The sequence below is a fragment of the Ylistrum balloti genome, unplaced genomic scaffold (assembly GCF_031769215.1).
Source record: "Ylistrum balloti isolate Yb309-2 unplaced genomic scaffold, AGI_CSIRO_Ybal_v1 Utg370598, whole genome shotgun sequence".
Lineage (NCBI taxonomy): Eukaryota > Metazoa > Mollusca > Bivalvia > Pectinida > Pectinidae > Ylistrum > Ylistrum balloti.
In genome coordinates, this window is record NW_026782370.1 from 735,121 (window position 1) to 798,592 (window position 63,472).

At 33.8% G+C, this 63,472-nt stretch overlaps 3 protein-coding genes across 4 annotated transcripts; all 3 read right to left on the bottom strand.

The window, feature by feature from the left end:
- Positions 1–2,612: 2,612 nt before the first annotated feature.
- LOC132556900 (complement C1q-like protein 3) lies at positions 2,613–4,557 on the bottom strand. The gene is made up of 2 exons (XM_060221355.1): positions 4,257–4,557; positions 2,613–3,058 (listed from the first exon to the last, which is right to left on the bottom strand). Exons 1-2 carry the CDS (start codon positions 4,555–4,557, stop codon positions 2,613–2,615), a joined length of 747 nt encoding a protein of 248 aa, XP_060077338.1.
- A 3,536-nt stretch (positions 4,558–8,093) lies between these two features.
- On the bottom strand, positions 8,094–14,771 carry LOC132556901 (C1q-related factor-like). Its single transcript, XM_060221356.1, has 2 exons — positions 14,627–14,771; positions 8,094–8,551 (listed from the first exon to the last, which is right to left on the bottom strand). The coding sequence occupies exons 1-2, from the start codon at positions 14,769–14,771 to the stop codon at positions 8,094–8,096; spliced, it is 603 nt and encodes a 200-aa protein (XP_060077339.1).
- A 1,130-nt stretch (positions 14,772–15,901) lies between these two features.
- On the bottom strand, positions 15,902–60,445 carry LOC132556872 (protein kinase C-binding protein NELL2-like). Of its 2 annotated transcripts, XM_060221321.1 has the most exons (16): positions 59,578–60,445; positions 27,297–27,443; positions 26,397–26,902; positions 26,196–26,273; positions 24,495–24,612; positions 24,017–24,184; positions 23,728–23,823; positions 23,429–23,524; positions 22,912–23,004; positions 22,637–22,732; positions 20,095–20,190; positions 18,680–18,775; positions 18,160–18,255; positions 17,950–18,043; positions 16,619–16,735; positions 15,902–16,301 (listed from the first exon to the last, which is right to left on the bottom strand). In XM_060221321.1, the coding sequence occupies exons 1-16, from the start codon at positions 60,050–60,052 to the stop codon at positions 16,244–16,246; spliced, it is 2,430 nt and encodes an 809-aa protein (XP_060077304.1). In that variant the 5' UTR covers positions 60,053–60,445; the 3' UTR covers positions 15,902–16,243. The 2 variants fall into 2 exon arrangements, with proteins under 2 accessions (XP_060077304.1, XP_060077305.1); XM_060221322.1 differs by lacking the exon at positions 18,680–18,775.
- Between the last annotated feature and the right edge of the window lie 3,027 nt (positions 60,446–63,472).

Consider the following 63,472-nt stretch of genomic DNA (forward strand, 5'->3'; position numbering starts at 1 on the left):
ATATTCGCGTTTACTCTTTCAATTACTATCGTCGATTCATAAATTGTAACTTTTAAATATTTTGTTTTTGTTTTTTAAGAGCACTTAATTCTTTTCCATTTAATCAACAAACCTAATATATTATATTTATTTTTACAAAGGATTGTAATAAGCCTTTAAACGTCCTTGAGGTAATTTAGTAAATAACATAGAACTACTGCTGATATTGTCAGCCACGCTAAAACTGTTGTCAGAAACATACGTACCTTTGCCCTGGTGTCCGAGTAAACAAGTGATGATGCCTTGTCCAAGGGTATAAGTTTATTCAAATAAGACCCCAGTGGCTTTTAAACTAGTGAATCTCTAAGTGCCCGGATGAGTTACCTATGGCCTTATCTGGATAAAGACGAGTTAAATTTTGACACTTGAACGGCAGACAGGCTGGTACCTAATATACCTGTGTTTATATAAGTAAAACATAGGTATACTCTAACTGAACTTTTGGTTCCCATGGCAACTGATACATGTCGATAATTAAGGGGAAACCGATGATGTCCGAATATATCGGACAGCGCTTTATGATGTATATACTTTCGATCACCGGATGAGACAGGTGTGAAATGATAATACGGTCAGAGTTTGATGGGGTGATGCTGGGGTTATGGTCGGGTTATGGTCGGGTTATGACATCTTAACAGGGGTGGTTTAAGACTGACTCATGGTATATCAGACTTATTGGAAGGGAGTGTAAGGCTGATGAGGAGGGAATTTAGCTGTTGAACACCAAATGGGGGTTTGTAAAATATCGATAAAAGAATGAAGGATGAAGGAAGGAGTGTCTTGGCACTACCAAGAATGAATGGAAGAAAATAGTGCGACGCGGTGTTAAATGGTGAAGGAGGACGACGTCAACGATATGCAGAGAATTGTAGGGGAGAAAGGAGTCATGTTGGGGTAATACCTAGAAATATTCAATTTTTAACTTGTCAATTTTATTTATGTACATCATATACACCTGATCAGCTGTCAGTTTCACTGTCAGTCGTAATGACAGGATTACGCTACCTACATCTCAATTAACTGTACCCTTCAGGGCCTTTGAGTTGTGTCATTTGAAGCGATATTTAAGGTTCGTATCCTGTAAACACATAAACAAATTTTGTTTATATTTGTAAGGAGAAGCTTAATGCCTTTATAATATGCCTATACAGGTCTTAAGTATCGCTGAACTTTTCCAAAGGTTGAACCCAAGCACATTGTATCTAACGTTTTATTCGCTAACTTCCTCGATGTTCAACTGTATGAAAATGTTGTTATTTACATTGTGTAATGGAGAATTGTATTCAAACACTCTGTTGTGAATATACTTGTTGTTAAAACATTAATCATCTTGGTGCTTAAGTTTTGTGATTAAAAAAACAATCGCAATTACTTGATTAATTTTGTGGATAAAAGATGGTTAAGAAAAGAAATAATTCCAACGATGATATAATGGTTGACATGAATTTACGGATTAAGAGTACATACGAAATGAAAAATAAAACAAATACAAAAATTTATCATCCACAAAATATCAGGGAAATATTTAATCAACTTTTTTTTTAAATTCTGAAATTGTCAGTGATCTGACTACATGTAATAGCCAGGAACCTTCATTCTTTGACATATCTCTAACGTCATTGATCGTTCTCAACACTGATATAGAACAAAAAACAATGCCACATACGCACAGTCAATACCTATTACCAGTATTCACCTAATAAATGAACAATTTAATGTATAATGTGTCGTCAAAACCCTATTTACATACACACAAAAACATTATGTGTAAATATTGTCATATCTTCATGATATCATTAAAACTAATCCATGATACCATTAAAAACTCCATTAAAAACTCGTCCATGATACAATTAAAAACTCGTCAATGATACCATTAAAATCCATCCATGATACCATTAAAATCCATCCATGATACCATTAAAAACTCGTCCATGATACCGTTAAAAACTCGTCCATGATACCATTAAAAACTCATAAATGATACCATTAAAACTCATCCATGGTACCTTTAAAAACTCGTCCATGATACCGTTAAAAACTCATCTATGATACCATTAAAAACTCGTCAATGATACCATTAAAACTCATCTATGATACCATTAAAAACTCGTCCATGATACCATTAAAAACTCATCAATGATGCCATTAAAACTCATCCATGGTACCTTTAAAAACTCGTCCATGATACCGTTAAAAACTCATCCATGGTACCTTTAAAAACTCGTCCATGATACCGTTAAAAACTCATCCATGGTACCTTTAAAAACTCGTCCATGGTATCATTAAAGCTCATCCATGGTATCATTAAAAACTCGCCAATGATACCATTAAAATCCATCCATGATACCATTAAAACTCATCCATGATACCATTAAAACTCATCCATGATACCATTAAAAACTCGTCCATGGTATCATTAAAGCTCATCCATGGTATCATTAAAGCTCATCCATGGTATCATTAAAGCTCATCCATGGTATCATTAAAGCTCATCCATGGTATCATTAAAGCTCATCCATGGTATCATTAAAAGTCTTCAACTATACAAGTAAAAGTGATCTATACTACCATTATTTGTTTCCAAAGCTGACCCAACCAACGACTTCTATAAGAAATCCTGAGAAGCTCGAGAAATATTCGTCTATTGATGCATGGGATTGGTCAAAGGATCCGTCGGACCGGATGTACACAGTATCTCCGGAAGTCAGGTTCAAGATCACGGAAGTTGACGCCGAAGCACGGGAGTACATTGGGTCAGCTAAAACTCGTCCTACTTCCTCTGCGTTTTTCACAATTTCTGCCACAAATCTGTGTCTATCTTCTGCCTGTATGGTGACGGAGAACACGTAAGTACCCGGCTGTTGGCAAGTGAAAACACCTGTTTTGGGATCGTAGCTTTCTCCGTTGTTTGTGAGCACGTGATCCATGACAATTTTCTCGTTACGGTGAAAATTTGACGTACGGTTACTTAGGCTGGCGGAGAAGGCAAACATGGTTGTTTTAGTGTCTGACCTGACTGTAATGTGAAAATCATATCAATTTTGAATAACATATAGACTCACTGCTTATAAACATGATCCGTAATTGGCAATGCAAATTTACCCCCGAAAAAAGGTTAAGTTGCTTTGTTGAGCTAAATTGTGGTTCGCTAAACAACCATGTAGCCTTAAATTGCTATTAATCTGAAACAAATATCGTTTATAAAATGAATACTTTAATTGTCTAAATAGAGACACTTGCTTTTATAGAGAACTGAACCTAAGGGTCATAAAACAGCCAATCATATATGAAGTTACATTTATGTAAAATTATTTGTGATTGGCTAAATCCAAAGTTAAGATAACTTAGACTGAATTCAGTTTGTTCACGCTTGTATAAAAGTATCTAATCTCTCCCAGAGTGCTTTGCGGTACACCGATAACACCTCTGTAAACGACTCACGCCACTTCAAGATTCCTGAAATGTGGACTGATAAAGTATTTCATCATTTTCCTGTTTTATGATCAGTGTTATTATTTTGAAATAGATGTTTGCTCCTCTGGAAACTGACTACATTAGTGTATATGATTATAAACGTTATGGGTTATATCGCGGAAGATTGGCTGTCGTGTTTGCATTTTATCTTTTCATTTTTCAACTATTTTATATTGGTAATTTGGCTGCAATGTTGGCGGTACATTACGTCTAAAAATCACAAATGACTTTTTTACCCTGGTCTATGGCGTAAAAAACAATATACAGCTGTGTCTTTCATTAGTGTTGTAAGGGGTGCCGCCGTTGTTTTCAACGACATATAGCCTTGACCCTGACAGCGTGGTCAGTTATTGGTTGTCCGTGAGCCGTTTACAGAGGTGTGGTGTAACTGTTAAGGAACGACAACTCTGGTAGATATTGTAGTTGTATCTTGAACTGATGGAGAGAAAGGCTAAAGATGATAAAGATGAATTGGATAGAAATTCCTTACACCTCCTTTAATAAAAAAGAGAGAGAGAGATATGGCCGTGTCCTTTCTAAGATGTAGTGCGACACTGTATTTTATGCCGTACCATTAGACTGTCAATAATTGTTATTCCTGTACGAGAAATAGTAACTGTAAAATTCATCAAATCACCATCTCATACATTCTCTTATTAAATAACATTTCTGATACTTTTTTGTACAAACTTGGTACATAAATTTTTATAGAAAACTGTGATCCAATGATTAAATCTAACCTGTTTTAGAGGCAGAGTACTCTAACTGGCTGGATAAGTCTCGATACTTGTGTTGTAAGGCAGACAATTCGTTTTGGACGGCGTTCAGTTCCTGTTCGAGATGAGACTTTTGCTGTCGTGCGGACGTCTCGACTTCCTTGAGACGGCGATCGCTGTCAGTTCGGTCGCGCGTCAACACGTCCACCATGGCTTCGAGCTGTACCAGTCTTTTACTAACGATATCTGATTGTTCCGTGCCGTATGTAAAACTTATGCAAACCAATGCCAAGAACACAAAGTAAGAATTTTTATCGTAAAACATCTTGAAATATGCCAGAAACCCAACACAGACGTCACTTCCTGTCCGAGTAAGTCACTTTTGGAAACGTTATTGAGACTGACTACTACAAAAAAGTCTTTGGCAATAGACCGGCTTTTATAGAAAGAAGTAGTGCCTAATTGTCATTTAACTGTGGTATCCTTAGAGTGACAAACAGATAAGATAAACGATTCTTTGTTATCTCTCTCAGAGCATTGTACATGTTCATGTCTCGTGTTAATCCAGTGTTCTTCTTTAGTATTTAAAATGAGGATCGGTGTGTATGTCTTTAAAGCACGCGTGATTATATGATTAATATGACATGACAATTTTCAGGTTTAACATATGGTTAGAAGACAACAATTCAAAGATAAAAATCACCGAAAAATAAGAGAGAATAAGATTGCTAATATTTTCGTTTTACTAGTTATATTTCGTTATTACGAGTAACTAAATCTCGTTAAAACGACATACGTTATCTCTTTATTATGACTTAAGCTATCTCGTTACTACGACTAAATTATCTCGTTATCACGACTTAAGTTATTTCGTTATCACGACTTAAGTTATTTCGTTATCACGAGTTAAGTTAACTTGCTATAACAAGTTAGCTGCCTATCTCTTTCGCGTTACATAAATGATTTACTTTTTACCCGTGATGCTTTCGCGAGGTTCAAGGGGGGGGGGGGGGGGGGGGAGGATGGCCAGCCTCCAAAGATTTATGGCCTACTGTAAAGCCCTTTTTATACAATAAATGTTTTACTGATCAGAAAATTATTTTAGAAGAATATGACAACATTATATCTAGTCAGAATGATGTAAGAAGAATGATCCTATGGATAAATGTAATTTTAGACCAGTAATTATTCTACCATCCTTGTCAATTTGTTTTTGAATAATACATGACCAGCTTAGTGAATTTTTAAGCCCGATTTTAGCCCTTTCTTGTGTACTTTCAGGAGCGGTTACGGATGCCAGTCTGTCATGCTGCGAGCCCTTGAGGATTGGAGGCGGGCCTTAGACAGCCATCAACACGTTGGTGCGATTCCAATGGACCTGTCCAAGGCTTTCGATTGCATTCCTCATAACCTGCTGCTCTGGAAGCTGCGTGCTTATGGTCTTGATAAGTCAGGTGTTGACTTCATCAGCAGCTACCTGAGTGGCAGAAAGCAGCAGGTCAGACTGGGGCCAGTGACTGGGGTCTATAGTTGGACATCTGATTTTTAATTTTAATAATTTTGTAGACTCATGCAGTTTGTATAATTACGCTGATGATAATATGGGAAATGTGATAGTTTTGTAGATATGAAAGATTGTTCAGAAAAAGAGAGCAAATTCTTATTGACTGGTTTAATTCTAATGGAATGAAAGCTAATCCAGAGAAATTTCAAACGATTTGTTTTGGTAAGAAGACCAGCAACTCTGTATATTCTTTTCTTATTAAAAGTTTGGAGATTTCATGTGAAGAAAGTGTAAAGTTATTAGGTATTGATGTTGTCTTTTTTCTTAAATTAGATATTCATGTTTCTAGCCATTGCAGAAATGCTTCTAAAAAAACTTGCTGTTTTAAAAAGACTGGGGAATAATCTTACCAAGAAAGGAAAAGTTACCATCTTTTAGTCTTTTATATTGTCAAATTTCAATTATTGTCCCCTTGTCTGGCATTTTATTAAGTATATGGCCTCTGGAGTTTTTAAGATTTTAAATGGGATGTCCCCATCCATTTTACAAGCACTTATTGAGAGGAAAGAAGTATTTTATAATCTTAGGCAGGATAATCTGGCAGAGATTCCAAAGGTGAAAACCTCCACGTACGGGAAAAGATCTCTCCTGTTTACAGCTTCACAGGTTTGGAACAACTTACCAAATCAACTGAGGTTAGCCGAGAATTACGACTCTTTTCGGAGGTTGCTCCGCACCTGGGATGCTGAGGTCTGTTCCTGTACTATCTGTACACATGCTACTGTGTGAGTTGTTCAACTTTTGAGACCTTCACCAGCTCTTGTTCATTTAAATAACAGTGAAATTGTAAATTTTGTTGAAATACCCAGTGATTTGTTTTACATAATCCTTATTATCTTTCAAATTTTAGGGTCTGCTAGACTAGCTTGTCTTGTTTTAATACACACGATATTAGTGTATATTATGTCAATTTTTATGTTTTGCTATGTTAGCATATATGTAAATTACACACTGATAGTGTCTTAACTTCAGCATTTAGTGGTTCCGTGTAATATACAAGAATCCATTTTTAAAATATTCCTTTAATTATTATATCTAGGTCTAAACTAATGTGGTATGTTGATATTGATCTTGTTATGTACATAGTATTTATATAACTGCACTGTGATATTGTTAATCTTATATCTATGTTTGTCGCAAGAATAGCACTACAGTGCTAATGTTTATCCTGTTTGTGACTTTAAATAAAACTTCTTGACTCTCTTGACTCTTGAAGACTATATTTTAAGTGTATCTTTCTCTTCTACAAAATCCACAAATTATCATGTCACATAATATGTTTAAGAACATCATTTCAAGGATCAATGTTCGTTTCTTGCAGACAGCGTTTGTTGTGCTGTCTGATATGACGAAAGTTGATGCTGTTTACTAGTACCATTTATTGACATTGTACACAGTTGTTGTATGTTTACACATTACAGGAACGCCCGTAACACGCGAATCGTGGGCTGAATTAAAATCTCTATTCTCTATTGTATATATATAGCCCTTAATCACTTAAAGTCGTTTTAATGTGTTTTAATGAGAAAATCAATAATCGATGGAAATGTTTCTAATTGCATATTAATAGGAAATGATCCTAACATGTTTTAAAGATGCTTAAAGATTAAACACAGATACACCCTACATATGTACACGTATAGGACAAAGGTATGACAAACACAGATACACCCTACATATGTACACGTATAGGACAAAGGTATGACAAACACAGATACACCCCACACATACACACGTACAGGACAAAGATATGACAAACACAGATACACCCCACACATAACACGTTCAGGACAAAGATATGACAAACACAGATACACCCCACACATACACACGTACAGGACAAAGATATGACAAACACAGATACACCCCACACATGTACACGTACAGGACATAGATATGACAAACACAGATACACCCCACACATGTACAAGTACAGGACAAAGATATGACAAACACAGATACACCCCGCACATGTACAAGTACAGGACAAAGATATGACAAACACAGATACACCCCACACATACACACGTACAGGACAAAGATATGACAAACACAGATACACCCCACACATGTACAAGTACAGGACAAAGATATGACAAACACAGATACACCCCACACATGTACACGTGTAGGACAAAGACATGACAAACACAGATACACCTCACACATGTACAAGTACAGGACAAAGATATGACAAACAGTATAAATGATACAGGTAGACAAAATCAAGTCTTTTCTGCTGGTTCCATTTTAATGATTTATAACAGGAAAGATCAGAAAAAGTAGACCACCAACCATTATCCACTACTACTTCCACCATTAAAGTTGACCCATCCAGGGATTTCAATAAGAAAACCGGAAAAACTAGAAAATTGATCGTCTATTGAAGCACTTTCTTGGTCAAAGTACCCGTCGGACCTGACGTACACAGTGTCTCCGAATTCCAAGTTTACAATAACTGAAGTGGAAGCCGATGCACGAGCATTGGATGGTTCTGCTAAAACCCAGGCTATCTCTGCTGCATTTTTGACGATTTCTGCCGCGAAGCTATGCCCATCTTCTGCTTGTATGGTGACGTAGAAGACGTAAGTACCTGCCTGTTGGCACGTGAAGACACCTGATCTGGGATTGTAGCCTTTTCCGTCGTTGGTAAGCACATAGTCCATGACGATTTTCTCGTTCCGTATATAATCTGTCATACGGTTACTTAGACGAACGGAAAAGGCATATTTTGCTGCTGTGGTGCCTGACCTCACTGTAGGTAAAAAACAAATCATTGTCGGAGAAATTCTTACCTTAATATACACGTGATGGTTATATATGATTTACAGACCTGTGGCAGAGTGAATATTTTCGATTTTATTGAGAGGCAATAGATCTTTCATTTGCTTAAGTTTCCTACCCTGGCACATGGTCTCTACAATCCAATGAAAACGCCATGCTTTTTGTTGAAGTAGCCCTAATGTATTTTCTAAGAAAGTAGTCTATACAAAGTTATCACATGGCGTCACTCGTTCTGTAATGTTCACTGAAGGTGAATATGTGTCCCTTTAATTACTCCAGATTATAATCCAGTATATTTAATATGTTTAGCTGGCAATCAATCAAAATTGTGACACAAAAATAAAATAACGATGACAAATATTACATACAAATAGATAGATAAATAAATAAAAAAAATAATTTAGAAATTATTTCTGAACAATCTGGCGGACTGTTAGAACTGTTTTGGTTTTTCATCACAAACTAATTTTCAACCTCGTGTTCTTTTTTTCGATGGTAAATAAAATATAACCATAGTGCTGAAGTACATTGTAAGCTTGGTTCATCGCTAATTCACATTTGAACTTTGACCTCTAACTAAAGCCGGAAAAATGACTCTTTACAGAATATTTTATTATTATCCAAGGCAATCAGTTGATTCATCCTGTGAATCTTGGTTTTCGAAAATAAGCCATTTTAAGATTTTAACACACTTGATCCAAATGCCCTTGAAAGTGAGTCAAAATCATTCTAATTGTCAACCTTGATAGCCAATTACTAGAACATATCAAATAGGAAATATCAAGTTTCTATACCAAGTCGAACACTTGAATTTTCAGAGATTTTTTTTTAAAATGTATTCAAAAGCAATAGATTATACAGTAGGCTACAGACAAAATTAAACATTAAATTATAATTGACCCCTGTGACCTTGAGACTGGGTCAATGTCATTTATATTATCAAACTTGATAGTCGATGACCAGAGCTTCCTAGATTATAAATACCAGACGCTGGACCTTGTTGAATTTGAGAAGTTTTTGTATTTGTTTGGGGTTTTTTTTTCTTCACATTTAGACCACAGAGATCTATGGAGTAGGTCAAGGTTATTTATATTGATAAACTTTGTAGTCCATGACCAGAGCTTCCTACAGATGAAATATCAAGGCTGTAGACCTTGTGGAACTTAAGGTTTTCAAAGTTTATTTCATTTTTTTTCCAAATTAGCACTAAACCGGAAGTTTAACTTTAAGACATTTTTATACATTCAATACCAATTGATCACACTAGGCTTCTGACAAAATCTCATCACCCCGTGCCTCTTGGTTATTGAGTTTACAAGTTTTATTAATCACTCCAGACACACCATAAGTGTGTAACAGGAGGTCAATCATCAGATACAATCAGATACATTGTTACCTATTGTCTGCAAATAATCACATACATTATACATAGTGAAATGTGCGTACATAACAGCATACATGTAATGCTGCGTGCATACATACATACATACATACATACATACATACGTGTACATACATGCCCATACATACTTACATATAATTTTAGATACATACAATTAATTCAGAAATTACTAAGTATTTTTTCTAGTTTTTGTATAAATTTTGTTAATTTCCGAAGTAAAGGGGCATTACAAATAGTGAACATTCCTTTCATTTTCAAAACACTTGGTTGTTGGTAATAGTATTTAGGTAAGTATTTTTGACGTATTTTTTTAATATAGTCGTTTTCACATTGATAAAGCTAATGATACTCATCGCCAATATTTAAATTACATAATAAACAAATTCTTGCCTGGTGAGGTACACCTGTCCATCTACCAGTTTCGATTGGTAACTTACAATTAGATGTTCTAAATCTACACAATGTTTTTCTATCTTCTGGGTTTAGTTTAATTAAATAAGACTCTAATTCCCATTTGCTTTTAAAGATTGAGTAAGTTTCTCCACGTGAAGAAATATCAGTGTCATGGTACCACTTTTGAATAAACTGATCAATTAATCTTTGATTAACTTTAGACTTCAAAAAGATTCTATCAACAGTACATATATGTTGGTTATTCCATACACTGCTATATCCAGTGTTATCTAGTATTGACTTTATGGACTTCAACCATTTGAAATCGATTTGATCTTGTGACTGAAGTTTGTTCATTAAATTATAGAGTATACATGATAATTTATTCTCATCTGTAATAATTCTATGCCAAAAAGTCACCATTCGAGTCTTAATATTAATTTCTAGTGGATAACGACCAAGTTCCCCATATATCATATAATTTGGGGTATTATTTCTCAATTTAAGAATTCTTATACAAAATTGTAGATGTATTTTTTCAACGCTAGTTACATTCTCGAATCCCCATATTTCACATGCATATAATAGAATAGGTGACACAAGTGAATCAAATAGTTTAAGTTGGATATCAACAGGTAATGGAATATTTCTTATTTTCTTATATAGACTATGTAATGCCTTTCTAACCTGTTCTATCAATTGGGTCCTAGCCTTTACAAACGTACCATTATAGTTAAACAGTACACCAAGATATGAATAAGAGTTTACAACCATTAGGGGCTCATTATTATAAGTAAATGAATAAGTACCTCTGCTTTTTCTTTTCTCAAATATGACGACTTTAGTCTTTTGAGTATTGACAGTCAGTTTCCATGTTTCACAGTATTTTTGAAAGCAATTTAAAGCATTTTGAAGACTAGTTTTTGTCTCAGCCATCATCACAGTGTCATCAGCATACAATATAATGAACAATTTCAGATACAAACCAATGTGTCTCAGGCATGTTGTTTCTATTTCTTGTAGAGAATTAACATTATTTTCGATTAAAAATCGTTCTAGATCATTTAAGTATAATGAAAACAAAAATGGCGATAAATTCTCACCTTGTTTCAATCCGACATTGCAAATAAAAAAATCTGATGACTCACTTCCGTTTTTGACACAGGATTTAGTATTTAAGTATAGATTGTTTTTTTTTAAAACTTTCCCACATACATTAGACGCAATTAGTTTCTTCCATAATCCTACTCGCCAAATGGTATCAAATGTTTTTTTTAAAAGCAATGAATGTGCAAAAAAGTTTTTTTCTTTGTGAGAAGTATAGGGAAATTAATGCATGTAGAACAAATATATTCTCTGTCGTTGAGTAACCTTTTTCTAAATCCTGCCTGTGTATTCGATATAAGGTTGGTTTCATCAGCATATTTATTTAACCTTTCATTAATTATTGCAGTAAATAATTTCCCAAGACAGGAAACAAGCGTAATAGCTCGGTAATTATCTGGATTGGTGTCATCACCTTTGTTCTTATGAATTGGTTTAATTACACCAACTGTCCAGGATTCCGGGACTATTCCGGTATTTAGTATTCACAATTTCACATATACAGGTAAAAGAATATGGCTAGTATTTTTAATATACTCATTCAAAATACCGTCAATACCACTCGATTTATTATTTTTAAAATTTTGAATAGATTTCTGAACTTCTTCCCCTGAGATAGGCTCATTAAAACTTAATAAAGATTGATCGTCTTGTATAATACTAAAATCAAAATCGTCATCTTGATTTGGAGTTGTGCTAAGATTTTTGATATATTCATATAGCTCATTAATTGAAATATTTGCCTTTTGCGAATTTTTGGACCCATTGAGTTTACTAAGGGCATCCCATAACTTTTTAGGATTGTCTCTAAAAGCTTCTCTTAATTCATTTTCACCACGAAATTGATAAGCTTTGTAGCATTTATTCAATTCTTGTTTATACCTTTTACTACATCGTTTTAGTGCATTCCTATTAAATGAACTTTTGACAATGTGATATTTCTTTTTTGCTTCGTGAAATTCTTTTCTTCGCTTGGCACAGTCATTAGTAAACCAGGGTTTGTTATTATTTCTTCTATTTTGCTTATAGGTACTCGTATGGACATGTTTAACACCAAACGCTAAATTCGCTGACGACTTGAATAAATCCCTTATACAAGAAGTAATACTATTTACCTCAGTACTGGTTACGTCATCATTTGGTTTGTTCATCAAATCATTTAAACGTCTATCTATATCAGACAATTTTCCTTCATTGTCATTTTCAATAGTAGATATATAAAGTTGTTTTTTATCATTTTTCCATTTTACAGGTATCTGTGTAGCAACAGAATCTGTATTTTCTTTAAATTTATTTTGATTTGTACAACAAATAGAAAATTTTACTCTACAATGAATATCAGAGAATAGTGGATTGAATTCGACTATTTCGAAGTCAGATACAATATTAAAAAGATACGATGATAAGACGAGATAATCAATCACAGTTGCATCATTACAGGGTTTTTTCCCCAATGAACTTATCTTTTCCAATTCGTCTATTTGCTATATATAAATTGTTTTGTTTACAAAGACCAAGTAACTCAATACCATATGTATTAACTCTAGCATTACACTCACTATATCTTGTCAATGGTATATCATACAATCTCAAGTTTTCATAGTCATACATAAATTGATAGTATAACTCATTGTTTGTGTCTATGTCGAGCACATCAGATAGAGTATTATCAGGCTCAATGTAATCAGCACGTTTTTGTGTTTTAGCATTAAAATCTCCCATAAGGGCAACATGACAGTTATTTTCAGAAAAAAATGACATCTCATTTTCAATTTCTGAAAACGCATTAGGCGAAGAAAATTTGGAGTTTTCAGGGGGTATATAAATACACCCAATTAATAGATGACAATCAATTTTTGAAAGAGTTAACCACTGAACATATTCTGATTCAGTTTTATGAAAAGTTAATTTTGACTTTAATGCTGTTTTGTATATTATGACAATTCCTCCAGACTTTCTGACACATTTCTGTCTATTTTTGACATAATAAGAATAGTTATCTGGCATATTAAGAACATCTAAATCATCGGTTTTGCTTTCTACACAAACAATAATGTCACATGACTGAATAATCTCCTGAAATTCAGGAAGTATAAGCTTTTGTTTCAAACCACAGACATTAATAAATGAAAAGTTCAGTTCAGAACTACTGTTACTACCACATAAGGGTAGACCTCCTGTAACGCTCTCCTAGGGACGACCTTTCGGTGGACCTCCGGCATTACCTTGAGTCTTTACAGTTTTGCTGCTAGGAAATGCTTATTAAAGATTGAAATTAATTGACATCTGTGACATTGAAAGTGGGTCAAGATTCATATTAACAAAGTTGATAAACAATGACCAGATGAATTAAGGATGAATCATCATGGCTCTAGACAGTCTGGAACTTAAGAAGAAGTTTTTTTTAAAGTTTGTGACCCTAACAAGCATTCATCATCATTTACCCATTGGATATAGAGAAATGTCATTAAACGATTTAACATAATTGACCTCTGTGATTTTAAAAGTAGGTCAAGGTAATTCACATATTTTCAGGTTTACAGTTTTTGAATCGATGTTATCACAAACTCAACACACCGATATTTACCTATAGTTCATTCACCTATAGAATTCATAACTAAGACCTGTGTTCATCAATTTTTAAATCAGATGAAACAAATAAAGCGACGACGGAAATTGTTTCCTCTTGTTTTTGAAGGCTTTGAGACAACATTACGTTTGACACCATGATTTCATTGGCAAAGCTAGATATGTCCGATGCTTGTATACCTGGTGGAGTATGAACGTGCTGCTCTTGGATAGGTGGGTGTCCTCAGACGCTTATCCTAATGGAACACATGGTCTCAGTGTTTATCTTTTCTGTTCTGACTCTTTTTCCGTTTTGAATTCGGAAAAATAATTTGTTAACATGGCGGATGTTTGTTTGTTTTTTACATCATTACTACAAAATGTGTAAATCAAACAGGACCTTACTGTGAGGAAGTGATAAAAATTCCACTGTGAGGATGAAACGAGTGATTTCAACTTTGAATTCTCGTATAAGAGAATTTTAGAAAATTTCTCCTTACCACTCCAGCAGAAAATCTTCAAGGTGTTAATAGTTTATTAAGGTAAGAAGTAAATGACTCTCTGGTGCCTCAATCTAACCTGATTTAGTACGTGAAGTCTCGAGCTGGCCAACAACGTCCTGGTACTTGTGTTGTAAGACAGACAATTCATTGTGGACGTTGGCCAATTCATCTTCAAGACGGGACGTTTGTTCTCTCGCCGAGGCCTTAACTTCCAGTACCATGGTCTCAAGCTGACGGAGCTTTCCCCTGACGTCATCAGATACGGTATTACCACCCGCAAAAGCGATGCAAAACAACACCAATAGAACGGGACATTCACAGTAAAACATCATGAAATATGCCAAGAGCTTAATAAAGATGTCACTTCTTGTCCAATAAAGTCACTTATTGAAAGAGACTGTTGCACTGAATGTATTTTGGCCGGTTTGCACACTACAGTACTTAGTGTCCAAATTACAGAACCGATCGTTGAATGTGGTGTCTAGTAACAGATAAGATGATAAGGCGAATAGAGAGTACTTTATCTCTAACAGTGCATTGGCAATCAACGTGTCCATATTACCATAAATCCGCCCGAGAAAACTTCATGTAACTTCATGTGACAGTGCATTGTTCTTATCATTACCATGCTACACGCCCCTCATCCCTCGTGACGTAATGAGGGCATATAAATCACGGATTTTCTTTTCCAATATAATAAACAAAAACGTTGCATTCTATTATAGACAGGTTAGCTTTAACTCGATTTTAATCCATATTTACCGCGAACCTTCTATTTCAGAACACATCACTTTAATGTTTTGAAATTATTCAATAATGGTAATGACGAACTTAAGTGATATTTTTGGTTCATATTTTATTGGTTCCAATGTAGAATATAACGCCTTCTGTCTTGCACGGGATAACGACATACTCTAATATAAGACATTTTCGTGGGACTCAATTTTCGTGTACTTCCTTTTTTCCAACATATTATTCGTTTATTGAAAACACCTAAGAAATGAACGAAAATAAACCCATCACTAAAATGAATTATTTCAGAGTAATCATTTGTTAACTGTTGTCATGGTCACTAATTTCAAAATAATCTTAGAATGGGTAGACTTTTGTTTTGATTTTGTTTATTTATTGTGGATAGAAAAAATAGAGTAGAGAAAAAATGTTTACGGAAGTGACATAAAATCAAAACAAGGTGTATCCAGAATAATATCTGTAAATATAAATGAAAGTTGACAAATATGGGTATCTATTATAAAAGTAAAATTGAAGTGAAAAAGAAAAGTCAGAACACTTGTCTATAAATAAACATGTAATTTAATTTTAAGTTGCAACATGATATGTGGGTCGATAGATGAAAGACATGATGTATGGTTTATCAATCGGCTACTCGTCCAATCAGATACAATGTTCCAAAGTTCCATTCGTACGACCAATCGGATACGGTGGTAGAAGATTCGGCGTATTCAGTCGATCGAATCCTCTGATACAAAGTTCCATCCCATTGGTCAAGTTGATGCATTGACACGTCATTTGGCTAAGTCATCCAATCAGATAAAGAGGCACGGCGGGACGTTTGGTTTTATCAGCCAATAGGTTTGGCGAATAGTCGACCCTAGGTACAATCCTCCAATCCGATACAGATATGCAGCGTTTGGAATGAATGGCCAATCGTATAACAATATATGTTCACGAATCAGATACAGCGGTAAGACGTGCGGTACAGTGTTTTGGATTGTGTCACATATCGCAGCCTGGGGACAAAAAATATTTCAATCAATATTTTATCAATAAGGAAGTATAACGGTGACATGAAAGTGACTTTTTCCGGATAGATAACTAATGATCTATTACTGATATCATATATATGATGAACCTAACCATGATATGACATATATAATACTTCTATTTTGTACGTCAGGTCATAATCAGGAGCTTGAAAGTCACCGGAATTACGAACAAATCCTCAGAAAACACTCCATCTGGCATTTTGTAGATGGTTTTCAGATCGAAATAAATATATTCAGTTACTGATAATTAAATGATTAACATTTTTCTTAAAACTACTGACCGAGTTTGAACGCAGGTCCTCCAGCGCCAAGGACCGCATTGTGTGGTGAATTCCTCCCTCTGGAGCCTCCGGTATGTCTTTTGATAAGGGACCACGAACTTTTCATATTTACATCCCCTGAAATTCAATCAAATTATATTAGACAGAAAAATGGTTTTGTAACTTGTACACCTGGTTTTATGTTTATTTTTATGCTGAAGGAAAACGGGTAACATTGTAAAATATATAAATTCCAGCTGCTATTTTTGATATATAAATAGTTGATCATTGTCTGCAGTTTGAGGATTGTTCCTAATGAGAAATTATTAAATACGTTACATTGACAAAATTTCAGAGAAGAAATTCAGATGAACTGAAAATAAAATGGTAAAAAGAAAAAGAGTGTTGCGTAGATTTAAAATACACACTATATAAGTTTCTCAGGTTGGCTGAGATGTCGATCCTTTCAAATTTAATAAAATAATCGGTTTACGCTTTTTAATACTGATCATCGACAGAACGCGATGTTATCTGATGAAAGAAGGATTTCTTCAGAGTTACTTCCCTTGTACTACTTTAACAGTTAGTGTGTCAATATGGTTGGTGCACGTAAAAATCCATAAATCTCGCATAGAAATTAACGACAACATCATAAATTCTGTTCATTGGAATAGATATATCAGAAAAAAATATAATGTATCAGAAAAAATCCTATATCGATTTGGAATGGAAAATACTATCCAGTGTGAAGGCCACGGCGCTAAAGGTTTGACCGGATGGTAACTAGTCGTTATCATTAGATAGACTATAACCAAACTATATCTTACGTTGTTCATTCAATCTAAAATAGACTGCGTAATATGATCAAAGTTTTTCTTTGTTTATGTCTTTTTGATTAATTACCAGTCAGAGATCTATCTCTTCTCTGTAATAATCGATAAATCAATAATCAATAAATCAATGTACTTATCGATGTGCAATCATGCAGCTGTCAGTATTGTTAGCTGCGGTGGTGACGTAGTATCGTATGTGGGGGAGCGACCTGTGACATTTAAACTAAAATATGTCTACGCAGTATTTAGCCTACTTAGACTGATGCATACCAAACTTTAAATACGTTACACTAAGGTTTGTATGACCCACTGGTCAATACATTGTACTTAACAGCATCAAACTTCAGATAAACGGTATAGATACAGTGTAACGTAGCGACATATTTCTCAATCAATAACGCTATTGAGTTGGTATATAATTTTGAGGCTGTAAGCTGATTTCTGATTTAAGACTGTACAAGAATTTGACAAAAGATATCCTGATATCTCCATCGTTTGGTAATATAGATATATACATACTTTCTCTCACAAGTCTGCCCTCCGTAACCTTTCGGACATCGACATTTATTACGTCTACACCGCCCACCATTCTGACAAGGTTTGGCACATTTACCTGAAACGCAACATATGAAACAAAATTTAAATCATTTATAAGAATGTAAATAACTAATTTTAAAGTTCAGAAGTTGCTTATGATCCACGAAAATGTACACATTCACACAAACCTACCCCGTTGGCACCATTTCCCCGAGTAGCCTGGCAAGCATTCACACTTATTGTGACCAATGCATTTCCCGCCATTTTTACACGATCGTCTGCAGGTAACTGAAATGGTGACAACAATAGTGATTTTCACTGCGTTATCATTCCTATACCTAAATAAGATTATTTTGTTCATTTCTTCATCAAATTTTGCCAATAAAACGCTTTAACGAATTAAAAATTACTTGAAATGAATCAGTGCCTCTAGCCATCCACCTACGGCGTACTATTACTATAGAAATGACAAGTTCAGATCATGCAAACGAAGCTAGACCAATAACACTGGTAACTTCCAAACATGGCAACCAAATCATGTTTCTAGATATCAAAATGCAAATAATTTATACATCCGGAACTTCTCGGTCCTTGTCATAAGTTAAGAATCATGCAATCGGATCCCTTTAAAATCTACTAAGAAACTATTATCAAGGCCGAAGAATTCCGAAAGTGCCAGCGGATTCAATGAACATGAGAAAAAAAAACTTACATTCCTGACAATATGACCCGTAATATCCTGGTTTACACCTACAGACATAGGGATAGATACATACACCGGCATTCTGGCATGTCGGGTTACACACAGCTGCAACAAGATCAAACAGCGCCATTAGGGCCTGAGCATGCGCAGTTGTTTTAAGCTTCATATGATAGTGTCGTGTTTTTTTTTTCTCAGTAGTCTTCTTTCAAAATAATATAGCGAAACAGGGAGACAGCAAACGGCTTTTAATAAGATTACTATAAAGAAAATCTGGTACAACAACAAACTACACACACGTGACTGGTTTTAAAAAATACAAGGTAACACATGTTTATTTCCAGTTGTATATACGATGTACTCATCTATGGCTGTTGTCTTAGGTATGGTATTTATACCAAATATTGTTTATAAACATGTTTTACCTTAAAAAATACATACGTACCAGCATGTTAAACCAGACTACCGTAAAACATGCAAAATCACAATTTCTCAACAAAACCACAATTCATGTAGTAAGAATACAGCTTGTCATAAACTGAACTAGTTTACTACAGCAAACATTACCATCTACACAGTATTTTTTTCACAAGAGCATGGTAGGATACCAGCCCACGGCTAATTTAGTGATAAAACATGCTTAGAAAAGTCACACAGGCGAATAGCATCTATTTCAATAACAGCTGTTTCATACTTCTAGGACTTTGGAGTTTAGCGCTGTAATGCACAGGGCTCGAATCGGTGAAACCTACATAGCGACCGGTGGAAATCCAAACTGGTTGCAAAAAATGTCAAGAATCAAATGGGGAGGTTTCAGACCCAAAAGTTTAATCAAGTAAAGAATGATTAATATAAATTATTTCAAATAATTTCTAAAGAACGGGAAGCACATGTTAATATTCTGAACAGTGCTACTTTTAGATAGAATGAAAACAAGAAATAATATCTGATTTAAATTGATCAATACCCATTACAAATGTGTAATATGTCCTATGTACTTTGTCGAGAATTCCACTATCGTAGTCGTGTTTGAATCTCGTTCTAAGAACCATGCAACATGCTTTAGAGTCATGCTTTGTAATTATCTTTCGACTTGAGTGATTTATCTTCCTCCCCAATATAGAAAGTTATTCTCGGACATCAATGAGATATTATATCACATGAAATGTTTGTAGTTATTTTCCCAAGGTGTCACTTTCAGGGTAAACTTTTCCGTATGATATCACATTACAGGACCTTTGATTCTGTCATACAATATCTTATTGGTCGTACTTTATTTTCATGGTTAGCCTATAACCCTGAAAACAAGGAACTCAAAGAACATTTCATGTTATACAATATATAATCTCGTACTTTCAAATCCAACAATCCCTGTGATTTATAATGATAAATACTGATGTTTCCTAACATCCCAGAATTAAACTCACCCTTCTGACATTTTCGGCCCTTGTAGCCCCTTGGACATGAACACTTGTTTGGTGCTACACATTTCCCGCCATTGTAGCACCCTCGTTTACAAATTGCTGTAAAAAATAAGGGATACCTTTCATTGATAATCCAAAAATACAGCGAAGCTATAAAATTCCACACATCTTGAAATTGTTTGCTACTTCCTTAGAAAATCCACTTATCTGGCATGGTATAAAATATTATGTAAATGGATTGTTATGTTTGTTTAGTATTTTCGTAAAATTGATCAAACTGTTTGATCTTTTCCTGCGATTTCAACTTTTTACATCTTTGAAAAGATGGGATCAGATTTCACAGAACACAGTTCAAAATGAAACTATATCGATAGATATACGATATTAAAATAAAACATAGATGAACAAGTTTGTTAATCAGTTTTCTGTCTTATAAGATATTGTAATATTATAAAAATATCCATTAAATAAAAAAAGGCAACCTACTGAAACCACAAAGGTCATTAATATCTGTTGGGACGTTTCCAAATCGGAAGTTTAAACGCTGTTAATTAGTTAGGTTATATCAAAACCCATCAATAATTAATCAATTGCCTCTTTAATGGGTCTTTACGTAAGACCATGGCCCGTGAATGCGAGATTTCATGTCAAATACAGTTTAGAAATTTTTGATAGGGAATAATAACTAGTAAAATAAATCTTAAATTCTGAAAGTTAAATAAATACAAATTGAGTGATATATTGATTAATCGTTCGAGTTAAGCACCGTAGATAAACTTTGAACTATGTATCTAGCGACATATGGTTTACAAACTACGAGTGTTGAAAACTAAAGACATGCAAGATTCCTCAACTGTTTTGACATATTTATGTGATAGGATGCTTCCAGTAGTTTGATGTTGTTTGATTAAAATCGATCCTTAGTGCTTGTAATAAACCATTTATTGTGGTCCTTTATACTGGATTGATATAATAATGGGACGTTATTAACATCAACAACATTATACGGTTCGTGAGGAGAAGTACTCACGTTTAGAACAGATACGTTATATAGATGGTGATACTCACGTTTAGAACAGATACGTTATGTAGATGCTGATACTCACGTTTAGAACAGATACGTTATGTAGATGGTGATACTCACGTTTAGAACAGATACGTTATGTAGATGGTGATACTCACGTTTAGAACAGATACGTTATGTAGACGGTGATACTCACGTTTAGAACAGATACGTTATGTAGATGGTGATACTCGCGTTTAGAACAGATACGTTATGTAGATGGTGATACTCGCGTTTAGAACAGATACGTTATGTAGATGGTGATACTCGCATTTAGAACAGATACGTTATGTAGATGGTGATACTCGCGTTTAGAACAGATACGTTATGTAGATGGTGATACTCGCGTTTAGAACAGATACGATATGTAGATGCTGATACTCACGTTTAGAACAGATACGTTATGTAGATGGTGATACTCACGTTTAGAACAGATACGTTATGTAGATGGTGATACTCGCGTTTAGAACAGATACGTTATGTAGATGGTGATACTCGCATTTAGAACAGATACGTTATGTAGATGGTGATACTCGCATTTAGAACAGATACGTTATGTAGATGGTGATACTCGCATTTAGAACAGATACGTTATGTAGATGGTGATATTTTAGAACAGATACGTTATGTAGATGGTGATACTCACGTTTAGAACAGATACGTTATGTAGATGGTGATACTCACGTTTAGAACAGATACGTTATGTAGATGGTGATACTCGCGTTTAGAACAGATACGTTATGTAGATGGTGATACTCACGTTTAGAACAGATACGTTATGTAGATGGTGATACTCACGTTTAGAACAGATACGTTATGTAGATGGTGATACTCACGTTTAGAACAGATACGTTATGTAGATGGTGATACTCACGTTTAGAACAGATACGTTATGTAGATGGTGATACTCACGTTTAGAACAGATACGTTATGTAGATGGTGATACTCGCGTTTAGAACAGATACGTTATGTAGATGGTGATACTCGCGTTTAGAACAGATACGTTATGTAGATGGTGATACTCACGTTTAGAACAGATACGTTATGTAGATGCTGATACTCGCATTTAGAACAGATACGTTATGTAGATGGTGATACTCGCGTTTAGAACAGATACGATATGTAGATGGTGATACTCACGTTTAGAACAGATACGATATGTAGATGGTGATACTCACGTTTAGAACAGATACGTTATGTAGATGGTGATACTCACGTTTAGAACAGATACGTTATGTAGATGGTGATACTCACGTTTAGAACAGATACGTTATGTAGATGGTGATACTCGCGTTTAGAACAGATACGATATGTAGATGGTGATACTCACGTTTAGAACAGATACGATATGTAGATGGTGATACTCACGTTTAGAACAGATACGTTATGTAGATGGTGATACTCACGTTTAGAACAGATACGATATGTAGATGCTGATACTCACGTTTAGAACAGATACGATATGTAGGTGCTGATACTTACGTTTAGAACAGTCTTTGCCCGTATACCCTTTCCGGCATTTACACGTGTTATGGCGAACACAACGTCCGCCATTGTGACACACTTTGGTACAAAATGCTGAAATAAACAGCGATGATTAAAATACATTGTATCTTTATCAAAACTCACAAAAGATCATAAATTTAAAAAATATATAGATTATATCTGTATGAAGACCTTATATATATACTAATTATTTTTATTTGTACGTAAATATGTGCTCGTATGGACTTAATTTAACTCACAAGCATACTCACGTTTACATATAGGCTGGGTGTAACCGAAAGGACATGAACATACGCCGGGTGCCACACAGCGTCCTCCATTTCTGCACTTCGGGGAACAGACGGCTACATGTCAAACAGAAAGGTATTCTTGATCAGCGAAATTGTAAATTTGTTAATCAAACCAAGATAAGCAATGATTTGTGATAAAGAGACACAGTATAACATTTCCCTCTAACGATGGACAGTGAGTGCAGTTATACTTTAATATTCTGTTAATATGATAATATGATGTTGTGTTTATTACAACAACAAACTGTTAAACATGTTGGCGTCTAAGAGTAGACAGAGGAAAGTATAGATAGAAATGTAAATGTTCGAAAACGGGACGCCATATCAGTTCTAATTTGATCAATTATCCGAACAATAAAATATTTACGGAAGCAATCATACCAGTAGCAACAAGTACATGCGAAAATGATCTCGTGCAAATGTAAATATAAAAAATGTTTGTTCCACTACAAAGCCCCCTCCAGCTGAAGATACCCACATTTTCCACATTGTCTTCCACTGAATCCTTCTGGACATGAACACTGGCCGGACGTGGTGCAGTTACCTCCATTTTTACAAGGACGCCGACACCGAGCTAGCAAAGTAAAACAAATGCAGCATTTATAGTAAAACAGTAGTCACTGTCGTTTGATAATGTTCGGAAGTGATATACTTCAGTTTATACACGGGATGATACTTAATTCCAGGTCTTACCAAACTAACACCGCTGTACGTAATAACGGGAAGGACAATGATATTCAGTATATACACGGGATGATACTTAATTCCAGGTCTTACCAAACTGACACCGCTGTCCGTAATAACGGGAAGGACAATGACATTGACCGTCTTGACCACAGCTGCCACCATTTAGACAGGGTTCCGGGCAAAGCTCTGAAAATAGTATATCAGATACACTAAATTATCACTCTACACGAGACAGATATACACCAAATTCAGTTATTAAGAGCACTTTGATAAAAAGCTATTTCATAAACCCATCCCTCTTATTTCCATTCATTTGTTCCTCTTCTGTCGGCGATCTTTCCTCTATAAAAATGAAGTAGAATTGTAAACTAGTTCTTACCGGGACACTCCCGAACGAAGCAGACCCGTGATTGTGATGTCTCGGGCTGTCCGCTCACGCATTCTTCTACGCTGATTTCGTTATTGAGGCAGTATAGCGATCGCGTCTGTTGCCCAGACCCACATGTGGTGCTACAGGAAGACCAAGAGGACCACTCCGTCGGTAAAGCTGTGGAGAAATCAGGAAACGCTGGTTCAGTGATTACATGTCTCACATACTTCGATAAGAACATTCTAAGTTGAAGTTAATACGACACTGTTGCAAAAAGTGACATTGTGTTAAAAGGCATCAAAGACAAATGTGCTTGGTGACTATATTAAGAAACAGATATAATTCATGAAATAATACACTGTAATACAAAATAACAAATATATATTTGTATAACAATGAGTTTTTTTTTTATCTGGAAAGACTAGATTGCCAAGGTAACTAACATCTGTATTGGTGACATACTTGTAAGTAGATAGTGATTACCTACCTTGAGCTGTGGCTAATTCCTTATGGTCATCTTTATCTGTAGTTGTGGTCCTAAGTACAGACGGCGGTGTTGGCTTAGGTCTAACGTCACCGTCATCTTTACTGGCTGGCTCTTGTATCTATAGAACACCAACAGTTAAAATCAAATAATGGCTAGACGCAAGGATGAAGATAAACGTTTAGAAATGAATAGCATTTAGTAGTAAGCGATGGTAGTAAATGCAGCGACACATATTTTTAACAAACTCTTTAACCATTTAATCAAAAATAAACGCAATTCTTACCTCATATATGAAAATATACAGCAACTTTAATTTCGTGTGTGAATGGATTCAATGGTTTTATCAGAAATTGAATATTAAAATTTTACTTATGGCATAGCCAATCTTTTAAGCAATTAACAACTGTAGAAAGTGATTATCGTACAGAAAGCCTTGTTTTAGATTTAAAATAGGCAAGTTATCCTTTGCAGTTAGATAACCTTCAAAATTATCACTGTCTTGATAAAAATTATTCTGTCTCAGATTACCCCGAGATCACCATCCAGTTTCGCTCTGATATGTCACTTATCAAAACTGTGAAAGATTAATGATCACCCCCGGTGGCCTCGCTCTTCTTGTTCTCGGAATATTTTGTGTTCTCTAATATCTAAATCAAATGATATTAAGACGTGCGGAGGTTCAAGAATCCTTTCCTTTTGCTGTAAAGCTAAATTCAAACGTCAACATTCTGGGGACATTGAAATATGACTGATAACGGAACAACTAGATGTATGGCCGATAGGTGCTGGGGTGTTTAAAAGTACATTAAATAAAGAATGGACTGCACCCTGTGATAAGTCCTAACTCAATTAATGAACTTAAGTTATCATGGGTGTATATATAATTAAGGCGTCGACTGATTGAGTTAAAATTGGTTTAATATTCGTTAAATGATTAAGTGGGTAAAGTTCAATCCTCTTTATCGCATATCATGAATATACTTAAGAAGCTATGTGAATAATAAAATTGTCGTTTATTGAATAAAGAATACGAATTTTGGATACGCTAAACCTTGTATACAATACCTTCTTTTTGGACGATCCCTTAATGAGTTTTTAATATGTAGGTACTATCAAAACCAACAAAAGTAAACGCGAATATGGCAGTATTAAAGCGAAACATTTCTTCCACCCGATATCCTAGCGATTTGGATATGATTGTCACTTATATATAAAAAGATGAAGCTAGCAGACGCTAGAAGTACATATAACCTCTCAAAATTTAGATGAGGAAAGTAAGTTCGGATGAGCGAATTAAATCGCAAAACATTTTTTTATACTAAAGTGGAGTGTCAGTGTGTTATTTCACATCCCAACGACAAAAATGAACAGAGGATTGCTACTATGTTAGCAAAACCTTAATTCGAACTCAAAATTAAGAAAAGAAGGAGAAAATATTAACAGAAAAATAATGTACATGACGACTTTTAGAAAATATGAAAATGATAAGACCAGTATTTCAGAAGAGCACGTATCGTCTGCTTTTATCGACGACATCTCACCTTTACGATAACTTAATGCAATTCAAGTCATGTCTCAACAGGAGAACAGGATTAATAAGAATCAGCTGATTTCCAGTTACAAAGACATCACAGACGTGATAAAGGATCGATTCTTGTACTACTCAGATCAAAACCTACTTGTTACTAGCAACTGTCTTACCATTTCTCCAGTTTGTATGAAACACTGGTGAGCAGCAGCGGACGGGTCTGAAGCTATTGTTAACTGCTCCAGTTGGCCCTACAGTAAAAAAGATACTGATGTATTGATGGTTATTTTCTGTGTTTATCTCACATTATAACAATGATTCACAATCTGTATTTTGATATCTTATGTCTTATTACAGTCAGAATTTTTACTTACCTCGAATGGCCGTCCATATCTGGCAAAGTATGGACCAATTGAAGCCATGAGGTTAACGCCAACAGAAGGGTGTTCCGAACGGCTCAAAGTCTTACTGAGGACATGTATGCAGTCTACATACATTTTTATTGAATGACCTTTTATACTGAATGCGACTTGATGCCACTCTCCATTCGTCAAACTAACATCAAATGAAGGTGATTTAAATCCAGGTAAATCATTTTGATCATAATATTCAAATTTTGTTACATCTCCGAATTTAATTGACAATCTTTGTTTTCCCATTATGTCACTCAGAGTAAACAGATATCCTTCACTATCTACAGGAAGTCTTGCTGTTAAAATAATAGAAAAATCAATAGGGAACCCTGTCCGGAATATTGATGATAATGGTGAGTATAAATTGGCTCTTTGTGTAATATTAAATGATGATGGTCGCATGACGTCACGACTTATGCCAACCGGAAGTGACTGAATGTTGAAAATTTCCATGACGTTTCTTGTACCTATCGAAAAAAATATATACGTTGATAAAAAAGTTATAGTTTTTATTGCGTTACAAAGAGAGCTAATAAAAAGAAGAAAAAACAAGCTTGTTCCATGAGCATGTTACGTAGAATCGGTTATACACATATATTCATAACAGTTGATCCAAAAAAAATTTTCTTATTTTTAACAGTTGATCCAAAAAAAAATTTTCTTCAATATTTATGTAAGTATATGTTTTACCAGTAAACCCATTACAACTTTCAACACGAACACCTCATCTCTTTTCCTAATAATTTCAAGATTCCTTCTATTGAATACACACGTGAAGATGTTCGTGTCTTTTTTAAAGAGTTTCGCCACATCATCATGACAAATTGTCGTGATCAGAGCGAACAAAACGTGTCTATATACCTTTACAAGAAAATGTATTGCACTGTCTCTGATCAACCTCGCTCCCATCACACGTTCCCTTCTTTTTTTGGCACGCGCGTCTCCGCACCTGCACACCTACGTCACAGGAAGCAGTGCACGAGCTCCAGGAAGACCAGAAGTCCCAACCTACAATACATAAAAGCTTTGTTTATATATATATATATATATAAATGAAAATCTGCAGAGGCGTTATAGGAACAGAAGTTCGTCAAATGTATCGAAAAAACCTGCTTTAACAAGTATAATTCAAAAGACCGCGAAACAAAGGCCGGTAGTGCAAACATGTCAAAGTTCATCAAGTTAAGCGAAGTTGAATAAGTGCACGGAAATAATATATAATAATGACGTATTCACTGTGCTGTTTTTAGACATATCATTTCCACATTGTTCACAATGGGGGCAAGATAAAACCGAGTGTGTGAGTATGCGTAATATATATAGAGAGAGAGGGAGCGGTATTAATGCACCATTATCAGTTTTTCTGTAACTAATTTAAGGTAAAAGTGCATTAAAAGTTTTTAAAATCTTACACATCAATTACAAGTAGATTTAAAAATCGCATGAGAATTCGACATAAACCCAAAATACAGAAAAGAATTCGAAAGATGTGAAACACAATAGGACAACACGACGTGCCCTAATGACAGCGTCCATATCAGTAGAGTTACTGAAGATATCGGCCTTGCGTCACAGAGTACTTCTCAATATCACATGCGACACCAGAGACGGAAATAGAGCAGTTTTCAGCGACCCGTGATTATGATACTTTATATAAGTTGGTTGATGGGATTCACTTCCTTTCGTTTTTTTAAATATATATTTTAGTTTGTCAGGATATGTTTTACAAGCCTTGCTGAAACGTCCACACGGGTTGGCGGTGCGGTTAAACCTAAACATGTCTTCCAATGGTCAAGACCTATCTTTTTTCATCACAAATTCAGGACGAATCATTTTACCGATATGTTCTTTCTGCAAAAAATCCTTCAATTAATTGGTGATCCGCAGTTAACTGTATCATTATTAATGTGTACCGATAAAGAATCGATAACAAATCGATAACAAATCGGTAACTAATCGATAACGGTTATAAGGCGTGTTACACTTTTAACAGAGTGAGAAATGCACCTCTGAAGTGCACTCACACTTGCCTCTTATTTGCGTACATTGTCTTCTTCTTTACCACACTGTAAGCAACATTATCTGTTGGAATGTGATATATATATCCCGGAGACAGATTCGTTTTTCTTATATATCACCCTAAATTTCCAACCACATATTTTAGTTTTGTTATTATGCCAAATATCATATGTTTTTTGTTAAATATCGAAACGAAGTGATAAGATATGACGCTCTATTTACTTTCTGTGGTAGCTATTAGACTATATATCACTACAATATCTTTATTGCTCACTTTAAGAAATGACTTTCTTATCGTTTTTCTGAACGAAATAAATCACATAGTTATAAAGTCGTATTTTTACTGTTTTTTCTTTCAAAAGTGCTTGAGCCCCAAAATAGTATTCAAAATAGACTGAAATTTCGCAGTCAAGACAATCTATGTTTCAACTGTTTTATCTCACTAGGATAAAATCAAATCTCTTTATTTGTAACAAATATATAACTAGTCGTGCTATCGCTGAAAATATTTTGCTTTTCGTTGGGTTTGTACCTATAAAACGTGACATCCTTTTCATCAATCAGATTGTTTATTTACAAACCCATGTCATCATATTCTGTATATATCTATATCTGTGACCTGGTATGTGTAGGATGAATGATAGAGACACAGCAATATTTCTTTGCTCCACATCAGACAAATCGGAGCCAAATCTCATCACCTATGTAGTCCTTTACTTTGTCATAAATACTAAGTATAATTCCCTCTGAAATTAATCACAATATTTTGAGATGTTATAAGCGGTTATGCCTTCCAAAATTATGTTTGATTTGTTGTAAGCGACGGAACACGTGTCTGGCTCAAGACCTGTCATTGTTTTATGTGTAGTATTATTAGTATCATATGGAGTATCTACTTTATCAGATAACAGTGTCGAATCCTATTATAGAGGGTGTCATGTGAGTGTCTCGTTTAAATATAAACCATGTGGCCGCTTAGTGCATGCTCTGTTTGCAAACAAGACTTGTAGAAAATACGAAAACAACCCAACTAAGGTCAATAATGTATATATTGGATGTCGAGCAAAGATCGAGAAAGTTATTATGTCTGTATAAATGATAAACCGTACTGCAAAATAACAGAACTTTCTCCATGTTTAATACAATAGCTATAACTAAACTTTAACTCAATGAAATATGACGGAGTCGCAGTAAGGCATCCTACCGCTGTAAAAACAGAGTCGATTCAATCTGTAATGCTACTTGAAAAAAAGAACAACCCAGAAAAGGAGATTCCAGAGCAGACTGTATCACAATTTATTCTATGTGAAATGGATTTAGTAACCACGGGTCTCACCGTCTGTAATATCCGAAATATCCTATCTTTTTTAATTATTGTATACCAACATTAACATAAGGACTCGACATTGGGCCCCGACTTATCTTTTTGTCTTAGGTTATATCATTTTATAGAATTTTATTGATTACTTTACGCTTTATTTATTCCTTCAACTTATTGTTTATGGTCATAGTGATATGATTTAGGACAAAGTCAATATATAAACAAAAGAACGATCGAATAGGTGGGTTGGTGAATGGATAGAGTGTTGAAAACATCCATGACCTGTAATAACATAACCAAACAACTATAGATCGGTGTATTATGTAAGTACTATTCAACCCTAAGTATTTGTGCAATCAGAGTTAGGATTAATGTCAAAGTAATGGTGGTTATTTGGTGACCGCGGTCATAGAACGATCGACTGTTAAACTGACCATCAGATTGGACGAGAAAACAACTATGCGTTGTTCAGTATATACTCCTGATAAATTATTCCCATTAAATCTGACATATTATATATAGCATATAAGATAAATGTTTAATTAAAATTAGAGACAATGATCTATGACAGTTTTATTCCATACGACGACAAATTTATGTGAATTTTTTTTTCATTTTTTTTTGAGAAATAGAATACTTGACAGGTGCTCTGCCGATGAATATCATATCATCGGTCTGATACTTTGTTGTCATTGGGTAAAGATTGGATTATGAAAATGTTGCAATTGATAAGATAAGATGAATGCATGATAGGCAATTATATACTAAGAACGATAATCAAAACAGGTGTTTAATTGTCTTATAGATTCTTAATAATGTATTAATATAACCACGGTATCTAGTCTCCATCAAAGTCGTCCTTGTCCACAATTAAAATATTTAGATGAAATCTATCGACAGCTGGTGCCCATTGTTAAAACTGTCCGCAGATTATATGTAAAAACTCCACTACAAACTGGTATTTAATAGAGCACAGTGTGATTGTTTCTATAGATTTCTGTACTGACATCTGACAACACACAATAGGAAGAATTGAAAACAAACACCAACCCAAGGTATGCTACAATTGGTATTCTTTATGGATAATCTAGACAATTAATTTCCAGTTCAGAAACAATTAACATCACACTGGAGGAGGGGTAAATAAGTGCAATATCTCGGCAAGACTTTTAAAAGTGTGCATTTCTACACAAGGGTTAGTGAGTACTGTATTTGCACTAATTGACCTAAATCTTATGTAGATCACACACAAGTAATATATACATATTCCTTTGTTTCTTATAACATTGTACAAAAGACACAAGTAAAAATAATAGCACCTTTTAAGAGAACTTTGGAGTTAAATACAGAAGATCCAAACAGAGGGTTAAACTTCATCATACACCTGTTTCGTCCTTCTAGGACTCGCAAGTGATGCTACATCATACACTTGTTTCGTCCTTCTAGGACTCGCAAGTGATGCTACATCATACAGCTATTTCGTCCTTCTAGGACTCGCATGTGATGCTACATCATACACCTGTTTCGTCCTTCTAGGACTCGCAAGTGATGCTACATCATACACCTGTTTCGTCCTTCTAGGACTCGCAAGTGATGCTACATCATACACCTGTTTCGTCCTTCTAGGACTCGCAAGTGATGCTACATCATACAGCTGTTTCGTCCTTCTAGGACTCGCATGTGATGCTACATCATACATCTGTTTTGTCCTTCTAGGACTCGTTAGTCATGATAAGGACCTAAAGTTTGAAACCTAGGAGGCGAAAGAGGAAAATCCAAAGTGACCGAAAGAAAAATCCAAACCTTGACTAGGAGGTGCACTAGCCCGATAAATTCGATATTTCCATAAGTCAGGAGAAAGTCAAGTATATGTGTTTATTCTGAACCCTTCATGTATTCGAACGAAATGAAATTTTGCATTTTTCAGCTTATTTTGATCACTATCCATCAAAGTAAAAATTACTGCATTTGTACTGTATGTTCCTAAGGTAAAATTAGAACTTAATTAATATTGGTTAGAAAGAGAAGATTTCAGTTCTGAATATCTTCTCACAAAATTATCAAAAGGACTGTACATGTTTTTCCTCCAAATCTATCCACGTCGTCTTTTTTGATAAGACTACAGAAAACGTATTGGATAAGAAATGAAAAAGAACAGAGGGGAAAAACAATATGAATAATAAGATGTGTTTATTTTTGGTATTTAAAATAACGTTCTGAATAATCTTCAGTGGTAGATTATATTTTTGGGGAAGCTTATCAATTGTAACTTAATTTTTTACATGACATAAAGACTTAAAACAGCTTTGAATTTTGTCTTTGAATTTAGATTGTACAGAGAACGATACTATGCTGAACATTGCGACATAAGTTTCCAGTATCGTTCCCGGGTTTGTCCTTACCTTCTCCTCTGATTTTGGATGGTGTACTGGTAGCAAGCTGGATTGATCAAGAAAATATCGTTGACATTGACAAATGATTATAAAATTGGTATCGGTGAGTTTTACACTAACAAACCATACATCGACTATGACAGAGGGGAAGTTCATTACTGCCAAAGTGTTGGTCACTTATTTAACAATAAAATGCCAATCATGATTTATTTACACATCACACATTATATTTTCGTTTTATCTCTTATATCTAGGTGGTCCTAGCCGTTGTCCTCTTTATGGTTTGGAGGTGGCCAAGACATTCGAGTTTTAAAAATGAAAACCAAATTTATTAAAGGACCTAACACGTCGTTCAAGCATGATTTATTGTATAATGCATGTGACGTTGAGAAAACCAGCCAGGTAGGTGTTATTTTATAGATTAATAATAATAGGAACAATTTCATACGTTTAAAGTTTTACCTACATCGACGATCAAAACATCAAACAAACACCGCAAATGCTCTTAAAAAAATAAAAAGCTTCATCGCAATTATACACAAAAGTATACAAGCATAGTTTAAACAGAAAGTTTCGTTTGTGATTACTGAGCCCTTTCAATGCATTTTTGCAAAATTCTTTGTCTGGCGTAAATTTTCATTTTCTGAAGTTCCTATTGCAATGATATGTACATTTGTTTAAATAAATCTTCGATTCCACCATTGATATTACAAAGGTAACACGAACATCATGTGTGTTGTAACCACTGTTAGAGATGACATCCGCCTCCTAATATATGTAAATCAAAATTCAGCTGCTAAAATCTATCAACAAGGACTGAGACTGATTAAAAATAATCATCAGGGACTGCTGCAAGGACTAAGGCTATACAACAAATGACATCACAGACTAACAGGGACAACGAGTAATGATTACCATTACATACTGCAATGAATAGACTATAGCAGTGTCATCAGAAACCACCAAGGATCACGAGTAATGATCGGAACAGACTGCAAGGACTTACGAACAAGTATCATCAAACATATTATAACAAACTGCGAGGACTAAGACAACTACAAGCACGTGTCACCAGAGACTAATAAGGAACTTCGACTGAAATGTCATTATAGACTGCATGGATGTTAGAGGCCGAAGAAAGAGAGATTCACTGTATCAGTGTAAGCTTTGGTTCATGGGCTGATTTTAAACATGAAAATCTGCACAAATATGTCAATGGCTGAAAACAATAATTATCATTAATCGGTAGCTTATCATCATCATTATTATTATGACATTCTTAACGGCCCGTCAACACATAAAAGGTAATAAGGGCCGTCAACCGGTAAAACACAGCGATCCAAAAAGGAATAACATAAAACAAACTAAAAGGTAAAAGACAAATGATAAAAATCTTAAATGGGTATATTATCACAAAGGACTAAAATGGTAAGTCATAGTCTATTATCGCATTGGACGATAAAGACAAAAATGTAACTAGTTAATAACTCTCTGTAATACTTTCCTACAATATTTCGTGTCGACAAAAATGATGTTTTATGTAATCAGTGAAGGTAAATGGAGGCATTATTATACAAGGAACATTTGTCGCATAACTCACATTAAACCTCGAAGACACATAACAGTAGAAATTGTATTGATCAACAGATATCGAAACAAATATGCAATTATGTACAATGTATATGGGGGATATAGTTGGAAACTGTAACACGACACCTGAAATATAAACGTAAGGTAATTTACATAGAAATATCAATGAGAACTCGATAATATACTGAGCTGAAATCTGCCAGCACTTTCTAAGGTAAAACTAAAATAAAAAGTATGATTTTATTCTACTTTACTTGGATACAGCAACGGACATTATTTCTGGTAGTTTAATCATGCTTGTAATGATAAAATAAAAATCAGAAGGTTATTTCAAGCAATACGGAAGTATTTCATCCCTAGTGTATTGATCACCAAGGTCATCTCTCTAAGTGGGATTGTGTCGATAATGATTTAATTGAAATATCTGGCGAGCTTAAAAGATATAAAATAAGGCTGGAAGATCTATGTTGCTGCGCAACTGTCATAATTTCTAATTAGTTATAATGAAATCTCAGGAAACTATAAAATCTCTTATCAAAGAATATCTCTTTAATTATCAACGAAGACAGATAGCGAGCTTTAATCGACCAAGTCGTAAAATACGTCTTTAAAACATACAAAATAGAAAAAAAATATAAACCGAAAGTAATGACCTGACAACTGGTTAGACACTCCGCCATAGGTAACGAATCGTGATAAAACACAGGAGGTTTAGGAATCTGTGCATATTTATTCGAGCTAAGATAAATAAAGATGAAAGTGATGTAGAGTTTCATATAGGTATAAACATATAACTTCAGGATATTATAGTACTTAATGGCACAGATAAACCAGAAAATGTCTGTAAGACATTAATGATTAAACTTTCATGTTTATAGATTGTGAAATGAGACCGTGTATGCTTTAACCTTGACTGTCCGATCACTACATTGATATCGCGTCGAACGATATTTGTTGTATTACACGATAGCTACTATTTTCAAATTGATATCAATATCCACACAGGGGTGTCTACCAAATATACGTCAAACTACGCTGAAGAAATTTCAAATTTATGCTGATGAAATATTTGAAAAAGCATGTCATGAATCAATAACAGCAAGTACTTTTACGTACCAGAGCGTTTGAAACAAATCTATTTTCTGTTTAAAATTAATTTTAAAACTGAATTTCTAAGGTTAATTGTTTGAGAAATTACTTAAAACTTGAGCGGATTAGTTTTTTGGTGTGATCGAATTTTGGAGGATAGTAATAGTAATTATAATGACAAAAACTTGATAAAGAATAAAAGCAGACTTTCTGAATGTCATCACTGTATAAAGTAATGTAAGTTATATTCCCTGTTACAATACTTTCTATCTTGATGCAGATTTTTAGTTTACACTTTTTTGACTTGTAACGCTTAGTGAAAATATTCTATCGTCACACATCAGTAAAACGTTCGTGAAGGCTACCTAGTACAGACTACAAAAACATTCATCTTGTCAATTTAGATAACATTCATGTCGTACCCAAATAACATTTCTTTTATATCTTTTTAAAACGCTGATAAAATACAGTTCATGGCATACTTAAATTCCACAAAATAGGAAATCATCTTCAGAGAATATAGATGATATCAACACATATTTAAACCTTTATCTACCTGTAAATGGGAGGAAAATTAAATAAGGAACATTCAAAAGAAACTTGACAATTTATCAAAAGTATGTTCACATATTGAATTTCACAGAAGGCGAGAGACATTTTCAATCGTCCTTTACAATTGTCTACATCCATCATATTAGTGACTTTTGTCAGCTGTAGAAAGAAGCGACTTTGTAATATGTAAAGTTAAAAATCATCATATATCGAATGTTATATTAAATGTTAATAAAACTGTTTATGTCATTCGTATTTTACCCGGCATAATTAATTATTAACATATTACATAAATAAACATGTTTTCAAATATAAGAAAAAACCTGTTTTGTATAGAAGAATGTCGTTGAAATCGTACGACCTAAATTACTCGGGAAAAGCCCAGTTCTAGACTGTGATGTTCATAAACCACATAATCCAATGAAAGAACGAACGAACGAATGAATGAATGAAATTATTGTGAGATGAACGAAAGAATACGTGTACATTGTGATTGTAGTGAATGACTGAATGAAAAATATGATAATAAACCACTCAGGTCCATATATACAGTTATGTAGACAAAATGAACTAAATGACATCATAACGTCTTATGACAAACAGAAATATTCAAAGCAACTTTCACTAACTCTCCAAACCCATTATACATCGTCAATCAATACAGTCGGGGGAAGAGACAAAAGGAATATAATTTATATATGGATATTATGATTTGCATTAGTTATTACAATAAAACAAGCGATGCGATACCTTGGTATTGCTATCCGACGACATACAACGTGTGGAATAACACGATAAAAATGTCACAAGTTTACAAGGAGGAAACAGCTAAAAACGTGTACACAAACTCTATCAATATTTGGAAGCTATTTTAGAGTTAAGTTACGTCATAAATTATCGCGAACCTGGTGAAGCGATGAAAACACTAATAACCTGTTCCCACACGAGGTCTCTATGGACACCGATTTGATTTACGATATCTTCACGTGATTTACGACTGCCCGAGACCTATTGATTGTTTTACTCCGAGGCTCCTGACGGAAAACCTGGAAAATGGTGAAGATGGTAGACAGACATTCTCCCAGCAAACCGACTTATTTACTTAAGTGATTCATTCTTAACTTGTTCGGAACTTGTATATTAACTTAAGAATTTAATGGATCATTAGTAAACTTATCACACAATAACGTAAAAAAGACGTCATTTAGTAACAACACGTTTGATTTGGTGTCGTTGTGAAATATGTTCTAATGCACTATAGCTCAATAACATGAAAAACAAGTTATTCCACAAATACCCCAATTATCTGTTTAAAACTTTGCACTAAATACTAAAGAACTGATCACGTCGTAGCATTCATGACGTCATTGTTATCCCTTTATTGAATTTTCCTGATTTATCAATGTGAAAACTTCTTTATACACTGTATTTGAATTCTGTTTTTTAGCATGTCTAAATATATTTCTTGGTAGATAGTACTAGTGAGGCCTGTTATATCAGAAAATGCCGAATGCCTTAAAGTGTTTTAGTTAATATTTTACTACATTTTAAACCAGATTTTCGAAATGAAAACATTATCTTTTTAGTCACTGAATATGCAAACAAATTAATTCAAATGATATCAGTGCAATATAAAGAAATGCGTTTTTCTTTCTTACTTGAAAAGTCTATAAAACAATAAATGCATAAAAAATAAGCCTGCGTCCCTTCATGAGCACCGCCAGTGGGACGCCATGTCGAGAGAGGGAGATCACTCTATCTGCTAAATCAACACAGTTAACAAATTACGCTTTCATGTCAGTTATCTAAGTTTATGCTCTCCGAGCGACGTATGGCTGTGTTATCACTAAGGAGAGTAAATTAACATGAAGGACACCTGTCATATGGCGTGGTAATTGCGTGATCAACTAGGAACACATCGCTTCCAACAGACACGTATTTTATAGACTGTTTGCTCTATCTACCTACTCTGTGTGTATATTGTGTTTGCTGATATTTTAACGAAAGTGTTCAAATTCTTTTTTATTAGCAGTAATTAATACTATCATGTCAGAGAAACTGTAAAAGTAAAACTGAAAAAATAAGAAACTATTTCAAATTATGAAATTATGATATTTGTCATATACCACCTACACATTTATTTTGAAATAACAGTTTTTTCCATCCGTAGTTTTATTATTGTAATTTCAGTTTATAGTTTATTCTTTAAAGTTCACAAATACTTGAAATGTTTAACGTTTACACAAGCGACCTCGCCGTTTATAGTTACACCAGTTCATAACAAACCATGTATAATGCAACGTACGACACTCAAGGGCCGCTTGTGTCTACAGTAATTTGTCATACAAAACAGAAAATTATCAGTGAAAGTTGTCTCCGTGTCACAGTGAGTTTATTTTCATCCTTATCGATGTAATTACATTTAAACGTGTTTGAGGCGGTGTTAAACAGTATTAAATCAGGTATCATGAGGCACGTAGCATTCATATAACTCTGCTGGACACTGTCATTTAAAGTCAGTTAATTACACCCCAACAACACCTGTAGTCTCTCTCGCTAAAATCACGAAGGAAGATTGTTATACCGACTGACAGTGACTCCTCTATACATTCTCAGCTTCATTGTATGTAGTGTCCATCACAATCAACCTCCGTCTATCAAACCTGCGTGATATAACCAACTGAATACCAAATAAATGACATCTAAATCATACTGATTACTTCAAGTACCCATTCAAAAGGTATGTTGAATGATAGACCGTCTGGTCAGTTGACGGCAAATGGGATCATACCTTTTGCTCAATAGTTCGATTAAAAGAAATAAAGCGACATGCTTGGTCTCAGTTGTAAACTCCTGACATTGCTTAAAACAGCAAGTATAATTTTATAATTTTAGCAATTTTTTCAGCTCTGCTTGTTTTGACTTCAGTCCTGACTGTACGTCCTTGAAAAAAACCTCTCGATGAATCCAGATACCTATTTAACACTTTTTATTAGCAAGAGGAAAACATGATCGTTTTCTTAAATATCAGCCTCAACTGTCACACATTACGGGCTTGAATCGTACTGAAATCGCACACCGTTTTTTAGTCTCATTCGTTAAAGCAATTCTTCACTCAGGAAGGAAACTTAATATATTTTATTTTTTTTATAGAAATTACTATCTTTTGTATTGAGTGAGAGGCTAACCCACGTGCCAGTGTGTAACTGCTAAATGAAGTTAAAAAATTACAGTATTAAATGTCATTAACATTCTCAGACTGCAGTCGGTATATCAATTCATGATTTTTGTCAGAACCAGTTCGTTAAACAGACGTTAAATGACAAAGACTCGCATGTCCTGTATCAACTTGACGAGGTACCACGCAGTCCTTTTCCACTGTGAGTAGTTCCTAGGATCTTATATTTATTGCCAAGTATTAAAGACTTTCAATTCAAAGATTGGTTATCTTAACCATGTTCGCTTCATGGTAAAATTTGAAACAAAAACAAGAAACAGAAATAGTATTTAAATCAATCTTTTTGACAGACAGGATTATTATAACGCTAAGATCAGTTAATATTTATACATAAATTATTCGTATTTGGACTAAGATATATAAATAACTTGATATTTGTTGATGTAAAGCACGCTGTTTGCAGTTAATCTGGTTCAAAACTGTAATAAGAAATGCATCCCCATGAGAAATTGACGATGGTGGTCACTTACCGGAAACCGAGTAAAGCAAATCAACGTATAATATGTAATTACGGCTAAGAACCGAGGCAGATTAGATGTCGTATTATTAAATCGACATAAAAATCTACTACAATGCCTTCTAACGTCTGTTACCTCTGTGTAAGACGCCCCAAAAGTGCGCCTCTCTATGTGGGACGTTCAGAGCACGTCAAACGTGTCAATTCGATACCAAGTACAAATAAGGTGGAGTATCAGACAATCATCATTTGTCCCTGAACCTCTCCAATATCAAATTGCGTCATATTAGCATGAATGTATAGAATGTTATGCTTCTTTCAAATTGGCTTTTGGAACTGTTTGTGTGTTTGGTCGTGTGAGTGTGTACTTGTTTAGTGATATTAAAGGTAAAGTTCATATTTTTTCTTAATTTGTGTTGTGAGCGACATGCTTGGAAAGGGTTTTTAAATTGGCACATCATATGCATTTCATTATTAAACTTCGAGCCCAGGCCCAAACATATCAAACCATTGTAGCAAGAAAAACTGCAGTAGTTACGTTTTTCTTACATAAAATTTCACATTCTTATCCGTGACATTTCGTTTCTTTTTTCTTGTAGCTTTGTTCTACGTGAGCTCCCGATACTTTCCGTTTTCTTTAATTTGTCAACCACTATCTTATATATCCGTTAGATATTTGCGTTTCCATATGCATTCCTTCTGTTCTTAATGTCGCCTCGTCCTTCATTCTGTCATTCCTATTCCCGTCTGCAATACGATCAGTATTAGCTATCTAAGCTCTCACTACCAAATACTATTTCAATCTTTGTCTATAGATGTTATAGCCCAAACATCACTTGTTCCTGGTTTCACCATCTTGCTCATACTTAAAGAGTTTATCTAGTTCTTCTTTCTTATATCCATCTGTGTTTCTTTCTCTATTCTTCATGATTTTATTCATTTCTTCTATCTTTGACAACTCTTTATTACTCAATCTGACATTTACCTTCTTATCTTGAAATATTAGGGTCTCTGCCATTTCCTCAGCGGCCAGGAGCAAAATTCGTTAACAAATACCATGTCTGTACTTAGAATCTATTAACTTCTAATCAAAGGATTAGAATACAATTTTACACCTGAACAGTAAACTCTAAAATGATTCATGGAATAAGTTTTGTGAGTATTTCATTTGAAAGAAATACATTTAAGAGCTGTATTCAACCGTTGACATATACATGAGAAAGGGTATTATACATCGTACGTCCTCCTATAACCGAGCAGTCAAGTGAAAGACATTATTGCAGCGAGGGGACGAAATGACATAAAGCGCATGTTGTCTAGGTGTGACGTTAAGGTAAATACGAATTTGTCAGCGTCGACTTAATATGGAGAGTTGCTTGTGATTTTAAAGGAAATGCCATTTGTAAAGAATTGCTTCTCTTATGCCAGTATGTAACATTTCAAATGACTGGTGGAGGGGCGACTTCTTACCTTCAATAAAGAATTGTGAACTTATACTTTGTGAGAAATATGACAGCATAATTTGAAAACGAAGTTGATACTCAAAACAATGCCGAAAAATATTGAGGTTTTATATTCATCATTCTGTATGAGGAGTCCCACGTGTTTCTAAAAAGAGTATAATACTATCAGCTCTAATTGCTTTTATTTACACATCTATTTAGTAAGAGAAGCACTGAAAATATTGACATGTCAACTGAATCTAAATTCTGAATTCGATTTAAAAAATATTAACAATATAAAGAGTTGCACGGAATTTCCTGGAAAAACTACAAGAAAAATAGGACCAGATGCTCCAGAAGGGAAAGCGTCTTTTGCTTCATGGATGACACCTGCCAGGTAAAAAATCAGCCAATCTAGATAAACTATCGACATACTAACAGGTATCAAACACGTCCAACGATATACGGTACAAGGAAATAGATTATTTCCCGATTATGTCATTATGATGTCTAAAGAACGCCTTCATAATCGTCATTCAGCATCTCTGTTGTTGCCATCTAGAAATAGAAAGTTCACAGCAGAGAAATCGAAATCATCACGCTTATCATACAGTTTGGTGGAAAGCTTTCCCTGCTGGTTTCATGGTAGGAAGTAGGCGTCTGATATAGAAAACTCTGTTGTGACAAGATTAAAAACTTTTATTTGATATATATGCTTTATTTATACTTAATTGAAATAAAGTCCGTATTAATTAAAAAACTACAGAGCCGTCGCGGAAATGTTACACATAGTTAAGTGCAATAAAAAGCGACTAGAAGATGATTTACACTTTCAAACGACTTCTGAAAAAAACATGATTTTTTTTCACGAGAATTTTATGTGAAGTGTAGTATCAAGAGTCAAATTTCATTCTTTTTATTTCTTCCTCTTCAGAAACGTTTCGTTTTGCATGTAATGTTAATATTAAATTCAAATTTGATCGTTAACAATTCCAATAGTCAAGAAATTTTGAACACTATGAGGTTGCATTCAGCGTTCATGATTTCAATCAAAGAGTCAATTTTTTATGTTGCCCTTGCATAGAGGTTATATACCAAAACCTATTAATCACCGTTAAGTGTCTGATTCTATTTTGAAATTCATTCTTTTGTTGCTGGGATGAGGTCTATAAATTTAAATTTCTATTCGAGTTACCTGTTGCGGAAATATATTAAGTATTTAGATATTATTTTCTGTAAGCAGATAATTTTTTAAAGATAAACATTATTGTTTGAATATGATTTTAAATTCCAAACACAGTTTGCATTTTTACCTGTTTGAATTATTAAAGGGTCTATTTACTCATCCGGACACACGCGCAGTGGTTTCCTGTTGTCCAACTGTGAGCGTATGAATACATCAAAGCTTGGTTGAGTGATGAGTTTGTCGAGTGGTAATGTGATCCATTGCTACAGAAGCATCTCAGTGAATAAAGCTAGTTAGAATTTCGAAGGATAATGAACCCCACTTGTCATAAACCTCTTCTATAAAAGTACAAATCCAGTTGTGGATCTTAAACTAAAAGCTTAGGCCTCTCCCAACAAACGTCATAGTAGGTTAAAGTACGTCAAAAATGTCTAAACACTTTCTTCAAATGAATATTCATTGGTTGTTATTACAGTCAATTCTTTCATTGGCCCGTGGTGTTTGGATACGATCACGTATCAGATACAATCATCCATTTAAAACTAAGGTATATGACATCAGATGTAATTAAAAAGTAAAATTATACTAAAATAAATAAATAAATAAATGTCTATGGTCATTGCTTCTTTCCCTATAATTATATTTCCCCTTGTCATTTTTTCAGAAATTCCTTTGAACAGAAGAGATCGAATTCAGCAGTAAAAATATCTTTGAAATATAAGACTAACGATAAATAGTTTTATGATCACAAATTCGATTACCTAACCACAAAATAAATTGATGATATAACAAACGAGGGATTGTACAAGATTTGAAAGAAGGCCAACCGTGGAATTCGAAAGGTTTGAAAAATGAGAAGAAGAACAGAAAAATTCCGCTATTTGACAAATGACATTGGCCTCATCATCAATCAAGTGGTAACTGATCATTGAATTGGATAAAATCTGTGTATCCATCAATCGGAATAGTTTCGGATTTAAGGAAACAAAACTACCTGTCATCGCTTTAGGGATTTTGATTACTCTAGGCTTTCGACAGAGTAGTTGATGACTTTTGACTTTTGAAAACATGACACCGATTGTCACAAGGACACCACCCATCGTGTGAAGTGATCCTTCTTAAACCTAAATCTACTTTGACGAAAGATAGCAAGGTCTGGATAATCTCTGCCGGGAAGACAAAGCTTTAGGTATTACCGATTTCTTACCTTGATGAATAATGACAAACATAAGGTTTATCAGTTTACAGCGGTGCTGTCTTTGCAATTAAAATTGTGGTTCACGCTACCAAAGCATCCTTGTTCAACCGAAAACCGAAAAATATTGTTAAGGATTTATTTGCCATATACAAATTCGTCATCTGTGGTTTAATTGAGAATTGTATATTACTTAACCATTGTCGTATCAAACTAACATGGCTACTGAATAGCCCGTGATGTGGATTTAACTGAAGATTTACTGCCATTGCTGTGATGTGATAGTAATACTCTACCCAAACCCTGCAGACTCTTTATCTCAGTACCTATATTAAATCGTTAAATATTTGTAAGACTTTATATCTTTTCATTCTCAGTTTGTCAATATAAAGTGACAAATTCAATGAGGGCATGATGATCGACATTACTGTCATTTTGTCCACATATTTGAAATATTTTCGATTGTGATATATCCGTGAGATTTACTGAATATGAAGTTGAGTGATAAATTAGACAACCCTAGCTAAGGGAAATCTTCATATGTTTTATGATTAAGTTACATAGTTTTGGTGCTCTCGAAGTTTAGTTGTCTTGTCCCTTGTACCATGTATTATGTGTATTATGGCAATTCATTGCGGAAAACTCAGCATTTCAGAACATACCTTATGATATCGTCAATAGGCCTTTACTAGTACACAATTAAACATATTTATTTGTTTAGTTTAAACTATGTTTATTCATATAAATGAAAACTTGCATGCGAAAGATGACATGAAATTAGTACTGATGTACTTAAGTGATTCTCTTCTCGTCCAACACGGATCAGATGGCAATACTTGTGTAACCATTACATTAACAACTTTCGTATTAATAACAATGAAAGTAATTAGCAATGAAAACACTAGTGGTGTAAATACTATTAATGCAAAATAAGAATGAAGAAACATAGAGGAAAAGATGAAACAAGGATTTGTCCGGTTGGATTGGTAGTTATACAATCAAGGTATTATTGATTTGCCAAACTTAGATATTAATCATTTTCATCACCAAACAACAGCAAATCAACACTTAACTAGTCGATATATGATTTACACAGTGCCACAAGAAGTGGAAACTATCTTCAAAAAATATCAAATATTTATGTCCTTTGATTTTAGTCATCACGTTTTTGTAATTCAGCAACTTCTTTCATCCTTTATTTTATCTTGTTTCACGGTTAATGATGCATCACAACAATATCGCATCGTTACACCCAGAATTAGCTAAAAACAAATGTGGCACATGGCTTAATGTACCATAATGATTAGGATTTGTAATGTATTGTTGGGCAAATTATTACAGCCGATTCATTGAGCACCTTTCAGCGAAGCAAAATATGTTCAAAGTTTCCTATGACCACATTTACGACAATGCAGAGTAACAACAGACTCAGGATTATATATGTGGTCAATTGTTGCTAACGTTTTCACAATATTCCATAAAAATTAGAACTGTTCTGATGTTATCGAACCATTATCATTATGTTTCATCTTAATGTCGCATCATAGCAATACCGTTTGACAGGAAATCTGTTCATATTTTTCTTTGAATATTATTATCAACATGTTAAGATATCTGAATATTGTCTGTAGTTGTGAAACAAAATCACGAAGTTAGATGATGTGTGAAAAAGAGAACGCAAACTGATAATGTTTGTACACTATAGATATTTTCACGGGTATGAACTGATTTCTCTATCCTTACACAGACGCCTTTTGTTAAGGTATACCTTGGAATAAATCTGTCTTGATAATATAAAATTAGAGAGAAGCACATAAACATGATGACATATGATCCGGTAACCAAAACACTGAGCTGTGTAGTTAAATCGTCAACCTTGACAGAGTGCCTATTCATCTATCTCGGTGGAGAGTCCTGCAATAAACCCTCAGACGCCCCACATTGAAGATGTCGAGAATTCTAGTTGCATCACAACCGACTTTGTATATTTTTGCAATAGATCATCTTGGGTATTGTGAATAAAGACATCGCATTGTTGTGCGAGAATATGATTAATTATCTACAAGTCAGACGTCAGTGAACCTTTGTGAAAGTCTGGCAGGGTATGCCTTCGCTGTATATTCAAGAGTAAAGAAAAGTGACACCATTCGCATGAAATTCTACAATTATTTATTTTTTTATTTGTTATCTGTGATGCGTTGGGCTTCTGACTAAATTGACATTCTACAAAAAACAAAATCTCGTTTTTGAAAATGAAAATAAAAAACATGTTAGTTCTTATACTTCCATACAGTGACATATTTGAAAACAGAAGTATATACTTTGCGTTCGGCGGAAATGAATGAAATTGTTGGAAATCCACGGCTTAATTGCCGGTTGACAATTCTATAAACTGATTCAATATGGTAAATATGTATAAACTATCAATATTATACTAGATATTTGATAGACATGTAAATAAACTAACCCTTTCTTTAAATGTTATCCCCTGAATTCGTTTCCTCCCAGATAAATGAAAAAATCAAAACAAATTCAGATTGATACACAAGACTATCCGCACAACCATTTTCTCTAGTTATTGTAAAGCTGTCGAAAGGCAGTTTGGTTACCATCAGGCTATATTTTATGATTTCAAATTCTTTTTAAAAGTCTTTAAAATACGAACTTGAGTTATGATATGGAAGTACTTAATCAGTTCACCCATTTAGCTAAATGAACATGACGACAGTCTATTAGAGGCAACCAGAACGATAACCCCGTCAAGTACTTGACTAGTATTTATTTGATAGGCTCCATAAAGACTAGTTTATAGAAATAACTTCTCCCTAATACATTTACGAGCATGCTTCATATTCAATGCATAATTTACTTGACTCATAATCGCCTGGCTGTATTGTGTAAACGGATTGGTGATCTGTTAGTTTAGTAAATATTGAGATTATTCTTCAAACGTGTGTGAGCCTCCATCCATTCAGGTGAGAAGTGTCTTGTTGAAATAGGAAAACAAATATGTGCAAATATTTGATTATGGTTATTAGAATTTTTAATGATAACACAGACAGGTTTAGCCTGTCTTTCTGGATGTCGTTCTAAATGTTGAAAACGTCATGAAAGATAAAAACAACATCACCCTGATAGACATATTATCATTTTACAAAAGTGTTTTTTTAATATTAACATTGTACATATATTGTAAATACATTGCAAATTGATATGAGCGTGATCTTTTCGCAAAACAATCAAACAAAGACATGTTATTTGAGATAATAAACTTTGGTTATATTTTGAACTCCACATTCCAACGTCCATAACCTGTTGAAAAACATTATGATTTTTGAGGGAAAATCCCCTTAATTTAGACTTTTCTGTATTCATGGCAACATCAAAAATTATAAACAGGTAAGATGTTTATAAAGTGAAAGAACGTCCTTATAGAGTTGTGTATGTCGCAATTTTTACATTTTTCTTTATTTAGATCAAATAAAAAATTAATTAAGATCAAATTAATATTTCTTTTTTTTTCAAGAAAATTAACTCTTGTGTTTTCTTTTATTAACTGAATTCCTTAAAAAACTCAAATCCCTATATGTGCAATGATTTTGATAAATGGAAATGTCTTGTGTATACTTCTTACTCAAACCCAGCATAATACGAAACATCACAAGCCAAGTTTTGTTCATTTGAAAACTTTTAAATATTGTTTTTTTAATTTCGTGTTTGCGTAGTCTTAATGTATAAGCTTAATATTTACTTTACAGTGTTGGGTTTATGTTAAACCTCGCTACTTGAAGTCATGGAGGTCGCCTTCATTAACTGTTATTTGTCACTAATAATCAGCTTTTGCACAAGACAGCACCTCCCCTGTCAATTATGTGGTTGCATGTGTGGACAGTACGTCGAATCCCATCTTCTATGGGCGGTACTGAATCTTGATTAAAAAAACATAGATTTTTTTATCGTCAAGTTTGAACTTTTATTCACATGAATAGAAACCAGATAGACATTCCTGCAATCTGTGTTAAATCGCTCAACCCCCATTAATGACAGTCCTGCACAAAAGATACCGATAATGACAGCTCCGCAGTGAAAAAGAAATTACAGACCCGACCCCCAGTGGCAATGGGTTGCCCCATAGACCGAGCTATACCTGTCAATTTGGGACCGTTTCACAGTAGAGAAGGTGGTGATTTTGGTTTATATAGATTTATTTGAGTGGTTTGTATTCAATCTGCTACAATGTAAAGGTCTTACTCGGTCTCCGTCAAATTATTATAATAACATCGCCCTTCCTATCACAGGAGGCCAGCAAAGTATACATCTAACAAATTTTATGACAATCTGTGTTAGTATTTCACATTTTCTAAAATTAACACTGTTTTCTTTGTACTAATTTTAGCAAGGGAAAAATAACTGAAAAATTATAAAAACTGAAAAACTAAATGTAATTCTAAAAAGTGATATACATTGCTTTGCTGAAATTGGTCTCATTTGATTTTTGTATTTTTTTATTCTTAATGATGGTTTGATAAATAAGATATCGTAATTCTTGCTTTAAAAAGGTCTGAAGATATCCAGTGGAAGGACGTTATCAATGTAGCTGATGACATTACCCGATAACTCTTCAGGAGATCGGCTACGATTACCGCCTGATTTATTGTCTACTTGCCCCTGGGAATTCCATCGAGTTGGTGCGCCAGAGAAATGTAACGATAAATTTATCGGTATTCCCATGTCAGAGTTTTACTACTGTCGCAGTAAATTGATAAAAGGTTTTTATTCAATTGATTTACAAGTTTCGTACGGAAACCTATCACTGCCACAACCTTGAAGATTCCATTTTCTACTTTACTAACCGTTTTAAATATATCTATCTAGTAATTTCCATTATATAAGTCGTATCCTCAATATTTCCAACACAACAGCAACATTAAAAACTACCCTTATTTGATACATTGCACTCTATTTTAATTCACCACAATTATTGAAATAAAACATATATCTATGGAAAAGGAAAACACAAATCACGTTTACACGTCAAGGAAAAGAGTGCAGAACGACCCCTGTAGTTGTATGTTGTTGCAGTTTAACGTTTTAAATACGGAGTATAATGAACGGCATCAGAAAACGACATATTGTACAAAAAACTTTCATAAGAGGATACAATATCGGAGTATATTTAAGATATGATCTTATGAGTATTCAAACGACTTTATGAAATTTGAACTTGAAGTATGATCCTTGACATAATGAAATCAGATAATGGTGTATAAACCTCGAGATCTGAAGATGCGTTATACGAGTATGGGTTTTAATAATTCTGTATTAAATCTGGTGCAAAATTTGATATTTGAGTAGGAGTTAGAAGTTTGATAAACTACAGCCTTTGATTTTTTAATACTGGACCATAAATATAATATAGGAAGATGAAAAAAATTGATAAAACACGTTTTCACTACCAAATGATATTTTCCTTTGTAAATTGTATAAAAGATAACATTTAATAAATTGTTGCACGTGTGAAGACAGATAAAACAGCAGCTTCTTGCATGGCAGAAGATAAACAACTGGAGAATGACGTATGTCATAGACTCTTGGATTTTAATGTTTGTGTCAGTTCGGTCTTTTAAAAATTCAGCTTCACAGAAGACGAAAAACAGTGATAACTACCTTCGACAGACGAAGTCTACCACAACGTTTTCGACACTTAATAAAGTATTAAGTATACCAATTTTCAGCAACCAACATTTCATGAACTAGTCATGTCGATCAGTATACATGAGTATGTATATGTTACATTTATTCTGTATCTTGACAGTGCGATCGTACAGAAATGCTAACCTGTCAATTTCCGGCAATGTCATACTATAAATTAACGTAACATGTAACTACATTACATTTTAAACTGTTGGACACCTACAGTGAGAGGAAGTCAAAGAACTATTTCAGATTGATTATTCCTTATTTTCAAAAAATCCTTTTCCAGGAAAACACTTGATTACAATATTAAGAAAATATGTCTGTACAAATTGAGAATATAAAAGTAGTTCTCTGTTACCGTTACATATCCAGTTTGTGAAATCTCGTGAGCACTAGTGCTTTAGAAATCGAATTATATAAAATGACATTCCGAGTTTTTTTTTATTTTTAACGAAATATTCTAAATACAACCTATTGCTGTAACAGAAAGAACACCCTATTTCAGAAGAAATTTTTCAGTCAAAATAAATTATTTCCCATCATAGATAAAATAATATTATAATTTAAAAGCAATTCCGAACATATTACAACCCTGTAGCTACCCATAAGAAACAATTTACCTGTACGACCTATTTCTGTTATGTAATCTTCCAATACGACTTTGTAAAATAGTGGTCCACTTTATAACATATTTAAAGTACACAACACTAAAACTCTCATTAGTTGTGTCTCGATCATTACATTATTCAAGACCTACTCTAGTTTTGAAATAAAATGGAATAGTCATACCGTAAGTTACATTAAGTAAATATTATCGCATTCTTCAACCCTCTGTCTTTCACTTTCATCGTTATGAAAGCGTAGCTCCTCTATAGTGGTACTCTCGATGTCATTTGGCATTGAATATATTTGATTGTTGCCTCTTATTATTAATATATTAGCTGCTAATACGTCATTTTACATCTGATAAAAATAAATATTGTAATGTTTTACATCATTGTGATCTTGATATACAGCATATAAAGATGATGTTCCTCGTGAAATATTTAAATTAAGTCAGGAAACATTAGCCATTCATTAATTTAAAAAGTAAAATTCTCCCTTCACAGTTGAAATAGCATGACAAATGTATTCTGCGTACTGTACCGATATTTATCAACAGGATGAAATCGAAATAGTTAGGAAGGGCGAAAGGAAATGTATCCTGAATGCTTCAGAGTTCGTGTCTAGTGCTGGGAATGTGTTGCTGGATATTTTGAAGAACGATACTCAACAGAAGCCTCACCGTATCCTTCCGAGCGTAAATTGGAGCTGTAAATCAAGATTTATACAAATGTTATCTCTGTTCTATCTGAATGCACGCGTCAATGTGGAGTTATAGCAAAGTGGTTTGTCCAATCATAGATTAATTCTGTGATGTCGGGTCTAGGAAGAAATCGGAATAGTTTCATATTCGATTTTTAAAGCCTACCACAGACATGAGTATGAGGAAGGTGAAACATTCATCCGAGTGTAACTTGTAAGGGCGAAAAAAACGGCTTACGTTTGATGTCAGGGTGAAATGTACATATTTATGCAATTAAGAGTGAACTGTACATGGACAAAAAAGTCTTATTCGAGGATGAGAATTTTCCCCAAATACAGGATATTGTGTTTAGTCCAAAGAAATGTTTGTTTGTTTTATTATGATGACGTGAAATTCGATATATTACTGTTTGCTAAAAATCAGTCAGTCATGAATGTCAATCATATGTAAATATACAATATATTGAGTTTACCTATATATTCATAGGGTGTGATAAACATTTTGGGATATAGTTATGAATATTAAGTTCCACAGATGACAGAGATATTCATAAATTTCCATAATTGATTTACATGAATCAACATATGAAAGATGCGAGGATAAAAGAAGTTCCTACGCAAGTTACTTGGTTCATCAGATAAAGCTATGATTTAATATATACACCTATATTCACCGTTAAATGGTCTTTCATTATAGGCTAAATTTGTCTGGCCCTCTCAGGAAGCTGCAGAACGTATTTGCACAATAATATATTACTTTAATACTGTCTGTACGGAAATCGCTTATTTGTACACCAGAGAAATTTTGGAATATTAGCGAGCAATATTACTTTTATATTTTACATTTAAAAGGAGACTTTGGCGGTACTTTTTCATATGTACATTTTTCGCAAATTGGTCACCAGTGTGTTCCCAGAATATATCTAAAATGAGTCCCCAATATGGAGAAGTATGGTAGCTAAAATAAGATTAATTCCAGCTGATAGGGAAGAAAAAGATTGAAAAGAAATCACAGCCAAGAGCATTGGACATCCTCTCCACGACCTTCCTGGCCTCTTCGACTTCAATAGATTCAGCAATATCAGCGAGTATCTTTCTTCATAACAATTGTGAAATATAAATGGTAATTTTGAGTAGTAATTTAGTTAGTAAGAATAAAAACGATCAAGCATTTTCTATAACTGTAAACGTTAAATTATCACTATATATAATCTCTCATACATTGATTTTACAAGTAAATCATTGTCACCCACGTTATCTATTTTCTACACCTCGACGTCTAAGATATCTGTGAGCATTTACACCTTTTAAGTCTCTTTATTTATGATTTATCAAGACATTGTATATTTACATAGGGTGTTTTATTACTTAAACCTGTTTTAAAATCAAGTCCAAGGCAGTCTATAATTTATGTTATCTGTAAGTGAAGTACCAATTTGATGTGTCATTGAATGTGATGTCACAACGACAGTGTGGCAGGGGTAGGTGTACTTATGACGCTGTGTAGAGTGTCTTCTATAAGGATGTGCAAAAGACAAATATGGGATTATAATATTTCAATAAACATGAATTGTACAAAATACACACAAATGAAAAGCATATTTCAGTACAAATTTAGATATAGATATCGTATCGCCAAATCACGAATAAAATTACATCACATAGCCCTCTCATCCCTCTAGGTCTCGTTGGTAGTGCTAAGGGTGTAAATGGTTGAAAGCTAAGAGAATTAAATAATATACATCCAATAGACTGATTTAAGACTTAAACTCCGTCGTAGTTATTTCGTCAGTCTTATCGTCAATGATCATAGAGGCTTAAAACTATAGAATTAACAAATAATTGTGAGATATCAATATCGAAAGAGACAGAAAATGTAATTTTAAACCAAAGAATAAACGACTGTAAGTCTTTAAAAAACATTATCGTTAAAGTGACCTTAATCTACCTAAAACTTCCTCCATCTTTCACCAACATCAGCCATCAGCGAAGATATCCCAACATATTTCCACACAATATCCTATCAACTTGGAAAATTGTCTTTTTGAACAATATAGGTACGTTATTCGAAATGTTTCAAATGTTCATCTGGATTTCCTAACCCTCCTTCTATAGACTTCAATACACGGTATAATTTGATATAAGATGTCTGATCTCATATCTACCAAATATCAAATATACCAGCTTTATCTACTGCACTTGGTGTTCATATTTTATCTTTTAAAACTTTAAACCTTCCTATTCGAATGCATGCATTTTTTTTCTTCTTCTTTTTTCTCGCACTCAAAAAAGAGATTTTATTAACTTGTTATTATTACACGTGATGTATTTTATATTATAGATTTGTATTTATCTTATATAAATGTGTGACAAATTTTAGTGAACATGGGATAAAGCGAATGGGCATGTAATTATGGCATGATATCATTGAAGACTTGGGATTTACGACACATTTTGAAAAAAAAAACTTGCAATAAATTGTGCTTGGTTATAAAATCGGCCAAGAAATGTATACCCAAATAAGCATAATTTGATGTGTAAACGGTTATACTATATATAAAGTTGTTCATGGTTTCTTTATTTTTTCACATTTTCATCATAATTTGATATAAATTTTCTCAGCATTTAATACCCTTTTTATTACTTAATGACTCGTAACTTGTCTATAATTATACAATTTCAGACACCATTCTCCTATTCGTGAATAACCAAGAATATTTTTTTTTCTGAATCTTATTTTAAATTCATTCTCAAAACATACACTGCAATATATCTGACAGACAAAAATTATATATCATAGCAAACATATGAAATAGGCTTAAGGTTTCAGTGTGACGGTTGGTGAAGTAATAAACATAGAAATTTAAGGTCACTTATAAATGATATTTCTGAATTCTAGACTATTAGCATTATTACATACAGAAATAACATGTCATAAATCTAGTCAAAAAGATAATAACGTTAGCGATAAAATGAAAAAATAAAACAAACAAAAGAATTAGTATACATTGAAATCTTTTAAAATTGTAACAAATATAATTCAAAACATTGCCAGTCTTTTCGTTCAAATTTCTAATCTCAAATCACCTATTTAAGGACTCTGCAATGTCTGCTTATGCTCACAAACTATGTTACGGCATTCAAGAACTACATCACTCTTGTGGACTGTCACAAAATTTAACGGTTCATTCTAGCATTAATGATATACATTGTATCAGTGTACCCGCCTCGCTAACTCATAATTGTCTGCTTAAAACCTCTCTATTGTGACAGAAAAGAAAAACACAGAGAAAATCTCGGCATGGTTTCTCAGCATTTAAGTCCTTTGACTTTGTAAAACTTTTTAAATCAAATGAAATATAATTCTAGTGCAGCCAATTATCAATTTAAAAGATAACACTTGTGACAAATGCCATCAACTCTCTAGTGTCTTTTTACAATAACCTATTACACCTTCTTCAATTGTAAAAGCAGAATTAAAGTTTTGCTAATCATAGTTCGATCTACAGTGGTGATGTATTTTTTATTGAATTAATTCAAATGAACATTTCTTATATGAAAGAAATGTATAATGATGAATTCCTTTTAATTTTGTTTTTTTCACCGAGTGCGGTAGGTTGAGATGTTTAACTCTATAGGGACTTTATGAGACCTACAGTATGAAAGGAGACGATAAAAAATTATATTTGCTAATGCGTTTTCGGATAACGATGTTTACAGAGTGACAAATGTCATTATGATTTTTACACTCAAGAGGAAAAAGATGTTAATTACAAAATCTTTAATGACAAAGGCGAATTCTTTCCACAAAATATTTCAGAAACACTAGTAACTTGAGAAATACCAAAATCAAAGAAAAATTTGAATTAAGAACGAATCATGAGTTGATGACACATTGAATGAAACCTTGAAACTTGTCTAACACTGACCATAGTAATTAACAGCAAATAGCAACCACACTGTTTAAAAGGCACGAATCAAGAACGACAAAACTGATACATAAATGAGTTGTTGGGCCAAAAACACTTCTAATCATGCTTATCACAACGAGTTCTTCCCTTTCCATTAATAGTAATTAAAACAGAAGTTAATTCTGTCGAAATATCAATATATTAACTAGAAAAAATCACACAGTATATGGGGTTTCCTTTTTCTTCAAACATTTACAGTCATGTACTTAAATTTCTGTTTCAATCTATTATATGAAAACTCTGTGTCCTAATAATTGGATATGATGCATATAAGTAAAGCAAGGTACTTTTTATAGCATTATATCTGATACAGATTATCTGTTTATTTTTTCGTTCAGTAGAAAGTGCTAATGGTATCATTAACATGGATACATGATGTAAATATACATATATTTCTCAATTTCGCTATTTGAGAACGAGGAAAAAAAATTAAATATGTCATAAGCAACGAGTAAGAACAGACACTAAGGCTTTGTATTGTAGCAAGGTCGTTGCCCTTTGAACTGCAAATGTTCCTCTTATTGGATCTATGCGTTAGAGGATATTCTTTTCCTTTCTGTGTGTTACGAACAAGGTCTTATTTTAAGTGATTCTGTGCGATTAGTATGGATCACGATATGACGTTTACACGCCGCACTAACTTTGGCCCTGCTTAATTAGACACAAGTCATAAGAAACCCATTAGAAACGCTATTTAGTCATACATTTTAACCCCTGCACGAACATGGTTGGTAGCAGTGATGGAGTCTCGTATCCATGTTTCAGGTAGAATGTGGACATAAAATTCCTAACGCTGTCTCTGATATCATGTTCATTCTCTTATTTGCTCCGGTTTTGTTTTTTTATAAACCGAACATGTCTTGTTTTGTTTATGAATGTGTAAGCACGTTTTCTAATAAACAGTGAAATTATTATTGTCCAAGATTGGTTTAACGCCTTCGTATCTAAGTACTAGATATCACAGCAAAAAATATTTTTGAAACAAATGCAATTCTAAGGACTCTTTAATGAGCTCTGAAGTACAATGGTTTTCAGGGCGTGGAGTTTAAGTCAACATCGACTCGCGTTTATCTATATCACAACTGAGTCATATTAATACCACACACAGTCCAACTAGGGTTCGTTTCTGAATTCAATTTCTAGACATGATAAACTAAATAATGTAGAATTTATTTTAAATTGTTTTCATTTCTATAACAAATTTGTTAATTGGTATGCTTTAAAACATTATATATCATACATTACTATTCATGAAACATGGTGATAAGAAATTAATGAATTTGGTATTATATAGCATTATCACATAAACATCAGACAATGATCAATTTTATATAAATACATAATAAAATCAACAATACAAATATTCTGTGATGCAAAACCGAAAAAAACACACTAAAGGAATGTAATTTGTTTTGTTTGATCAGAGAAAATAAAAATTTCAAATGATTATGTTATGAAACAAATGAGTTAGAACAAAGTTGGGTCTAGGTCATGTTGAGAATTAGAGTGCTATTAGTACACTCATTACAAACAATAGGGGGCTGGTATAGTACAACTTGTAATATTATATTATCAATAATATATGTGGAGTACCCATTCGACGATTGATTTATCTACTCTAAAACGACTAAGAATAATACAGATTTCAATTAACTGTATAATGTATACACGACTTTGTCTACTCTGTACCACCAACGACCCTAAATCCATTTTGTGAGACTGATTTATTACAACTTAATTGATTGTATAATTTATAGAAGGAGGTTTTATCTGTGTTTTACCTACCACCAGCAATGTGAGGAATTCCCGGGGGTTATAGTCGTAGAGGAGATACTTGGAACTTTTTATGTGCCATGTCAGATATTTAAGAGCTTAGTTTCTAATAAATCTATATTCTGAAGTAAAATAAGACTTATTCATCTACAAGGAAGGAAAGACAATTTTAATTTTGTACTATGTTACCAGTGACAGTATTATCAGCTTTTAACTTACCAATGTATTGTCGACAACGAAATGCATGCTTGGAATAAAACTTAACGTATAATGAAATATATTAGCGCAAGTTATTTTGCTTCATTAGAAAACAGAAAATGCGGTTTGGAGGAATTGTATAACTACGACCTTCACACTGTTGTAATCACGCTATAGACAGGATCTCCCGCCACGGACTAATTTCCACTTCTTGTACCACTGACAAAAATAGAGAGCGCTGGCACTGTTAATACACTAAATTGATTTATATTTCATTTGACCTAATTAGTCGTTAAAGTCTTCACAAATTTGACAGGATGTTAGAGTAATTTATTCTAATGAATAAAATAATAATATAACGGCAGTGTTATACAGTCAGTATCCATTCATAATTTTGTAAAACTCGGAACTGTACGAGTCAGTTAATCTGTCAATCATTCTCACCAGGTAAGCTACATGGACAATTGTCTGTGTTATATAAGCGATGGGTGACCTAGCCTACCCGTGCCTGATCGTATGTCGACGGTGATTTAATTCTCTTAAAGGGTGGAGTGGCTATTCACAGAGAGTACGCCGTGTCAGTCTAGTATGAGGTGAAATGTATACCTGAAATACAACATATAGGTGGCCGCGATTGACCGTTTGAACATGTGTACAATATTATAACATGCTGGTTTTTTTTTTAAATAAACAAATTAGTCACCATTTATATTTCTAATAGCTACATACAATTAGAGATATAATCCGTGAAAATGGGAACATCTGAACGTCAACCCACAAACAGCTTAAATGAAGGTATGACTTGACTTCTGATTATATGTAAAAAAAAAAAAAAAAAAGAGAGATGGCTTTGAAACTCCACTAGCATTTGTTTTAAAAGAACATGATGTTATTAATTTTGATATTGAGAGTGATTGTGATCGATGGCCTGATTCAGGTTTAGTATGAGTCACTTAGTAATGCGATAATGTTTATCAAATATGAAGATAAAAGTAAAATTTTACCTCATTCGTTGATGTATTTTAGCATATCAAACAGCTACCAAACATAATCCACTTAATTTGTCACTAAATATCACATGACCTAGTTTCTAGTAAACAAATATCGCACAAATGAGATGGTCATTGTCAGGTTTAATTATGGCTGAACTTAAACTATTTTTTATGTTTCTTTATTCATTTGTGATTGTGTTTTGCTTATTTATCGTTGAAAGTGTTATACCTATAAATGTTGTTATTTGTCGGTGTTTATTCCAGAAACAGAATATTCCTCCATGTAAGTGTTATACCTATAAATGTTGTTATTTGTCGGTGTTTATTCCAGAAACAGAATATTCCTCCATGTTAGTGTTATACCTATAAATGTTGTTATTTGTCGGTGTTTATTCCAGAAACAGAATATTCCTCCATGTTAGTGTTATACCTATAAATGTTGTTATTTGTTCCTCTATGTTAGTTTTACTTATATAGAACTTTATTTCAAGGTTTACAATGTTTCACCAGCGGTTGACTGATTATCTTATAGGGAAAAGATTATCCGTGCCCACACATTTTATATAAGAATTTTATTGTCTATATCAGAGTTTGTATTATATATATAAGATTTGTATTATCAATATAATGATTTGTATTATCTGTATAAGAATTGGAATCATCTATGTAAGATTTGTATTATCTATATAAGAAGTTTATTCATGTGAGTATCTATGATGGGGAAGGGAGAAGTATGGAGTGGGGTGAGGAGCTTCAAGTGGTGGTTGTCATTATTATTTTTTTCCTATGGGATTTTTAGTAGAAAGATTTTCACACATTTTCATACTACCATCTGTATGGGTGTAACGTGTTTTTTTTAAAAATATGTTAATACTGATTTAATGCATCCTTGTTTATATTAGCAAATAATTCATATGGGACACATGTACCCTATTCGTCAATCTGAGTAATTGCGTTAATTGTAAAACTTTTCACATTACGCTTGTTGAAATGTGACTTAAAGGCAGGCGGTAAGACGATATCGTTGTAGTTGTTTTTTAACCGAAGATCAGGGCAACGCGAAATGCATGCCAAGTCTATTAGTTCATAATTAATATGCATTTTTATAATCAAACGGATGAGTAAATCCCGGTAACGTTACATAAGCACGTGGGTATAATCCGGGAAATACGTTTATTTATACTAGAATCAGGCTAATAGTCAACCGGTGTTCACAATAACACTTGGATTCTGTTATTTGGTAACCCATGGTATGTAGAAACGGATTACATTTTTGGAGGATATTTAGAAGTATACAACGCTGTAATGGATCAGTTGATGAATAAGACCGATAACAGAGAAACTTTTGAAGTTGTGAGCATGCTGGGAGATCCTGAAAACAGAGGTAATTGTAAGAAATACCCTTGTGATCAAATTAGTTCACATATTTATCTTAAATCTGTCAGGTGCTGATTTCCATCTGATGTTCATAAAACAAAAATTCAAATTATACCCTCTCTGATTTATGAATATTATTGCATAAACACGGCTTTTCTCTTTCATAATTAATTAACTGAAATTGAGCGTTGTGTATTTTTAATGATTATGGCATATGTCACATAACAGACGTGATATAAACCAGAATCCAGTACCCTTATCATACTGTTAAAACAATAGTTTAGTTAAACACGTGATCTTAGCCAGAATTATTTATAAATTCGTCTATGATGTCTAATTTGCAATCTACAAGATAACATCATTTATAATTCTGTCTCGATCCCAATACACTGTAAATCATCAAGTATAACTTTCTACTTGTCTCTGGATCAAGTCTTTCTCATGCTCATGTAATACACGTGCATGCTGTGATATATGTACGTGTCCTTTATTCTAGTTATAGGAATATTCACCGACTAGAAACATATTAAGCAATCAGATCGACGTAAGCATGTTGGTAATGCAATGTTTATTTAATTAATTAAGTAATTAGAAGGAATCAAAGTTAAACTTGCTGCTATTTAAACCTTTACGTTGTAGAACGGCCCACATACCACGTAACTTAATTATACAAATGGTATTTCCCGAGTTAAATAGATATAACAAAGATAGAAAATGTAAAAGAAGCAGATTTTATCTTTGCACCAAAGATCAGATAGTGCTTGAGTCACATCGTTTTAAAAACACAAATATCTAGAGCGAACATACTTGAAAACTGAAATCCAAGAACTTTAAAAAAAACTTGACTTGGTCGTTACCTCGGATATGAGCTGTATTTTTGAGACGAGGAGGTTATTCAGAACTAGTTTGAAATATGGATAATATCATAATGATAATATCTAGGATGCACATCCGAATAAAGGTTTGTGAATCTGATTAATAACAAACTATTTACGTTACGCTTATAAGTGTTTATTTAGTTTTCGGAAATTTTATCAGGAATTCTGTATCTTCTGAGATAAAACAGTGGGTAAAAAGAAACAAAAAATGTAACATTCCTAAGAACGTTTCCGGAAAATTGGAAGGTTTTAAGCAAACTGTGCCCAGATAGGATTACAAATTGCAATCTAACATTCTGGCTAACACTGTACAGATAAAACTTGTGTTCGATATCAAAACTAACATACAAGATTAATGAATAAACTCTGCCTATCTGTGAAATTATATATAGGTAATGATATTCTCTTTAAAACTAACCATATGACCAACACGTGGGCAAATGAGAAATGTAAAAGTGACGTTACTTACCTAGTTGTTGTATAACTTCATCCTCGTTTTCCTCCGTGAAATCTACAGCAGCACCAAAAATGTCATCATACTGTGCTGATAACCGCTCTTTATAGACAGTTAAAAAGAAAATATAACTTTCGTTTTCATCGATATCAGCATAACACATCTTCTTATCACCAAAATTACTGATATTATATATGTTTCCCAAACTTTCATTAGCTGTTACTTCACGGAAGTTTTCAACACCTTTGTAAATTTGTAATATTTTCACTTCAGCACTGTATGTATGTGCGTCTGTCCTGACGTCCTTGAATGTCCTCATTACAAATCCGGACGCAACTGCATCTGCCATTCCTGTCCTTTCATACACGGACAGGGGTGTCCATCCATTTAGTAAAAGTATACATGAATCTGCACAAGGTAGAACTATCAGAGTTAAGATCAGGTAGTTTACAACGTAAGAAAACACTCTGTATTGGGTTACAAACTTCATATCAGATCTGGGACCAAGCTACGGACTTTTCAGCCCCTCAGGTTCTTTATTAATAAATTCAATTCTATCGTCACTTTAATGTCATTTTTTTCCTCAAATAAAAATGAGAAAAATTGTTTGTAGTCTACCTGAACTACAGCTTTTGTCATCTGTATTCTCAAACCGTTTTCAAAGGAGTATTCCACCGGCCTGTCATTATTGTTTACAAGTCTGTAATTCTTAGTTCTTAGGTCACATGCGGAAGCGAACATACCACTAATATTGATTGTTGTCTGTTCATTCCCTGTCTTTTATCGTGTATAATATTAAGATTGCTGAGTATGATATATCAAGAAAATTGTGTAAAAAGTTTCCTTTTACTAACATTTTGTATGAGAATATAACTTAATCCTTCTGGTACAATACTATTTTGGATTTTGTTCCCTTGTAAAGAAATGTTGTAAGAAACTACAATATTTTGTTTTTCAATCCATAAACATAGAATAGATCGAACACAGCAATAAGTTCCTTTAGCCTTGATGCATTATAAATATCTTCACAAATATCCACTGCATTGTACCAACAACCACATTTAAAAATGAGGTAGAATTAAAACAGCGTTGTAGAAAATAATGTTGATGTATCCGTATTTGTTACAATTCATAGCATCTCCGAAATATCCATGGAAATTCCAATTGTCAGATTTTCATCACTTTTGTATTCTTCACTCTGTAACATCTTATTTCCCAAAGAAATATTATCGTGCCTGTAAACAGCATCCCATTGTAAAATACCAGTGATTCTAAGCAGTTCTATAGTGCCTTGGACGTTGTACCAGCTTATCTGTTATAACACACGTTACAATAATATAATTGATTTTGTAGTAATGTACAAATACATTCCCTGACATCCAGTAAAAAACACTAAACGTGCTTATATAAAATCCTCAAGCAGTGAGATTTGTTTTTCCTCCCTGAGATTTTCCCTGTATTTTCTTCTCTTTCATATACATGATTTGTGTGTTCCAGCAGGCGGTTCTCAGTCAATATGGTTATAGACAATGTATATTCTTATTATCCTTTCTTAAAATCATGTTGAAGTAGTAGTGAAAACGTATAATGGTTCTTCTATAATACAAAAATGACCAAACTTGAGGTGATTTAAATGCTAGTTAAAACAAATAATGTTCACCGATACTGAATGACTTTCTTTGATGTTCCGGAATTAAGAACAGACTATTTTATATTGTTCTTTAAAGTACATCAGTCATTGTCTATAGTCCACCTGTATCACTGCATATTTAGTTATGTCGAGTCCCATATCCTCCATACATACGTGGCTGTGATATACATTTCCGTGGCAGTCGGTAAAACACGTGCATTCACTGTCGATCCTTCACGGTTCCCATTGGAACTCCAGTCACTCTCGTCTGCTATCCGGGTGTATGTCAGTCTTCTCATGCTGTCAAATAGTTGCCGTTCCCAACACTTAACACACACCCTCTCTCATGACGGATACACCCGAGTGGATACACAGGCTTTTGGCTGTTACTAAACTGGCCCATACTCCCTTGTGTAAGGCGGTTCTGTCGGCAAAGCTTACAAAGAGCAAATTATTATTGACACAAGAATGCACATGGCTATACAACGACAATGGAATCGTTTATATATTCATAACTACGACCTTTTATTACCGCCACCCTACTGTAGGAGATAGAATATGATTAATATAAACACATGATGCTAGTCAAAGCTGAAGTAAACATACAACCGGCTCGACCTCCATGCCTTTGGGTATGCATATGTTTAGTAAACAATGGCATACGTAACGTGCGGATATGAATGAAGAATTAAAACAAATATAGACTCTGTTTATTTAGATAGTATGGAATGAATGAGAAGTTAATGTCATCAACTCTATATACCTACCAGTAGGAAATGAGGGGTTGTTTTGGAATCTAGTTAAATTGTCGAGGGGACAGAGCACTCCTCCGATGACACATACAGACGGGATTTAAATACCGTATGTCAATAGGAGTGTTTAACCCTGTGGATTTAAAAAAAAAAATCCAGATTAACGGAAATATTAAATATCACTATATCAACGAAATACGTGTAATGTTATGTACGTATGATCAAACTACTGCCTGAACCGCTATCAAATCGGTTTATCTAGTTATATATAAATTAGCGTGATTTCTTCTATGTACATTTGGACTTGATCGCGGATACGTTGACAGATACCACATGCGGTGCTGTAATGGAGTACACTTCCGGAATACCTCCGTTTTTATGGTATTTCTTATAGCTAATGTCTTATAGGTTCCGGTCGTGGCATGGTGCCAAGAGATGACATTAGTTGTTTTTAGAAATATAACACATTTAGACATAGTTTGTAAACACAAGATACTTACTTTTTAGGTAAGATGTTTGGCTCTGAGAAAAAAAATCGCTGATCTATGATATTTCCTATTAAAATTTAGTGAAAACAATTGTTTTGGAAACATAAGCAACAACTACAGATGTCATTGTAATTAGCGCTGAGACACCAGATGTGTCGAAACTGTTAGGTATATTACCGAACATATGGGGTTATAAATATAGATGATTCGTCAGTGTAATCGGTTCTTATAATTACACTACCGTGTTTATTCGCTTGAATTGTGCCTTCATTTTTAACGAAATACCACCAAGTTATAATCCGTTTATGGTGGAGACTACATAAGAAATGATTTAGTTACAAATATATATATTTTTAATTATCCACAATTCTTTTATTTTTGCATAAATCTAACAATACTGAAGGAGATAAAATCAGACGTCATATTCTCAGTCTACAATTGATTTTTAAACGGATGGTCACGTCACTGACATACAAGCATTTTGTGATATATGAAGAATGTAGGCCATATTTCATATCAAAACTCAAGCAGAAAAAAATGGAAAAATGCAGATATGTCATTTCAACAATCATGTAATGCTTTATGAATTAAGTGGTCCACTGTTACAATATGGGAATTCTCATCTGTGTTTTGACTCTAACATACATTACTTATCATTATATCGACGACCTAAAATTATCTGATTGAACTTAGAGTTCTAATTTTAAAACAGGTCTTTAATTTGATAAAATCAGGTTACCCTTATATCACGTTAAAAGCCAACCTATGACTTCAACTGTAAAATGGCCAATTTTTTTTCGTTTTTTATGCATGTGCCTGAATTTTACACTATATACCTGATTATGCACCTGCGATATTGCTCAGCAAAATTTTCTATGATACATCAACGTGTACATTTTTCACAACTGATTGAATTACCTTAATTGTTGCACATGCTAATATTTGGCTCAAATGTGTTCTCCTGATTTAGAAGTTATTTTGATAACGATTTTCACACTTATGTCCGTGATGATGAGGCATTTTGTATGTATTGACGTGAA

Coding starts and splice junctions, on each gene's coding strand:
- LOC132556900 (XM_060221355.1), bottom strand. CDS start 4,557: ATGTTTTACGATAAAAATTCTTACTTTGTGTTCTTGGCATTGGTTTGC. Junction 3,059..4,256: donor GTACTCTGCCTCTAAAACAG/GTTAGATTTAAT, acceptor TTCACATTACAG/TCAGGTCAGACACTAAAACA.
- LOC132556901 (XM_060221356.1), bottom strand. CDS start 14,771: ATGGTACTGGAAGTTAAGGCCTCGGCGAGAGAACAAACGTCCCGTCTT. Junction 8,552..14,626: donor GACTTCACGTACTAAATCAG/GTTAGATTGAGG, acceptor TTTTACCTACAG/TGAGGTCAGGCACCACAGCA.
- LOC132556872 (XM_060221321.1), bottom strand. CDS start 60,052: ATGAAGTTTGTAACCCAATACAGAGTGTTTTCTTACGTTGTAAACTAC. Junction 26,274..26,396: donor GATATGGACGGCCATTCGAG/GTAAGTAAAAAT, acceptor TTTTTACTGTAG/GGCCAACTGGAGCAGTTAAC. Junction 18,044..18,159: donor GGGGAAATGGTGCCAACGGG/GTAGGTTTGTGT, acceptor GTTGCGTTTCAG/GTAAATGTGCCAAACCTTGT.